Below are 63,073 nucleotides of genomic sequence, written 5' to 3'. Positions count from 1 at the left end.
CATCATTTCACATGTTCCCCTTAAACTTATTGAGTTTGCTGGAATTTTTATCATAGGACTGTGTAGCACCTCACAACAGAAAATGAAATAAAATATCTGAGATTATTATTTGGAAGAACATCCAGTACTCAAGAAAATCTCAAGTACTCAAGTAGATGAGCAGACCTAGCCTAGATAAGGAGTTCATGGTGTTCTTCTGAGATAGTTTCTTGGAACAGCGAGTTTAGGAACTAACAATTGAGCAGTCTGTACTAGGCTTGATATTGTGCAATGAGATAGGTTTAAATAATGATCCTGGGCAATGATCATAATATGATTGAATTTCACATTCATTTTGAAGTAATGAAGAATATATCCAACATTAGTATTTGAAATGTAGATAAGGGCAATCATGAGGGAATGAAAGAGAGCTAGATAAATAAGTTAAAAAATTATCTTGCAGAACTGGTCTGTTGAGATGTTATGGTAAGCGTTATGGAGCTCTTGTAGAATACACAGTAGAAATGCATACAACGCTAAAATAAAATTCCTAGCTGAGGGTCCCAACATCTGTAATTAACTAAAAAAAATCAAAGACAGTATCAAACAAAGACAATAAATATTATTTTGAAAGACAGAATATAAGAAGAAAAAATGGCTATATGGAATGAAAAATTACATTATAGGATAAAACCAGGCAGGAATATCAAATCAGATATAAATGTTTCTACAGATATTTTAAAAGGAGTAAGTAAAATGAGTACTGGGGTTATAGATAATGTTTGGCAAAATTACCAATGGAAAACCAGGAACTGCATAAGATGTCTGCGTGTGATGGTCTTTCTCTCCCTCTCAGTCGCTGCTCCCAAAGGGAAGTCTCCGTGTTCAAATATTCTGTCTGTCTGTCTGTCTCTCTCTCCCTTGAGGCTTTCGGAGGATGCTGTCGAAGTTCTGGGTCTGTGGTTTGTGGAATGAGCTGCAGATCACATTATAAGAACATAAGAGCATGAGAAATAGGAGCAGGAGTAGGCTATCTGGCCCGTCAAGCATGCTCTGCCATTCAATAATATCATGGCTGATTTGGCCATGGACTCATCTCCACCAACCTACCTTTTTCCAGAACCCTTAATTCCCTTACTATGCAAAAGTCTATCCAACCTTGTCTTAAATATATTTACTGCAGTACCCTCCCTGCTTCATTGGGCAGAGAATTCCACAGATTCACCACTCTGGTAAAGCAGTTCCTCCTCATCTCCATTCTAAATCTACTTCTTTGAATCTAGAGGCTATGTCCCCCAGTCCTAGTATCACCTACCAGTGGAAACAACTTCCCTGCCTCTCCCTTATCTATCTCTTTCATAATTTTATACATTTCTACAAGATCTCCTCTCATTCTTCTGAATTCCAGTGAGTACAGTCCCAGGTGACTCAATCTCTCCTCATAGTCTAACCCCTCATCTCTGGAATCAACCTGGTGAACCTCCTCTACCCCACCTCCAAAGCCAGTGTATCCTTCCTCAAGTAAGAAGACCAGAACTGCACAAAGTACTCCAGGTGCGGCCTCACCAGTACCCTGTACAGTTGCAGCATAACCTCCCTGCTCTTAAATTCAATCCCTCTGGCAATGAAGGCCAATATTCCATTTGCCTTCTTGATAGTCTGCTGCACATACAAACCAACCTTTTGTGATTCATGCAGAAGTACTGCCAAGTCCCTCTGCACTGCAGCGTGCTGCAATCATTTACTATTTAAATAATAATCTGCTCTTTCATTGTTCTTTCCAAAGTGGACGACCTCACATTTACCAACATTGTACTCCATCTGCCAGACACTTGCCCACTCACTTAACCTATCTATATCTCTCTGCAGGCTCTCTATATCTTCTGCACAATTTGTTGTTCCATTCACTTTAGTGTCATCAGCAAACTTAGATACTCTACACTTGGACCCCCCTTCCAGATTGTTAATGTATATTGTGAACAGTTGCGGGCCCAGCACCGACCCCTGCGGCACACTGCTCACCACTGATTGTCAACCAGAGTAACACCCATATATCCCAACTCTCTGATCTCTATTAGTTAATCAACCTTCTATCCATGCTAATACATCACCCCCAACTCTATGCATCCTTATCGTATGGTTAAGTCTTTTATGCAGCACCTTATTTGCATTTCCATTTGCCTTCTTGATAGCCGACTGCACCTGATAGGATGAGGTTGATTGGACTGAACCCCTGAGGAAAGCCACCAATGAGACTCGCACCTCATCTCCGAGGCTGAGGTATGTAGAACATTCCGCAAGGCAGTGGGGCCGGATGGCATCCCAGTGCGTGTCCTTAAAGTGTGTGCGGAACAGCTGGCTGGTGTGTTTATGGATATTTTTAATCTCTCCCTCTCCCAGTGTGTAGTGCCCTCCTGTTTTCAAATCATCCTTCATTGTCTCTGTACCTAAGAAAACCAAGGTAGCATGCCTGAACGATCGGCACCCTGTCGCACTCACCTCATTTATAAGCAAATGCTTTGGGGGGGTAGTTAAAGACTACATCTGCCACACACACTGGACCCCCTACAACTCACTTACCAAAAGAACCGGTCTACCGATGATGCCATAGCCTCAGCACTACACACTGTCCTCACTCACCTGGAGAAGAAGGATACATATGTTAGAATGCTGTTCCTGGACTACAGTTCAGCATTCAACACCACAATTTCCCATAGACTTGACAGGAAGCTCAGAGACTTCGGCCTGCACCCCCACCCCCCGTGCAGTTGGATCCTAGACTTCCTATTGGATTGCCAACAGGTGGTAAGGATGGGCTCTTTCACTTCTGCCTCTCTGACCCTTAACACAGGTGTCCCCCAGGGTTGTGTCCTGCGTCCCCTCCTCTACTCTCTTTACACCATGACTGTGCTGCCACACACAGCTCCAATCTGCTGATCAAATTTGCAGATGACATAACTTTGATTGGCCTTATTTCTAGCGGGAATGAGACAGCCTACAAAGGAGAAGTTGACACCCTGACACAGTGAAAAGTGCTGATTGTGGATTACAGGAGGAACGGAGACAGGCTCGGCCCGATCAACATCAATGGGTCTGCAACTGAGAGGGTGAGTAGTTTCAAGTTCCTCAGTATACATATCACCGATGATCTCACCTGGACTGTACACTCTGGCTTTGTGGCAAAAAAAAAGCATAACAGCGTCTCTTCCACTTCAGGCAACTGAAGAACTTCAGCATGGGCCCCCAAATCCATAAGACCTTTTACAGGGGCACCATTGAGAGCATCCTGACTGGCTGTATAACCGCCTGGTATGGGAACTGCACCAACCTTGATTTCCGGGCACTGCAGAGAGTGGTACGGAGAAGCCCAGCATATCTGTGGATGTGAACTTCCCTCCATTGAGGACATTTATAGCAGCAGGTGCAGTAAAAGGCCTGAAAGATCACTGGGGACACCAGTCACCCCAATCATAAACTGCTTTCCACGGCCTCCATCTGGCAAATGCCACCACAGCATTAAAGTCAGGACCAACAGGCTACAGGACAGCTTCTGTCTACAAGCCATTGCCTTTTAAATTCACATGTCTGTACATTGCAACAGAGTCATTACGCCAAGATTTTTACTCCCTCACATTGTGGGATCGATGCAAAATCTAAATAAATAAATTCCTGTAAACCAACCTTTTATGATTCATGCACGAACACCCCCAAGTCCCTCCGCATAGTAGATTGATGCCATTTTTTTACCATTTAAATAATAGTTTGCTCTTCTATTTTTCCTTCCAATAATCTGCTCTTTCCATTTTACTTTCCACCGTGTTTTCTGGTTTCTGGCTGCTCCCTCTTGTGTTGCTGTTTTGGGTGACTTTGAATCAGGGCGGACTGCAGATAACAAACACTGAGCTGAACTGAATTATGCCTGGACTCTTTTCATTTTGTGTTTTATATCCCATGTATTTTACTTATTTATTTTGTTGTACTTTACATGTTTTTTTGTACATGGGGGCTGGGGTTGATGCTTTCTTTTGAACGGGTTCCAAGGTTTTCTTCGTTTCGTGGCTGTCTGTGGGCAAGGCGAATCTCAGGTTGTGTACTGCATCCATACTGCATACAATAAATGTACTTTGAATCTTTGAATTAAACAAGAATTTTGCATCAGTATAAAAAATGTTGGTAACCTCCCAGTGCTGTAGATTGGAAATTGGATAAGATGAAGGAACTTGGGAAAAACTAGTCACAAAGGCCCTGCAAATGAGCAAATTGTTGATGTTACTGGCTGATAGATCTTTGTGTGCTGATATCTTTATTCCATGATCGCAAGAGTGTAAAATAAAAGCCAATTGGTGCATTGTCATACTTTCCAAAATTCCTTAGATTTTGAGGTGGGAGTGCTTCATTCAATTGGAAAGTAGCAAATGTAACTCATTTATATAAAAAAGGGAGCAAAACAGAAATGAAGAAACTATAAGTTAATTAGCTTAGTACCTGTCAGAGGAAAAATGTTATAAGTTTCTACAATAGATGTTATAGGCTAAATCAAATGACCTTGTGAAAAGGAAATGACATTTCACAAATTCATTGAATTTCTTAGGAGAGGTAACACATGATGTGGATGAAGTGGAATGGTTAGGTATTATATCCATAAATTTTCAGAAGGCATTTATAATGTGTTGCAGCAAAGGTTATTGCTGAAAATAAAAGCATGTGAGTAGGAGGTAACATCTTGGTGTGGATGGAAAATTGGCTGGAAAACAGGAAACAGGCAGTATGAATAAAAAGGAAATTTTGATTTGTTGGCATGGAACAAACAGCCACATGCCATGGGACTGGTACTGCAGCCTCAACTTGTAGAAAGGTCTTGGATGAAAGCATTAAAGATATTTCAGTGAAGATACATTTGCTCATGACACAGAGATGGGTAGGAAGTAAAGGTAATGGGGAGATATAGAGGGTTTAATTAAATAGATAAAAATCTTGCTAATGTAATCCAAGGGGGAGGGTGGAAAAATATGAGACTGTCCAGTTTAGAAGATAAATATAAAAGAATTGTGTCTAAATGCAGAGCTCCAAGGTACTAGTGCTACACAACTTTCACAAAAAAAGCTAGCTTTCAGGTGCAGCAGGCCACAAGTAAAGGCAATAGTACTGTTGTTTATTACTGAGGGAGTTGAAAACAAATGCAGTGTTGTTCGGTTTTAATTATATATAGAATTAGTGAGACTTTATCTAGAGTATGCATATTTAAAGATGAACTTTCTTTTTCAAAGGGCAATGAAGCAAAGTCTTTAAAAGTTTTTGGGACACTTGATAGAATATATTCAGGGGTACTCAATACAATAAAAGAGCAAGGAAGTGAAAGATTACCATGAGTGAGCAGGAATATCAAGCTGAGGTTGCATTCAGATCAGCCATGGTCTTACTCAATGGCAAAACAGATGCTGGCCATGTGACCTACTCCTACTCTCAAGTTGTATGTTCTTATCTTATTGATTCCCTGAGCAGAAAAGCATAGTCATAGTCATACTTTATTGATCCCAGGGGGAAATAGTTGATCCAGAGCACAATGCAAGTCGTAACCATTATCCAGAATGAAAATATAGTTCACGTTAAGAAATAAATGGAGCTATTTTCTTGACTGTGTCCTTAAGGAAAGCAAACTCATACAGGTAATTAAAAATAAAATCATGCCTATTTCTGTAGCATTCATGGAAGCCTATGGCTCTCTATTCTCATTCCCTGGAATTATTTGTTAGATCAATTTCCTCCTGTGGAGATCAAATTAGTTTCTGTCCGGAAATGACAAAGAAACAGGCAAAGGGCTGCATGTTGTCTATGTTGGGCTTGCTAAAAGAAGTGGGCAAGGATAAATATGAACCACTCATAATAAATGAGGAAAATGATTAACATGAAGTCAGCATAAATCCCACGGATGTTCGATGAGGGCAACAAAAGATAAAGTGCGTGATTATGATCAAGAAGCAAGGTGCTTATCACTCTGGGTAGTGTTTGTGAGAAGGCTGCTTTAGGGCAAGATGGGTGCAGATCTCCAAGTGACAGGGTATATTTAAAATGAAGACTTGGAATATTTAAAGACAGAGATGAAAGGCAAATGGAAGATAAAATGTTAACTGTTATGATTAGAAGAGTCAATGGCTCAAGTTTCTTAAAGGATTTGACAAATAAAGAGGTTGAATAGGAAAGGAAATGGGGATGTAACTCACTTTTTACAGAGAAAATTGGCTTTCAGAAATGAGTTCAGACCTCATTTGGTTGAAAGCAATTGAGCTCAATAAGTTTACAAATTTAACTAATCGTAACCTATGTGGAAATCATTTTCAAATAATAATTCAGAATCTGGTTTAATATCACTGCAGATGTTGTGATACTTGTTGGTTTGTGGCAACAGTATGTTGCAATACATAACAATAAAGATACTATAAATTACAATTAGAAATATATAAATAAAAATTAAATTAATTAAGTACAGGTCCACAATCCCTTATCTGATATCCTAGGGGCCAGTTGCATTTCAGAATTCAGAATTGTAGTGCAAAAAGAGAGAGAAAAAAAATAGTCAGGTGGTCTACATAGGTTCATCGTCCAATCAGAAATCTGATGGCAGTGGGGAGACGCTTTTCCTAAAGCTCCTGTAACTCCTTGTTACAACATGCAATCATCCATGCCAGCTTTTGAGGTTTAAACACTATAAATTGCTGGAGTATGGATAGCTAGCATGGCTCCTTTGAAGATTCAGGACATTCCTGCTAATTGGCAATCATGTTTTGGGTGACAAGGATTGAACATTTAAGAAGCACCTGAACTGAGGTTTGGAGCTGAACTGTAAGTCTGCTTGTGATTTTGTCGAGTGTTTGTTTTGAGTTCAGATTCTCGATCCAGTTTGAAACTGTGTCTCGATCCTAGCCTCGGATACTTCAGTATTGGTGTACAAGCCATCCTCATCAAAGTTTCTTGTTACACTTCTGCTTGGTGATAGCAATGAGAAGAGGTCATGTCCCGGGTTATTAACCAAATAATTTTTCAGTTTGCATATACGGGTTTCCCCCGCTATCTGAAGGTAGAGCGTTCCTATGAAACCATTTGTAAGCCAAAATGGCGTAAAGCGAAGAAGCAATTACCATTAATTTATATGGGAAAAATTTTAGAGTGTTCCCAGACCCAAAAAAAGCCTACCAAATCATACTAAATAGCGCATAAAACCTAAAATGACACTAATGTATAGTAAAAGCAGGAATGATATGATAAACACACAGCCTATATAAAGTAGAAATAATGTATGTACTGTGTAGTTTCACTTAACAGAATCGGGAAGATTGAGCCAAAAGCAATTTGTAGAAAAAAATCGGCATGTACACGCATGTGCACGCACATGCACGTGCACACACCTGCCCGCGCAAGGCTTTATGGTCATGATTGTCTTTCGCGGGGTAAACACAAGTTTAAAGCGGGCGTCTTTTTTCGTAAAAGTGAAAATCCTCTTTCGGTTAGCAAAGGCAGGTACTAATGTAGGTCTTTTGTAAAAGCGAAATGTCGTAAAGTGAACGTTTGGAAAGCGGGGGACACCTGTATTGTGAACGACCATGCTCCTGTCAAGTGTATGTTTGTCTAAATCCATGTTTTATTTAATATTTCATAGTTACATTGAAGCAGGCCATTCAGTCCATCAAAACTACACAATGGCTCTCAGAGCAATACAATCAATCCTGTTTCCTTCCTTTTTCATAGAAGTCCATTAACTCCCTCTTTACTTTTCTATCAGTAGGATTGGGTTCACCATAGGTCAGGTCGCAACTGACTCTGTGGACCAATTGGAACAGGGCGCTGCAGTTGATCGAGGCACGTCTGCACAGGTGTGTGGATGTCAGCGAGTTAGACTGGCGGGAAGAAGTTAAAAGGAGTGCATTTTTTCTTCAGCAGTTTGATCCAGGCACAGCAGCACAGGCGCATGGATGTCAGCGAGTTAGACCGGTGGGAAGAACTTAAAAAGAAGACAGCTTTATAGAGCCTGCATCAGAGCTGAGGGAGTCAGAGTAGAAGGGCTTTGGCTCAACGGGTCGAGATGAAGTAAGTTACTTGTGAAGACTAGGAATAGGAAGTGCATCTTTGACGCGGGTGTTCTGTACTGGGTTTCAGATGTGGGATGTCTGGGAGACACCCAGCTTCCCGAACAGCCACATCTACACTGGATGCATTGAGCTGCAGCTCCTTAGGGACCACGTTAGGGAAATGGAGATGCAGCTCCATGACCATCGTCAGGTCTGGGAAAGTGAGGAGGTGATAGAGAGGAGCTATAGGCAAGTAGTCACAGTGCGGCCTCCGGAGACAGATAAGTGGATAACAGTCAGGAGGGAGAAGGGCAAGAGTCAGATGATAGGGAGTGCCCCTGTGGCTGTCCCCCTTAACAATAAATACTTCTTGGGGGGACGGCCTACCTGGGGGAAACAACAGTGTTCGCACCTCTAGCATAGAGTCCGACGCTGTGGCTCAGAAGGGTAGGGAAAGGAAGAGGACGGCAGCAGTGATAGGGGACGTTGTAGTTAGGGGGTCAGGCAGGCGATTCTGTGGATACAGGAAAGAAACACGGATGTTAGTTTGCCTCCCATGTGCCAGGGTCCGAGATGTTTCTGATTGCGTCCACGATGTCCTGAAGTGGGAAGGTTAACAGCCAGAGGTTGTGTTACATATTAGTACCAACGACATAGGTAGGAAAAGGGAGGAGGTCCTGAAAACAAACTACAGGGAGTTAGGAAGGAAGTTAAGAAGCAGGACCTCAAAGGTAGTATTCCTGGGATTACTGCCTGTGCCACGTGACAGTGAGTATAGGAATAGAGTGAGGTGGAGGATAAATGAGTGGTTGAGGGATTGGAGCAGGAGGAAAGAGATTCAGATTTCTGGATCATTTGGACCTCTTTTGGTGCAGGCATGACCTGTATAAAAAAAATGGGTTGCACTTGAACCTGAGGGGGACCAATATCCTGGCAGGGAGCTTTGCTAAGGCTATTGGGGAGAGTGTAAACTAGAATTGCTGGGGTGTGGGAACCAAACTGAAGAGACTGGGGAAGAGGCGGTTGGCTCACAAATAGAGAAAGCTTGTAGGCAGTGTGAGAGGGAGGATAGGCAGGTGATAGAGAAGGGATGCGCTCAGACTGATGGATTGAGATGTGTCTATTTTAATGCAAGGAGTATCATGAACAAAGCGGATGAGCTTAGAGTGTGGATCAGTACTTGGAGCTATGATGTGGCTATTACAGAGACTTGGATGGCTCAGGGGCAGGAATGGCTACTTAGAGTGCCAGGTTTTAGATGTTTCAGAAAGGACAGGGAGGGAAGCAAAAGAGGTGACGGCGTGGCAATGCTGATCAGAGATAGTGTCATGGCTGCAGAAAAGGAGGAAGTCATGGAGGGATTGTCTACTGAGTCTCTGTGGGTGGAAGTTAGAAACAGGAAGGGGTCAATAACTTTACTGGGTGTTTTTTATAGACCACTCAATAGTAACAGGGACATCAAAGAGCAGACAAGGAGGCAGATTCTGGAATGGTACAATAATAACAGATTTGTTGTGATGGAAGATTTTAACATTCCCAATATTGATTGGCATCTCCCTGGAGCAAGGGGTTTAGATGGGATGGAGTTTGTTAAGTGTGCTCAGGAAGGTTCAATATGTAGATAAGCCTACAAGAGGAGAGGATGTACTTGATCTGGTATCGGGAAGTGAACCTGGTCAGGTGTCAGGTCTCTCAGTGGGAGAATATTTTGGAGATAGTGATCACAATTCTATCTCCTTTACAATAGCATTGTAGAGGGCTAGGAACAGACAAGTTAGGAAAGCCTTTAATTGGAGTAAAGGGAAATATGAAGCAATCAGACAGGAACTCAGAAGCATAAATTGGGAGCAGGTGTTTCCATGGAAATGTAAGGCAGAAATGTGGCAGATGTTCAGGAGATATTTGCGTGGTGTTCCGCATAGGTACATTCCAGTGATACAGGGAAAGGATAGTAGGGTACAGAAAACACAATACACAAAGGCTGCTGAAAAATCTAGTCAAGAAGAAAAGAAAAGCTTATGAAGGGTTCAAAAAACAAGGTAATGAAAGAGATCTAGATATTATAAGGCTAGCAGGAAGGAGCTTAAGAATGAAATTAGGAGAGCCAGAAGGGGCCATGAGAAGACCTTGGTGAGCAGGATTATGGAAGACCCCAAGGCATTCTACAAGTATGGGAAGAGCAAGAGGATAAGATGTGAGAGAATAGGACCAATCAAATGTGACAGTGGAAAAGTGTGTTTAGAACTGGAGGAGATAGCAGAGGTACTTAATGATATGTACTTTGCTTCAGTATTCACTACGGAAAAGGATCTTGGTGATTATAGGGATGACTTACAGTGGACTGAAAAGCTTGAGCATATAGGCATTAAGAGAGAGGATGGTCTGGAGCTTTTGGAAAGCATCAAGTTGGATAAGTCATCGGGACCGGACAAGATATACCCCAGGCTACTGTGGGAGTCGAGGGAGGAGATTGCTGAGCCTCTGGCAAAGATCTTTGCATCATCAATGGGGATGGGAGAGGTTCCAGAGGATTGGAGGGTTGCAAATGTTGTTCCCTTATTCAAGAAAGGGAGTAGAGATAGCTCAGGAATTTATAGACTAGTGAGTATTACTTCAGTGGTTGATAAGTTGATGGAGAAGATCCTGAGAGGCAGGATTTATAAACATCTGGAGAGGTATAATATGATTAGGAATAGTCAGCATGGCTTTGTGAAAGGCACATCATGCCTTATGAGCCTATTTAAATTTTTTGAGGATGTGACTAAACACATTGATGAAGGTAGATCAGTGGATGTAGTGTTTATGGATTTTAGCAAGGCATTTGACAAGGTACTCAATGCAAAGCTTATTGAGAAAGTAAGGAGGCATGGGATCCAAGAGGACATTGCTTTGTGGATCGAGAACTAACTTGCCCCCAGAAGGCAAGGAGTGGTTGTAGATGGGTTATATTCTGCATGGAAGTTGGTGACCAGTGGGGTGACTCAGGGATCTATTTTGGGACCCCTTCTCTTCGTGATTTTTATAAATGACCTGGATGAGGAAATGGTGGGATGGGGTAGTAAATTTGCTGATGACACAAAGGTTGGGGTGTTGTGGATAGTGTGGAGGACTGTCAGAGGTTACAATGGGACATTGATAGGATGCAAAACTGGGCTGAGAAGTGGCAGATGGAGTTCAACTCAGCTTAGTATGAAGTAGTTCATTTTGGTCGGTCAAATGTGCTGGCAGAATATAGTATTAATACTAAGATTCTTGGCAATGTGGAGGATCAGCGGGATCTTGAGTTCTCAGTCCATAGGAAACTCAAAGCTGCTGCGCAGATTGACAGTCTGGTTAAGAAGGCATATGGTGCATTGGCCTTCATCAACCGTGGGATTGAGTTCAAGAGCCGAGAGGTAATGTTACAGCTCTATAGGACAGTGGTCCCCAACCTCCAGGCCGCGGACCAATACATTGCCGTGAAGAATGCAGTGGTGCAGCAGTAGTCGGAATGCACCCAGCACATACTTAAGAAAAAAGCCGAAATAAACAAGCTAATTAATTAGGTGTCGCCCGGCACGTAAATGTCAGCCCAGATCAGAGGTGACGCATTGCCTCTGATCTGGCCGATATTTACGTGCCGGGCGGCACCTAATTAATTAGCTTGTTTATTTTGGCTTTTTTTTTCTTAAAGATGTGCTGGGTGCGTTCCGACTACTGCTGCACCACTGCATACCTCGCGGCAATGTATCGGTCCGCGGCCCGGAGGTTGTGGACCACAGATATTGGACCCTCATCAGACCCCTCTTGGAGTACTGTGCTCAGTTCTGGTAACCTCACTACAGGAAGGATGTGGAAACTATAGAAAGGGTGCAGGGGAGATTTACAAGGATGTTGCCTGGATAGGAGAGCATGCCTTATGAGAATAGGTTGTGTGAACTTGGCCTTTTCTCCTTGGAGCGACGGAGGATGAGAGGTGACCTGACAGAGCTGTATAAGATGATGAGAAGCAGGGATCAGAGGTTTTTTCACAGGGCTGACATGGCTAACACGAGGTGGCAGAGTTTTAAGGTGTTTAGAAGTTGGTTCAGAGGAGAGGTCAGGGGTAAGATTTTTACGCAGAGAGTGGTGAGTGTGTGGAATGGGCTGCTGGCGATGGTGGTGGAGGTGGATACGATAGGGTCTTTTAAGAGACTCCTGGATAGCTACATGGAGCTTAGAAAAATAGAGGTCTATGTTTAACCCGAGGTAATTTCTAAAGTAAGTACATGTTTGGCACAGCTTTATAGGCCGAAGGTCCTGTAATGTGCTATAGGTTTTCTAATAGTGACGATGGTACAGCAGATAATCAGCTGAACAGCCAGCAGTTTCCTGGGACTGGGAGAAAACTGGACCACCCAGGGAAAAACCATTGCAGTCACCTCTGCAGACCTCACTTAACAGCACCAGTGGTCAGGATCACATCTGAGTTGCTGGGACTACTTTGTGGTTGCTCTATCTGCTGCACCAGTGTGCCACCCAAGTTTGTCTTTCACTTATCTCCTACACCATTTGTTATTCCATCTCTTGTTTTCCATCTTAAAGATGACCCGCTCTTTTGAATCCTTTCCTCCAGTATTCCCTCTCTCTCTGCTCCCTTAGCACTTGTTTATTATTAACTTTTTTCTAGTTGTGCTGAGCAGTCATTAACCTAAATTTTAATTTTTGTTCCTTTCCTCAGAAATGCTGCCTGAGCTTTTTTTAAAATGTTGTTTGTTATGTCTCCCCTCGCGCTGTGAAACAGGGACATCTCTTTTTCACTTATTTGGGAGAGAGAGAGGGAGCCTGTGGTACGTCAAATTACCGGGTGTGTGAGTTGTCTTTGGGGTACTGTAAGTCTGTATCTTTACTGATGCTTTGCTGCACGCTTGAGTACCTGGTGGACGGCACTGATGATTTTTTGGTGGTGGAGAGGAGAGGGGTGCTCGTTGCTTTGCTGCTGCTTGTGCATGGGAGGGAGGGGCTGGGGCGGGGCTTTGGGGTTCTAACATTTACCTGTCATTCACTCCTCTGTTCTTGTGGATGCTTGTGAAGATAAAGAATTTCGGGATGTATATTGTATACATTTCTCTGGCATTAAATATACCTATTGAAACTTGCTGCATATCTGCTCCATTTTCTGTTTCTATTACAGACGTGCAGCATCAACAGTAATTTATCTTTGTTTTGGTGATGACACTAAAGCGGAGATTTTCTTTCAGATAATGCTGTCGATAGATGCCCATTTACAGACCAGTCATGTTCCAACTGAGTGGAGAAACAAAGTTGCAGGAATCAATTATCTAATTGTATGAAGAAATCAACATGCTTTTCTAATTTTGGTAAAATAATAAGCCTGATGGAACATTAATGTTGGGAAAATAATGAACATTAACACTTGTAGCTCATTTGCAATGAATATGTATGAGGCCACCGGTCTTTGGGTGTTACAAATGGGATAATCTTGCCCGGCCTCATAATTGAGCACTTCCAAAAGAGAAGAGAGTATCATGTAGAATAAGAAATGGCGATAGAATTCTGCAATTGCTTCTGTCCTCCCTATCTCAAGAATAGAATCAATTGTGTAACAGGAATTAACTTAAAGCCGGGATTGATTTTTAAACCAAAATCTTATTAGTGATGAGATCACCAGGCATTCAAGCGTGCAGCAAAGCATCGATAAAGACACAGACTTACAGTACCCTAAAGACTACTCACACATCTGGTAATTTGACATACCACGGGCGCTCTCTCTCCCAAATAAGTGAAAAATTAGACCACATGGTATTGGGGGTGGGGTACTGATATAGATAGAAAATTGGCTGGCAGACAGGAAACAAAGAGTAGGGATTAACAGGTCCTTTTCAGAATGGAAGGCAGTGACTAGTGGGGTACCGCAAGGCTCGGTGCTGGGACCGCAGCTATGTACAAAATACATTAATGATTTAGATGAAGGGATTAAAAGTAACATTAGCAAATTTGCAGATAGCTCAAAGCTGGGTGACAGCGTGAAATGTGAGGAGGATGTTATGAGAATGCAGGGTGACTTGGACAGGTTGGGTGAGTGGGCAGATGCATGGTAGATGCTGTTTAATGTGGATAAATGTGAGGTTATCCACTTTGGTGGCAAGAACAGGAAGGCAGATTACTATCTGAATGGTGTCAAGTTAGGAAAATGGGAAGTACAATGAGATCTGGGTGTTCTGTTCATCAGTCACTGAAAGTAAGCATAGAGGTACAGCAGGCAGTGAAGAAAGCTAATGGCATGTTGGCCTTCATAACAAGGGGAGTTGAGTATAGGAGCAAAGAAGTCCTTCTGCAGTTGTACAAGGCCCTGCTGAGACCCCACCTGGAGTATTGTGTGCAGTTTTGGTCTCCAAATTTGAGGACGGACATTCTTGCTATGGAGGCAGTGCAGCGTAGGTTCACTGGGTTAATTCCAGGGATGGCGGAAAGGTCATATATTGAAAGATTGGAGCGACTGGGCTTGTATACACTGGAATTTAGAAGGATCAGAGGGGATCTGATTGAAACATATAAGATTATTAAAGGATTGGACACGCTAGAGGCAAGAAACATGTTCCCAATGTTGGGGGAGTCCAGAACCAGAGGCCACAGTTTAAGCATAAGGGGTAGAACATTTAGAACGGAGAAAAAACTTTTTCACACAGAGGGTTGTGGATCCGTGGAATGCTCTGCCTCAGAAGGCAGTGGAGGCCAATTCTCTGGATTCTTTCAAGAAAGAGTTAGATAGAGCTCTTAAAGATAGCAGAGTCAAGGGATATGGGGAGAAGGCAGGAACGGGGTACTGATTGTGGATGATCAGCTGTGATCACAGTGAATGGCGGTGCTGGCTCGAAGGGCAGAATGGCCTACTCCTGCACCTATTGTCTATTACAGAATGTCAAACTGTAAGCATTAATTTCAATTTAACTAACTATACATGGAGAGGGAATTGAATAGTTAAGTCTGAAATTATAATCATATTTGGATGCTGTGGGTTGTTTTACCACTTGCTTGTGGGTTTATTTCTCATAATATTGGATTTAAATACCTCATACATTCTGAACTTTGCACGTAATTTCATAATTCCATGAATTAAATCCATAATCACTTCAATGTTCCGGAAGAAGATGGCGCCAGAGAACAATGTTACCACAGGTGACATCCTCTAGATGGCTTCCAAAACTCAAAGCTCTTTTCACTTCTTGTACGCCTTCTTTTTATTTCAGATGAGGTTCTGCTACTGTTGGAGTCTGTTATGTACATTCTGGCGCTGTGTTTTTGGGTCCATTGGGCAAACTGGTGCTTTGCTGGCTCCAAGAAGGCACCAAGAGGCATGGACACCAGGAAGCCTGGAGACGGGGTGCGAGCCCATGATCGACTCCATCCCTCAAGGTAGTAGGTTTAATTACCGTGGTTTGTAGATTAGATTCACAGTGTATTGTGTTCTGGTTTCTGGTGGTTCCTTTATTGCTGCTAGTTTAGGTGATTTTGAATCAGGGTGGCCATCAGATAATGAGCACTGAGCTGAAGTGAAATATGCCTTTTGATTTTGTGCTTTTATATGATGTGTTTTCACTCCTTTTTTTGTTGTCCATTGCACGATTTTTTTTGCTTGTGTGGGGGAGGGAGATTGATGTTTTTCTTTGAACGGGCTCCATGTTTCTTTGTTTTGTGGCTGTGCGTGGGGAAAATGATTCTCAGAGTTGTATACTGCATACAAACTTTGCGTAATAGCAACATATTTGTAGCATGTAGATTAATTACTATTATGCCATGCATCACATTGCCAATTTTTTTTTATTTTCAAGCCTTGGAAGCTTGGTCTTCTGTCAGTGGATTTCAGTCTATTTCATAAGAAATCAGATCACATTGAAATGACTTTGATACATACAAAGATCTATGGGACCTATGTAGCATATGCTGCAAAACTGACTTGTAGCTCAAAACTGAGTTTTAATTTAACCAGTGGCTCGAGAACAAGCACAGCGCATGTTGAAATTTTACGTTGCATAGCTCAATGTGTGTAAGGAGCATCTGACTAAACAATGCTTGATGCCATTGCTGCCATATTGCTTTTTCTTACCATATATGTACATGAGAAAGGGTACAGGCAAAAATGCAGATTCCTACAGGAGAGATTTGGAACAACATATCCCTTGTAGCTTTATTGAGCAAGTCCATTAGAGCAGACAACAGGAATTCTGCAGATGCTGGAAATTCAAGCAACACATATAAAAGTTGCTGGTGAACGCAGCAGGCCAGGCAGCATCTCTAGGAAAAGGTGCAGTCGATGTTTCAGGCCGAGACACTTCGTCAGGACGAACTGAAGGAAGAGTGAGTAAGGGATTTGAAAGTGGGAGGGGGAGGGGGAGATCCAAAATGATAGGAGAAGACAGGAGGGGGAGGGATGGAGCCAAGAGCTGGACAGGTGATTGGCAAAAGGGATACGAGAGGATCGTGGAACAGGAGGTCCGGGAAGAAAGACAAGTTGGGGGGGGGAACCCAGAGGATGGGCAAGGGGTATATTCAGAGGGACAGAGGGAGAAAAAGGAGCGTGAGAGAAAGAATGTGTGAATAAAAATAAGTAACAGATGGAGTACGAGGGGGAGGTGGGGCATTAGCGTAAGTTCGAGAAGTCGATGTTCATGCCATCAGGTTGGAGGCTACCCAGACGGAATATAAGGTGTTGTTCCTCCAACCTGAGTGTGGCTTCATCTTTACAGTAGAGGAGGCCGTGGATAGACATGTCAGAATGGGAATGGGATGTGGAATTAAAATGTGTGGCCACTGGGAGATCCTGCTTTCTCTGGCAGACAGAGCGTAGGTGTTCAGCAAAGCGGTCTCCCAGTCTGCGTCGGGTCTCGCCAATATATAGAAGGCCACATCGGGAGCACCGGACGCAGTATATCACCCCAGCCAACTCACAGGTGAAGTGTTGCCTCACCTGGAAGGACTGTTTGGGGCCCTGAATGGTGGTAAAGGAGGAAGTGTAAGGGCATGTGTAGCACTTGTTCCGCTTACCCTGAATGGTGGTAAGGGAGGAAGTGTAAGCACATCTTTCCCTCCCCCCCCCTGCATTCCGCAGGGATCGCTCCGTACGCGACTCCCTTGTCCATTCATCCCCCCCATCCCTCCGCACTGATCTCCCTCCTGGCACTTATCCCCCCCCCCCCAGCCTTGTCTTTCTTCCCGGACCTCCTGTCCCATGATCCTCTCGTATCCCTTTTGCCTATCACCTGTCCAGCTCTTGGCTCCATCCCTCCCCCTCCTGTCTTCTCCTATCATTTTGGATCTCCCACTCCAACTTTCAAATCCCTTACTCACTCTTCCTTCAGTTAGTCCTGACGAAGGGTCTCGGCTTGAAACGTCGACTGCACCTTTTCCTAGAGATGCTGCCTGGCCTGCTGCGTTCACCAGCAACTTTTATATGTGTTGCTTCCATTAGAGCAGAAATCAATGAAATCAGCTGAAATAGAACTTTTTCCATTTTCCTGGCAGTGCCTTCTATGTTTTCATTTGATAGAGATAGTTGATCTTTTTCATACTCTTTCCAGGTGTGTAACTAAGCTTGCATGATTTTTTTTAGTGCGCATGCGCCAGTCGTGCATGCAGCCTGGTACAGCCGTTCCAATCGTTCTTTCTTTATTCTTCTTACTTTTTAACTTACGTTATTTTTTGTATTTTTTTTTTCTCACAGTAACACATCGAAGCTGCACCCTCTCTAACATGCTGGTAGACAGAGTTTTATTTGGGTTTTCTTTAGCGCTGGAAATGGTTACATCCCGACACGTGGGACAGAAGCAAGCTCGCATTGTGTATTCCAGGGACCAGCAAATACCAGCCGGTTTAGCGAGCAGAGCGGCGGACACCCCTGCTGAAATCCGGAGGAAAACACACAGAGGATGCAGAGGGGGATCACAAAGCTGAGGAAAGAGAACCGGGTCGAGACAACAGAGACTTTTGGAGAAGAGGAGTTCGGTGGGTAATACTGTTCCGGCTGACCGGAAGTACTCTGAGAGCGGTAAGCGTAAAGGAATTGGGTGCTTACTGTTCTGGCTAACAACAGATGGTGCAATCCGGGGTATATTACTATCGAGGAACATGTTTGTAGACTGGATATTGAACTTTTTACTGTTGGACTTCGGCCACATTCCACCGTGATACAACACTTGGCGGCACGAGAGGTCGTTCCTGTCTGTGGCCATCAAACGTGCAGCTCCTCCCGTGGAGAGTTAGACACCCTGAGCCAATAGACTGGTCCTGGACTTATTTTCCATCTGGCATAGTTTATATTTTGTTGTTTCATTGTTGGGGGTTTTTGTATTGCTATATTTACGCTCTATTCTTGGTTGGGTGCGACTGTAACAAAAACAAATTTCCCTCGGGATTAATAAAGTATATATATCTATCTATCTATATCATCATTCGAGAAACAGGTTCCCCACTGGTATGCCATTTAAAAAAAAGTACCTAGTGGCTTCATCATAATTTCCACAGCAACAGTCTTCAGCATTGCAGCCTTAATATATCCAGGCAATATGTCAAAAATAAAATACTGGAATGGATGCTTTACAAATACCATTTAAAAATGTTTTCATATGCAAACTATTGTTTCTTTATATTTTTCTCTAAAATAAATGTATTCCAAAAGTACAATGATAATATATGCAATTTATATAGCATTATTTAATTACGCCCACGTAAGAGAAACTTGTAACCTCAATTTCATCATAATGATATGCTCGAAAATTAGATAGTCAGGAAGCGATTACAATGCAAGTCTGGGAGGAAGCTATGATCGATTTCAACAAAACTGGATGTGAATTTTGATATCCATTCACCGATACAAGTAAGCATGCACAGGCATGAAGGAGACTACAGATGTGAGGACATATTTGCATTTTGGTTGTCCACTGGAGATACCTGATCTTTCCAAGTTTTGCCTCTTCAGCATCTCCATTTTTAATCACACCCCTGTTTGGTGGCAGTTACTTCAGTTGTCAAAGCTCTTTAAAGGCTTCCTCAAATCTTTCTACTTCTCTTCTTTATGATGTACTTATGGCCTTGAACTCTGGCCAAGTCTTCAGTGAACATAATCTTATGAAGTTTGGAATCAAATTTTATTTGTTAATCTTAAAATCCTCCAAGAAGACCGCAATCGTGCAGTGGATTGGAGGTTTGCATGCCTCAATGACCTAGAGAGATATGTTGGCGGAAGTCAGTGGTATATATTTTGGCTCTTGGTAGGTGACCTATACCAAACAGGTCAAAGGGTAGAAGCCAGACCTAGAGAGGTCCACCAGTCCTTAAGGTTTGGGGGTTCAGTTCAAGGCTAACAACCACGACTGGTAAAACAATTTTTTTATGGAAATAACAATGAAGAATCCTTCTACATCTAAATGTGAGGGTATTCCCGAGTCTCCACCCGGAACTTGCAAGACAGACAGTAGTGAAATTCAAGAGGAAGCTACTGACATGATGAAGGAAGCCCTGAACGCAGCCAGAGATGGAGGACCTTCATTGCTGCCCTAAACACCAGCGGCATAATAGGTAGTAAGTAAGTTAAGTGAGTTCAAGGGTCAGGAAGTTATGTTGCAATTTTATAAAACTCTAGCAAGGATGCATTTGGAATATTGCTTTCAGTTCTGGTGGCTCCATTATAGGAAGGATATGGAGTCTTTGGAAGGGGTACAGAAGTGGCTTACTGGGTTCCTGCCTGGATTAAAGGACATGTGCTACAAGGAGAGGATGGATAAACTCGGATTGTTTCCTCTGGAGCAGTGGAAGCTGGGGGGGGGGGGAGGATCAGATGGAAGTATATCAGTTTATGAGATGCATTGATAGAGTAGAGAAAAACACACAAAATGTCAGAGGAACTCTGCAACACAGGCAGCATCCATGGAAATGAGATGAATTTCTGGGCTGAGATCCTTCTTCACCTATCACCTTCGAGCTATCCTCCTTCCCCTTCTCCCACCAGAGGAAGGAAAAAGACACCAGCGTAAAAACGTAGGAGGAGGGGAAGAGGATGGCTAGAAGGTGATAGGTGAAGCCAGGTGGGTAGAAAAGGTAAAGGGCTGGAGAAGAAGGGATCTTACAGGAGAGGACAGTGAACCATGGGAGAAAGTGGGGGAGGAGGTGATAGGCAGGTGGAAAGAGATGAGAGGCCAGATTTGGGAATAGAAGAAGAGGGGAGGGAGAGGGAATTTTTTTACGGGAAGGAGAAATCGATTTTCACGCCATCGGGTTGGAGGGTACCCAGACGGAAGATAAGGTGATGCTCCTCTGCCCTCAGGGTGCCCCATGCCTCATCATGATAAAGGAGGAGGCCACGGACTGATACGTCAGAATAAAATGGGAATTAAAATTAAAATGTTTGGCCACTGTGATGTTCTGCTTTTGGCAGATGGAGCTCAGGGGTCCTGCAATTTAACGGGCCTCACCTGTGAAGAGGAAGTCACATCAGGAACACAGGACACAATAGACAACCCCAGCAGATTCACAGGTGAATTGTTGCTTCACCTGGAAGGACTGTTTGGGGCCCAGAATGGAGGTGAATGGGTAGGTGCAGCACTTGCTCTGTTTGCCTGATAGAGTAGAGAGCCAGTATTTCTCCCCCCAGAGAGCAGCATTGAAGGTGAGGAGGGTTGAGTTCAAAAGACATGCATGGAACAAGATTTTCACAGAGAGAGTTTCGGTGCTTGGGATTTGCTCGATGGGGTGATGGTAGAGGCAAAAATGACAGAAGCGTTCAAGAGATAATTAGAGAGACACATACCGTAAATGTGCAGGGAATGAAGGGTATGGGCAATGTGTAGGCAGGAGGACAAATTGTTGTGCATTTGCTTACTAATGTAATTAGTTTAGCACAATGTTATGCACTAAAGGATCTGTTCCTATACTGTTCTATGTATTTTGATTAAAAATAATGCACATTATTTAATTATTGGCAAAGCAAATCTTTTCAGTTGAAATGTCTTGGGTAGTATTACACAAGATAAAGTATTCATGTCAAGTAGTTCCCAATGGAGAACGTGAGCATAAGTGTGTAATGATATAATAATGCAGGATCTTTTTATATTAGATTTCTACCTGGTAACGTAAATATTTAATTTTAAAAGGATATGAACTGCCTAGTGTATTTTTCAGGCTTTCGGATAGAATGTTTTTGTAATCTTAATGAGAAATTAAAATTAAATGCTCATTGCTGTTTTATTACTATCATTTGTCACACTAGTGATATTAAATTTCTCTTCATATGCATATCCATTTTGAATCTGGGAACATTTCACATTTTACGTTTTTATTGCTCCCAGTGTTAATATATTTCTTATTTTCCTATTGATAACTTTTTGTTTATTTTGTCTGCCTTCTAAAGACATTACACGGGAATCCTGTATTTATGGTGAATCAGTACAATTAGACTTGCATTTGTTAACTTGCTGTAGTTCCAGTTAGCAGAGTTTCTAGGTGATTACATGACATGGTTGAAATATGAATATACATAAAATATATTTCGTCTGTAATATTTCTAGGTATTGTTGCCTGCTTTTTACATGCTTCCTGTGTTATAGTGATGGCTGTATAATGCTTGGGGCATCTTGAATATGTGAAAAATGCAAAGCTATTTCAATTCTTTCTTGCTTTTCTATATAGAAAAGAATTTTCTGAATGAGGGGCATGTCCCTCTTTCCTGCCAAACTAAAAGAACATTTTTGGCCAAGTGGGTAAAAGGTATCAATTGACCTTTGTAAAGAAGGAATGTAATGGTCAGAAGTTCTCTGGTCAGATGGTGATGGGGTGATACAGTTGATCAAAAAGTTCTAATCAACAAACTCCAAAACCTGGGTCTTTGTACTTCCCTCTGCAACTGGATACTTGACTTCCTCACCGGGAGACCACAGTCAGTGCGGATCAGAAATAACATCTCCTTGCTGACAATTGACACCAGTGCTCCTCAAGGATGTGTGCTTAGCCTACTGCTCTACTCTCTCTACCCCCACAACTATGTGGCTAGGCACAACTCAGACACCATCTATAAATTTGCTGATGACACAACTATCGTTGGTGACAAGGAGGAATACACGATTGAGATCAATCTTGCACTCAACATCAGTGAGACCAAGGAATTGATGGTGGACTTCAAAGGGGAAGTCAAGGGAATATTCACCAGTCCTGAAAAAGGGAACCAGTACTGTAAAGTGCAAGCGGTTTTAAGTTCCTGGGTATCAAATTCTCTGAAGATCTATCCAAGATGTTGATGTAATTACCAAGAAGACACCACAGCAGCTATATTTCATTTGGAGTTTGAGGAGAATTCGTATGTCACTAAACAGTCTTGCGCATGTTTACAGATGTGACGTGTGGGGTATTCTAACTGGTTACATCACCATCTGGTAAGGAGAAAAACTGCAGGAAGCTGTAAACTCAGGCAGCTTAATCATGGGCACTAGGTTCTCCTTCATTAAGAGCTCCAACACCTAGGACATGCCTTTTTCTTACTGTTACCATCAAAGGGGAGGTATATGAGTCTGAAGACACACATTCAATGTTTCAAGAACAGCTAATTGTAACTTATGGTTTATTATTATCACATATTGCAATGTACTGCTGCTGTAAAACAAAATTAATAACATATGCCAGTGATATTAAATCTGATTCTGAACTAAGTACCTATAATTTGGGGGTCAGGATAGAAGATAGCCAAACCCAGTGTCATTAATTAAACTTCTATTTCCATGTATGATTAGGGATATCAGTTCAGGATGAATTAGGATCAGCACCATGTTTGAAATGCTTCCTGTTGATCTTTATGTATGATCATTTATGCAACCAATTGCCAATGTGAGTCACTTTATTGTTGTTAGTGATCATTAGAGCAGTTCATAAGAATTAATTAGCACAGTTAATAAAGGAAATACAAAATAAATTGGAAGTGAGTAACATTTTATGACAGAAGATACGTAATTTACAGAACTGCATAGCACTTTACAGGATTCTAAACATCCTGCTGTTTCTCTTTTCTGAACCAAACTTACCATTGAATGGCTTCAGATAAAGTTTCCTTTTGACTGTTTCAAAGATTAAAGTTAAAATTGGACAGAGAACCTTCCTTCCGGAAGTGGGATGAGAATGAGAAAGTGATATCAGTGGTGGAAAAACAGGATTGAACACAGCTGTAATAGGAACTTCCTTTTGAAAAACTGAAAAAAATTATTATTTATGTAAGACTCGCTACGCCTAGTGACATCTTGGGGGTGGTGCCCCCTACCCGGCCAAACTTTAGCTCTCTTGTTTGGATGGATGCTGCGTGTTGTGTCCCCTGTGTAATATCAGTACCCTGAAGTAACATTCAGTCCACAATGTGTGGTTAAACGATTAAGATTTTATATTTAAGTATGGGGTTAGTAGAGAAATAAAAGAAAAAGAAAACAAATAAAAGGCACCAATATTCTCATAAGCATGTCCAGTGCACCAACGTTGGAACTCATGGATTCCCTTTCGCCGATCCTCCTTTGCTAGTTGGCCCCTGGGCTCCCGCCCCGAGTCCAGGCCCAGCGGGTCCGGCAACCATCTCAAGCCACATCTTCTCTCTTCATCCTCCTCGTGCCTTCTCTCTCAAGTCCTGCGCAAACAACAGTTTTCAGATACACAAGAAAGAATAACATCTATCCGGATTGGTTAGCAAACAAATACAACTCCCGTTATCACTAATTATAACCCAAACATGCTGCTATAGAGAACATTACCTCATCAGTTAAAATTACAGAGAAGCCATTTTATTATTAACACTACAGAGAAGCCAGTTTATTAGCCTTAGCAAGTAACATGAAAGAAGAAACTCTTTACACTCTCCCCCCACTAAATTTAATCATGTCCTCATGACTTCTAAATAACTCGGCAACCCTTCTTGCAGACACAAAAACCCAATCCAGTTACAAACAGTGACATTGCTCCCCAAACAGTAGACCTTACGCCCTATTTCCCAGGTGCTAATCCTCCGAGACCTCCGTACCCCCTCACCTAAACCCTTCAGGCTTGGACACTACTGGGGATACCTCGGGTCTCCTTGCCAAATCCTCTATCAATCTCTCACTCATGCCCCCACTGCAACTCAGAGCCTCCTGTCCTGTGTTCAGGCACCCTTGGCTCTCCTTCAGGGTCCTGCAGTAACCCAGGCTGCCCACACCCCCCCCCACCTGACTCAGTGGGAGAAGGGCCAGGAGTCTTTTCATCCAACAAGGGGAAGTTAGCGAAAGGCAGCATGTACCACATCTCCATCTCATCATCCGTCGAATCTGTATTCTTCCCCTTTTTCTCGATTTGTAGATGCTGGTTGGTTCTCTCCACACCGGAGCACTTGGCCTGGACTGTTTCTGCAGCCTCTTCAGCCTCCTGTAATCGAGACGACAGCTTCTTGGACTCCTCCAACTCTCGCCACAGTCCTAGCAGTTCTGACTCACGCTTCTGGGCTATCTCAATCTGGGGCACAGTTACTCCACCAGCTTCTTCCACCCCGACCTGAAAAGCAGCAGTTAAAGAGTGTTCAGCCTCCAGTTTAGTGTTCACTGAACTTATCTCCAGCTTTTTCTTCCTAATGACTTCTTCTAGGTCAGCTTTCAGTTTTTCCACTTTATTTAAACTATCAATGGTCATCTTCAGGTTCCCTTCAAGCTTCCGCTTCCCTCTTCTGAGATATGTCCGCAATTGCTTCACTTCCTCGGAAGCATAGTCAAACTCCCCTCTCTGGACTCATGGTTTTCTGTTGGCCTTAGTCAGACAGCTTTCTTTGTCTTCCCCAACTTGCAAGTCTTCCAACTGTTTCTGGATCACTTTCTCCAGTCTCTGCTGGGAATTCTATCTCTCCGTCTTCACTTCAAACCTGATCCCGTAGAGACAGTCAACCACAAGCTGCGACCTTCGCCAGACCTGGCACGTGTCCAGAGAAAGCTTTAATTCTTTAGTTCTCAGCTGCTCCTGCAACAGCCTCGCTTCATATTCTTCCGAGACAGATCCAAATAGAATATAGAACATAGAATAGGACAGCACAGTACAGGCCCTTTGGCCCACAATGTTGTGCTGACCCTTAAACCCTGCCTCCCATATAACCGAGATCTGTCCTGCACCCATGCTGAGCTCGTCAATTTCATCAATTTTACTTCAAACTTCCACCCAGCCCTCAAATTCACTTCCTCTATCTCGGACACTGCTCTCCCCTTTCTCGATGTCTCCGTCTCCATCTCTGGAGACAGACTGTCCACTGACATCTTCTACAAGCCCACTGACTCTCATAACTACCTCAACTATACCTCTTCCCACTCCGCCACATGCAAACATGCCATTCCCTATTCCCAGTTCCTCCATCTCCGCCGCATCTGCTCCGAGGATGAGGCTTTCCGTTCCAGGACATCTCAAATGTCCTCTTTCTTTAAGGATCGTGGTTTCCCTTCTACCGTCATCAATGATGCCCTCACCCGCATCTCCTCTATTTTCTGCACTCTGGCCCTCACCCCATCCTCCCTCCACCACAAGTTCTCCTTGTCCTCGCCTACCACCCCACCAGCCTCCGAATCCAGCACATCATCCTCCGCAACTTCCGTCACCTTCAACAGGACCCCACCACTAAGCACATCTTTCCCTCTCCACCCCTCTCCACTTTCCCCAGGGATCGGTTCCTCCGCAACTCCCTTATCCGCACGTCCCTCCCCACTGATCTCCAACCTGGCACTTATCCCTGTAAGCGTAAGTGCTACACCTGTCCCTATACCTCATCTCTTGCAACCATTCAGGGCCCCAAACAATCCTTCCAGGTGAGACAACACTTCACTTGAGAGTCTGCTGGGGTCATCTATTGCATCCGGTGCTCTCGGTGCAGCCTCCTCTACATCGGTGAAACCCGACGCAGATTGGGGGACCGCTTCGTCGAGCACCTCCACTCCGTCCGCCACAACAGACAGGATCTCCCAGTAGCCACCCACTTCAACTCTGCTTCCCATTCCCATTCAGATATGTCCATACATGGCCTCCTCTACTGCCATGATGAGGCTAAACTCAGGTTGGAGGAGCAACACCTCATATACCGTCTAGGTAGCCTCCAGCCCCTTGGTATGAACATAGAATTCTCCAACTTCCAGTAATTCCCTCCCCCTCCCTTCCTCTATCCCTATTTCACTCTACCCCCTCCCCCAGTTCCCTCATGGTTCCGCCTCCTTCTTCTACTACCCATTGTTTTCAGGGCTATGACATCAATGCTTCCCCTTCCCCACCCCTTTGTCTTTCAAATTACTGGTCTTTCAACTGAAGCTACAAGCATTCTTCAAATCCTTCCCCATCTTTCATTCTTCAGTCCTGACGAAGGTTTCCAGCCCAAAACGTCGACTCATCATTTCTAACTGATGCTGCCCAACCTGCTGAGTTCATCCAGTGTACTGAAAGTGATGCTCCCATATAACCCCCCGCCTTAAATTCCTCCATATACCTGTCTAGTAGTCTCTTAAACTTCACTAGCGTATCTGCCTCCACCACTGACTCAGGCAGTGCATTCCACGCACCAACCACTCTCTGAGTAAAAAACCTTCCTCTAATATCCCCCTTGAACTTCCCACCCCTTACCTTAAAGCCATGTCCTCTTGTATTGAGCAGTGGTGCCCTTGGGAAGAGGCGCTGGCTATCCACTCTATCTAATCCTCTTATTATTTTGTACACCTCTATCATGTCTCCTCTCATCCTCCTTCTCTCCAAAGAGTAAAGCCCTAGCTCTCTTAATCTCTGATCATAATGCATACTCTCTAAACCAGGCAGCATCCTGGTAAATCTCCTCTGTACCCTTTCTGATGCTTTCACATCCTTCCTATAGTGAAAAATACTAGGAGATCATCCAAATACACCAAAACTCTAAAAAAGTTTCACATCCCCCACTGTCTTCCTCATGCCCCGCTGGAAAGTTGCAAGGGATCTGGATATGCCCTGGGGCATCTTTTTGGACTGGAAGAATCCCAGGGGACTTATAACGGCTGTCTTCTCCTTGTCGGCCTCAGTCATCAGGATCTGGCAACATCCACTCCTCAGGTCCCGCTCATTAAACCACTTTGCACCACTCAGACAGACCAGCGCGTCTTCAACCCTCGGGACCGCATACTGGTCAGGTACAGTGCGCCTGTTCAGGGTCCTATAACCCACACACATGCTGCCTATGTCCTCCACGGCTACAGGGCCCAGTCGCCGCAACATCTCTCTCACCGAGGTGCCTTCAGTGGTCAACTCCACCCCCCCCATGGTATGTCAGAGCATCCACTAAGAGGGTCTCACCCTCAAATACCTCCCCCAGGCCGTACCACCATCTGCTCTCGCTTAAAATCGGTACCGGCCCAATGTTGCTACACACGTCCTCACAAGCAGCTCGAAACACTACGTGCACGGACAATGCCCCCAAATAGCTCTCACCAGCCTCCTCCTGGCAGGGCCCTATGCACCTCCTCACCAGTGGGGTGTTGGTCCCCTTCGGATTCGAAATGCTGCCCATCTCAACAGTGTCTGGACTTATCAGCACTAGCGATTCACAAACCTCAGACACCCCCACCTTGGCCTCCGAGAACTCCAGTTTCACTGACTAATAAATGTCTTCTGGATAATCCCCAGCACTGATATTCCGAATTTCCAGTGCCCGAAATTGTGTCAAGAGTAAATGCTTCAAATACCGGTTGTAAAATGAACTGTACAACAACTTGACCTGTGCCCCGGTGTTGAGGATGGCTTTAGCATAGCTCCCCTCCATCCATAACGACACACTGAAGCATGGTCCCACTAAGCCCTCAGAAATAGGGTCTTTTTCTTCCTGGAGTTCCTTGGTACATTGCTGGGAACATGTTCCCCCAGAGACCTCAAGCCATTCCCCCACTGGGCCTCCATTATGTTTCCCGACACCTCTCTGATCAGTTGAACAACTGAGGGAGGTGCTGATCCCCCTGGCACCACAAGCAATTTATCTGCCCCCTGGCCAGAGAAGATACCCTGAAAACTTTCCCCCAATCTCCTGACACAGGTTTGGAAAGCCCCCCAGGCGCTACATTTTACTTCCAGTCGAACCAAACACATATTCCCCTGCTTTCAGATAACTGGCAGCTGTCACTACGGGGTAATTGACCCTGACAGTTCTAACACCGTCACCAGCCCACATACTCAAACTTTCAAACAATTCCTGTTGCTCTCCCTCAACCAAGCACTGCCACTCATCTAACAACTGAGAGATCCGTTCCACCCAAGCCTCACACGCCTCCACTCCTTCAGGGGTGGGCGTTATTCCAAAGGCAAAACCGAGCCTGCTATAGTGGGAACATCTATTTGCCAGAGAAACAAAGGCGGACACTACCCCAGGATTCTCACTCTCCAGTGGGGGATGAGGACTGATTAAACTTTCTAACTCCGACCACTCTTCCACCCCCCGCCCGACAGTAGGGACAGCCCCTGGCCCCACCTCACCCAGGGCAGCAAAAGACACTGGCAATCCCACCTCCGTGATGTCAGCACTAGCCCACGCTAAAGCAAGGTCTGAGCCCGCCGTTTCATCAACTTTTTGCGCTACAATTTCAAACTCGTCATCAGCTTTAACCGTACTCAAAAATCAAATTAACAATTCATCCAAGGTATGAATATCCACCCCACTCAGCCTGTTACTAACTCCAATCCCACAGCGGCACACATGTCTAACCGCAATCACACAGAGACACGCCAGCACTGATTTAAACAGGACGAACACGCAGCACCCTACAAAAATCCATATCCCGGACGAGCAACCCCACATTGTAAGACTCGCTTTGCCTAGTGACATGACCTTGGGGGTGGCACCCCCTACCAGGCCAAACTTTAGCACTCTTGTTTGGGTGGATGCTGTGTGTTGGGTCCCGTGTAACATCAGTACCCCGAAATAACATTCAGTCCACAATATGTGGTCAAACGATTCAGATTTTATATTTAAGTATGGGGTTAGTAGAGAAATAAAAAAAAGGAAAACAAATAAAAGGCACCAATAATCTCATAAACATGTCCAGTGCACAAACGTTGGAACTCACGGATTCCCTTTCACTGAACCTCCTCCGCTCATCGTCAACCCCTGGGCTCCCGCCCCGAGTACAGGCCAAGCGGTTCCGGCAACCGTCTCCTCAAGCCACCTCTTCTCTCTTCATCCTCCTCACGCCTTCTCTCTCAAATCCCGTGCAAACAACAGCATTCAAATACACAAGAATAACATCTATCCCAATTGGTTAGCAAACTAATATAAGTCTCATTATCATTACCTATAACCCAAACATGCTGCTACAGAGAACATTACATCATCAGTTAAAAATACAGAGAAGCCATTTTATTATTAACACTACAGAGAAGCCATTTTATTAGCCTTAGCAAGTAACATGAAAGAAGAAACCCCTTACATTCATTTTTCAGAATCTAGTGCCACTGGTTGAAGGGCCTTTACGGCCCTTCCATAATTGTCCTTGAGAAGATGGTAGCATGACAGCTTCTTTAACTGTGCAGCCTTCCAGTGAAGGTATTCCAATGGTGCCATGGGGAAGGGGGTTGCAGAAATTACAGCCAGTAATGACGATGCATTTCTAAGTCAAGAAGTTGCGATTTGGAGGGAAAACTGGAGGTGCTATTAGTCTGAACTACCTAATGCCCTTGCCCAGTAGCTAGTGGAGGACATAGTTTGGGAAGTACTGTTGGAGTAGCTAATGAGGGTAACTGCATTGCATTTTGTAAAAGCTGCAATTCGCGATCTTGTAGTGATGTAGGGAGTGAATATTTTTGGGTAGAGGGAGGGAGAGGTGGATGGACTCCAAGATTTCGATTTGATCTGTTAGTTGTGAGTTGCTTAGTTTTTCCTATTGCATGCTCTTTTTGTTGAGGGGAATGTAAAGGCGAGCAACGGGGAAATAAAGATCTGTCACAGCTCTTGTGCCTTGTGTAAATAGGATGTCTAGATGTCTTCTAAGCACATAATCCATCAGTTTCAGCATAGTTATGAGGGAATATGACCTCATCTGGATAAGAAAATACACAAGCCATGCATATAATCAAGTGCCAGGGATCCCATGGTACTATCTTAGAAGTCACAAGGGAAATTACTCAATTTTTTGATCAACATAAATCCCATAATTTATCTTAATAATTTTACTATCTTATTGTGTGCAACTCAGCTGATCAATTTTCCTTTATTACTGAAATGACATAGGAAATGGACTTCATAAAAGAGATACATTGGCTAAAACACATTCTGCCTCTATGAAAGGCACTTTATAAACTCTTCTATGCATCTTCAACTAACTTCAGCTGAAACTTTCATCAAATGAAAATGGCCTGAGACATAATGAAAAACACTGAAATTATTTAGCGCTGTAATGTGCGTGTGGTGGGGTGGTGGGGGGGGGGCAGGAGCGTAAGTAATTATAAGTAATAATGAGTCAAAAGCAAATTACATAAATGTGAGAAAAACACTAATCTGAAAATGACATTGACATTACCAAATTAGTCAGTGTGCTGAAGGTAGTTAGACATTTAATGTGCTATTATGTCACTGAAATAGAATAGAAAATAGTATGGTTGATTACCAAAATATAAAACAGCAGGTCAATCAAAAGAAACTCTGACATCATGCAGAAGATCAGCTCGTGCTAACCAGAAGCAGTGCTGTAAGAGAAGAACAGTTAAGCAATCAAATTCAGGAGGGAGATGCTAATCCAATATGTATTTGGCAATTATCTTCTCGATTTTGCTCAGACTGCATATTATTACATAGAAGTTGCTATCCAAAGGCTCAGGACAATGACAGGAGCAATTCTAGGTTAAGTAGGGAATGGCTAAGATGCCTGATCTCATTACCCCCATCAATAATTATGGACTGACAATCTAAATGGTCTTGGGCAATCTTTTGATCTTTATTCACAATTTTTGCAATAGATTGCCAATTATTTGCTGCACATGGTACAAAATCTGCAAGAGCACTGATCATGACAAAGGATCCGAACTCAATTAATTTCACCCATGACTATCAATCCAAGGAGAACGCTCCCTCTACTTCGGAGGGAGTTCTGGGACATAAACTCAACAATGATGAAGGAACAAGGATATATTTTCAAATTACAATATTTGCATTGGAGGGAATTTGTTAGTGATGAACTACTAATGTGCCACTCTTCTTGGTTGGAGAGGGTTCTGATATGAGTCTTGCAGCAACAGAACTTATTTGGCTAGCTAAATTAAACTTCTGGTCAATGGTAACCTCAAGGGTATTAGTGATGGACTTTCTGTAATACCAATGTCCTTGGACTGGTTTTGGATTATTTTTAGAGATATTTGTCGGCTGGCACTTTAGTGATGTGTATGTTACTTACTAATTATCAGGTGATACCTAAATGTTTTCTAGGTTTTTCTGTGTGCAAGTAAGGACTGTATCAACTTCTGTGGAGTTCTGAAAGGAACTGAGCATTGTACAACCATCACTTTTCATTGAAGTCTTTCACTAAAGGGTTATGGCTGAGGACATTATCCTGACATGGAGCTGGCATGCTATCACCACCAACTATCACAATCGTCTTCTTTATGTGACAACTTCAAGAAGATAAACTTGAATGGAGGGTTATGGGGAAGGGATAGAGAAGAGTAGGTGAGGCCTGGGATAGATCTGCTGTAATATTGAATGGTGGAGTAATTTTGAAGGGATGAAAGGGGTTTTCCTTCTGTTTTTTAAGTTTTATTCCACACTTGATCTAATGTTGCCTCGATTGCCTTGTGGAGGGTATGTTTCATATAGTGGTTGAGACTAGGACAAGAGGGCACAGTCTCAGAATAGAGGGATGTCCATTTAGAACAGAAATGAGGAGCAATCTTTTTAGCCAGAGGACAGTGGATCAGTGGAATTCATTGCCACAGATGGCTGTGGAGGCCAAGTCATTGGGTATATTTAAAACAAAGGTTGATAGGTTCTTGATTAATCAGAGTGTCAAGGTTACAGGTTCTTGATTAGTCAGGGTGTCAAGGTTACAGGAAGAAGGCAGGAAAAAAAGGGGTTGAGAGAGATAATAAATCAGCCATGATGGAATGGTGGAGCAGACTTGATAGGCTGAATGGCCCAACTCTGCTCCTACATCTCATGGTCTTATAGACTTCAGTTTCACTTCACCTCTCAGTTGTCCACGTGGTGAGCTTTAGAACCAGGTTCTCCTGATTAAAACCAAACTCTGAATGAGTGAACAGGTGGCTGCCAAATGTTTCTCAACAGCACTGCTGACGTCACCTTCTATCACTTCACTGATGACCAAGAGTGGCCTGCACGTTAACTAACTGCCATGGATTTGTCCTCCATTTTGTGGAGAGAACACACCTGGGCAGTCTTCCATTTTGTTATGTAGGTTCTTGAATTAGAGCTGTATTAAAATAACTTGGCTAGACCCGCAGTTTGTTCTGGAATGGAAGTTTTTCAGCACAGCTTGGATGTAATCTGTTCACATCTAATCATTTACAAACTTATTTAGACAATAAAACATGGGGATAGAATCAGGCCATTCAGTCTATTGAGTCTGCTCTGCTATTCTAACATGGCTGATTTATTATCCCTCTCAACCCCATTCTTCCGCCTTTCCTCTGTAACCTCTGACACCCTTGCTAATCAAGAAACTAGCAACCTTAGCTTTAAATCTACCAAATGACCTGGGCTCCACAGCTGTCTGTGGCAATTGATTTCATAGATTCACCACTCTCTGACTACAGAAATTCCTCTTCATCTCTGTTCTAAAGGGATGTCCTTGTATTCTGAGGCTGTGACCTCTGGTTCCAGCCTCCTTAACTAGAGAAGGTATCTTCTCCACATCCACTCAATCTAGGACTTCCAATATTTGATAGGTTTTAAAGAGATTTCACTCCCCCGCCCCATTCTTCTAAGCTCCAGCAAGTACATATCCAAAGGCACCAAATGCTCCTCAAACGTTAACCCTTTCATTCTCTGATTAATTCTCGTGAAATTCCTCTGAACCCTCTCCAATGCCAACATATTTTCTTAGATAAGGGGCCAAAAACCAATAGTAATCTAATAATAATGATAATAATTATAATAATAATAACAATTTATTTAGAGAGAACTTTTCATACAAACCATGTGGTTCAAATACTTTACTATGGGATAAAGTTCAAATATGAAAATAAAAGACATAAAGATATTATTTAAAAACAAGGTTAAATAAATGGGTTTTGAGTTGGAGTTTAAACGTGTTGACTGAGTCTGCATCCCTTATAGTTTTAGATACCAGTTTCATGGTTTAGGAGCATAGGTAAAAAAAAAATGACCTGCCAGTTACCTTTTGAGCAAGATTGTTTAGGAGACTGACAGATGAAGACCTAAGAGCTTGGGCAGGATTATAAAATGAAAACAATTCTATGATGTACTCTGGTCCCAGACTATTGAGAGCTTTAAAAACAAGAAAGAGTTTTTTTAAAATCAATTCTAAAAGATACAGGAAGCTAGTGCAGAGCAGCTAGATCAGAGTGATATGCTCCCACAAGACTCCAAGTGGTGTCTAACCAATGCCTTATAACACATCAGCATTACACCCTTGCTTCGATAATCTAATTTTCTCAAAATGAATGCTAATATTGCACTGGCCTTCCTTAACACTTACTTACCCTTCAAGTTAACCTTCAGGGAACCCTGCATGAGGACTCCATGTTCCTTTGTACCTCTGATTTCTGAATTTGTTCCCTGTTTTGAAAATAGCTTATGCCTTTACTCTTTCTAACAAAGTGCATGGGCATACATTTTCCTCCAGAGTATATCATCTGCCATTTCTTTGTCTATTCTCCTAATCTGTTCAAGTCTTTTTGCAGACTCCCTGCTTTCTCAACACAACCTGTCCCTCCACCATTCCTCAGATAATCCACAAAAGTGGCTACAAAGCCAGTAACTCAGTCAACCTGGTCACTGGCATTCAGTATAATGTGAAAAGAAGTGCTTCTGTTGTGACTGTGACTAAGTCACTGGAGAAACTGGGGAAGTTGTGGATATGAAAGTCTTTATTCATCATGACAAACAGACATTTCCTTGGAAACGCTCTTGGTAGAGTCTCACAAAATGCAAGATTTCTAACAATCTGTGTTAAGGATTTGGAGCTGAAACTGGGTGAACTCAGGATCAGGTTTATTATCACCGGCATGTGAGGTGAAATTTGTTAACTTGAACTCCAGGTCATTTGGGAGTCTGATGGGTGTTCGGTAGGACATGTAGAGAGGTTGTTACACCCAGGGTGTAGGACACAGGAAAGTGGGTGACAGTCAGGAAGGGGAAAGGAGTTGAGGAGCCAGCACAGAGTACCCCTGTGGCCATCCCCCCACAATAACGTCCCCCATGCTACTTTGGAAACTGTTGGGGGGGGGCGGGTGAGGTGACTGATCAGAGGAAGGTCACAGTGGTTGGGTCTCTGGCACTGAGTCTGCCTTTGTGACTCAGAAGGGAAAGGGAAAGAAAAGGAACACTATGATGATAGAGAATTCATTAGATAGGGGAACGGACAGGAGGTTCTGTGGACAAGAACGAGATTCCCAGATGGGATGTTACCTCCCGGTGCCAGTGTCTGGGATATCTCGGCTCAAGTCCTCAGCATTCTTAAGTGGGAGGGTGAACAGCCAGAAGTTGTGGTCCATGTAGGAATCAATAACATGGTTGAGGTGAGTGACGAGATTCTAAAGAAGGAATTCATGGAGTTAGGTGCTAAGTTAAAGGGCAGGACCTCCAGGGTTGTGATCTCAGACTTGCTACATGTGCCACGTGCTAGTGAGGCTAGAGCTAGGAAGATTATACAGTTTACTATGTGACTAAAGATTTTGTATAGGAAGGAAGGCATAAGATTTTCAGATCCTTGGGCTTTCTTCTATGGAAGGTTAATCTCTGGAGACAGCTTATCTACTGATGTCTATTATAAACTCACTGACTCTCACAGCTACCTTGACTATACCTCTCTCACCCTGTTACTTAGAAAAATGCCATCCCCTTCTCTTAATTCCTCTGTCTCCGCCACATCTGCTCTCAGGATGAAGCTTTTCATTTCAGAATAGAGGAGATGTCCTCCTTCTTCAAAGAAAGGGGCTTTCCTTCCTCCACCATCAACGCTGCCCTCAACCACCTCTCTTCCATTTCACACACGTCTGCCCTCAACCCATCCTCCCATCACCCTACCAGGGATAGGGTTCCTCTTGTCCTCACCAACCAGCCCACCAGCCTTTGCATCCAGCACATAATTCACCGTAACTGTTGCCATCTCCAACAGAATCCCACCACCAAGCACATCATCCCCCTTCCCACCACTTCCTACTTTCCACGGGTTTGCCCTCTATGCAACTCCCTTGTCCATTCATTCCTCCCCATGGATCTCCCTCCTGGCATTTATCCTTGCAAGTGGAACAAGTGCTACTCTTTCCCCCTCACTACCATTCAGGGCCCCAAACAGTCCCCCCAGGTGAGGCAACACTTCACCTGTGAGTCTTTTGTGGTCAACTACTGAATCCGATGCTCCTGGTGTGGCCCCCTGCATATTGGTGAGACCTGACCTGGATTGGGAGACTGCTTCGCCGAGCACCTATGCTCTATCTGCCAGAAAAAGTACTTGTGGTCATCTATTTTAATTCCACTTTCCATTCCGACATGTCAATCCATGGCATCCTGTACTGTTGTGATGAGGCCACACTCAGGTTGGAGGAGCAACACCTTATATTCTGTCTGGATAGTCTCCAAGTTGATGGCATGAACACTGACTTCTCAAACTTCCGATAATGACCAACACCTCCCCTTCACCATTCCTCATCCCCTTTTCCCTCCCTCACCTTGTCTCCTTGCCTGTCCATTGCTTCTCTCTGGTGCTCATCCCCATTTTCTTTCTTCCAAGGCCTTCTGTCCTCTCCTATTAGACTCCCCCTTTTCCAGCGCTGTAACCTCTTTCACCAATCAACCTCCCAGCTCTTTACTTCACCCCTCCCCATCCCAGTTTCACCCATCACCTTGTGTTTCTCCTTCCCCTCCCCCCACCTTTTAACTCTGACTCATCTTTTTTTCTCTAGTCCTGCTGAAGGGTCTCGGCACGAAATGACAACTGTACTCTTTTCCAAAGATATTGCCTGGCCTACTGAGTTCCTCCAGCATTTTGAGTGTGTTGTTTGCATTTCCAGCATCTGCAGATTTTTTTCTTGTTTGTGAAGGATAAAAAGACCTTGATGGGAGTTACAAAGGGAGGTAGATAAAGGGCAATGTTACAATAGTCATGGGGGGTTTCAATATGCAGGCAGATTGTGAAAAACAGATTGGTGCTGGATTCCAGCATGAGGACATTTTTAGAGTGCTTATGAGATGGATATTTAGAGCAGCTCATGGTTGATCACTACGTTATCAGCTATTCTTTATTGGGTGTTTTACAATGAACCAGAATTGATTAAAGAGATTAAAGTTAAAGAACCCTTAAGGGGCAAGTGATCATAATATGATATGACCAAATTCACCCTGAAATTTGAGAAGGAGAAGCTAAGGTCAGATGTATCAGTATTACAGTGGAGTGAAGGAGATTACAGAGTAATGAGAGAGGAGCTGACCAGAGTTGGTTGGAAAAGAACACTGGCATGGATGATGGCAGAGCAGCAATGGCTGGAATTTCTGAAAGTAATTCTGAAGATAGAGGATCTAAACATCCCAAAGAGAAAGAAGTATTCTAAAAGAAAGATGACACAACCGTGGTTAACAAGAGAAGTCAAAGCTAACATAAAATCCAAAGAGAGGGTATATAATAGAGCAAAAATCAGTGGGAAGTTGGAGGATTGGGAAGCTTTTCAAAACCAACAGAAGGCAACTAAAAGGTCATTAAGAAGGTTAAGGCTGAATACAAAAGTAAGCTTGCCAATAATATTAAATAGGATACCAAAAGTTTATTCAGACACATAAAGTGTAAAAGAGAGACGAGGTTGATATCGGACCACTGGAAAATGATGCTGGAGAGGTAGTAATGGAGAACAACGAAATGGTGGCCAAACTGAATAAGTATTTTGCATCAGTCTTCACAGTGGAAGACACTAGCAGTATAATGGAAGTTCCACGTGTTGGGGTCATGAAGTGTGTGAAGTTATCATTACTAGAGAGAAGGTCCTTGGGAAGCTGAAGCGTCACCCGGACCAGATGGTGTACTAAAAAAGGTGGCTGAAGAGACCATGAAAACATTAGAAATGATCTCTCAAGAATCACAAGATTCTGGAATGGTTCTGGAAGGCTGAAAAATGGCAAATGTAATTCCACTCTTCAAAAAGGGAGAGAGGCAGCAGAAAGGAAGCTATAGGCTAGTTAGTCTGACCTCAGTAGTTGGGAAGATGTTGGAGTCTGTTATTAAGGATGGAAGCACATAATAAAATAGGCCATAGTCAGCATGGATTCCTCAGGGGAAAATCTTGCCTGACAAATCTGTTGGAATTCTTTGAAGAATTAATAGGTGGGATGGACAAAGAGGGATCGGTTGATGTTGTGTACTTGGATTTTCAAAACACCTTTGACAAGGTGCCTCACATGAGGCTGCTTAACAAGCTACGAGCCCATGGCATTACAGGAAAGATTCTAGCATGGATAAAGCAGTGGCTGATTGGCAGGAAGCAAGGAGTGGGTGATTAAATGGAGCTTTTTCTGGCTGGCTTATGGTGACTAATTGTATTCCACAGGGGTATGTGTTGGGACAAATTTTTTTATGTTATATGTCAATGAAGAAATAATGGAATTGATGGCTTTGTTGCTGAAGATAGCTGGAGGGGCAGGTATTTTTGAAGAAGTAGAGAGACTACAGTAAAGACTTAGACAGATTAGGAGAACGGGCAAAGAAGTGGCAGATGGAATACAGTGTTGGGAAGTGTATGGTTGTGCACTTTGATAGAAGAAATGAAAGGGTTGACTATTTTCTAAATGGAGAGAAGATACAAAAAACTGAGATGCAAAGAGAATTGGGAGTCCTTGTGTAGGATTCCTTGAAGGTTAATTTGCAAGTAGAGTCGGTGGTGAGGAAGGCAAATGTGATGTTAACATTCATTTTGAGAGTACTAGGATATAAAAGCACGGACGTGATGTTGAGGCTTTATAAAGCACTGGTGAGGGCTTACTTGGAGTATTGTGGGCAGTTTTGGGTCCCCTATCTTAGAAAGAACGTACTGAAACTGCAGAGCATTCAAAGAAGGTTCACGAAAATTATTCCAGGATTGAACGGCTTGTCAGTGAAGATCATTTGACGGCTCTGGGCCTATATTCACTTGAATTAGGAAGAATGAGGGGTGACCTCTGATCGGTTGGGAGCAGACCACAATACCATCGTTTCAGCCTCCAAGCTCTGAGATGGTTGACCAACCCTGAACCATTTCTGCCTTCACTCTCCTCCATGGATTTAATTCTTTGTACATTCTCTGGAGAGGAGGTGAAAGAAGGTGAAGGTGGAGATCTGGAAGGGGTGGAGGAGCACATACCTCTGCACAAGAAAAGAGAGTTCATGCAAGCCATATTTCTGCTCCAGCAAGAGAGTGATCTGGTCACTTGTATCATCCTTCTGCTCTTAGTGGAGAACAATACAAGATCACAGAAGTGTGCATACATTTATTCAGTACGAAAGGGCAGTACTTGTAGTTTAACATTTATTCTGTGGTCACGAAGTTCCTTGAGAATTTATCCATTGCCTGGAGATCCTCATATTTTTGCATGACACGTACCATCTTCTGCCAGGTTTTTCTGATGGGTGTCCTGATCCCTCTGCCGCACAGGACCATTCTCCTAGCATGTACCTGGTTATCAGCCCTTCAATAGCTAGATAACTCTGGGCACTCTCTTCTTTTGTCTTGCAACATCCATGGTGGCCTCTATTTATTTTGCTGGTGTCATGAAGAGAAACTCTTTGTGGAGCAATAACTTTCTCTGGTTGTTGCAGACAAAAATCTGCCTGCTCCCATCATTCACGTTCTTCTCTTTGAGTCCTAAACATGCTAAATTTGTTGCAGTTTCACAATCCTGTCAGGGAGTGACAATAAGGGGTACGCTCCACATGCAATGATATTGTTTGAAAATGTGAACCATCATGTGGAGCTTTCAGTTAATTGGGACATATTAGGACTAGTATATTTTCGCCTAATTAAGCAGCTGCCCCCAATTAGCCGAAATTTCATGGAAACAGTTAAAAAGGTATAAAAAAGACAGACTACCATTTAACTTAGTAACAAATTATGTATTTAAATGAAATACAGAACAAATTAGAATAATAACAATACTACTACATTTATTACTCGCCAACTATCAGTGACAAAAATGACTGCTTTTTGAACACAAACATGCAAGGGATGTTACTTAAAAATTCTTCGATTTAAGGATGGTGTAGTAATGGCCACATGATGTGCACACGACTGACACAAGTTAGAAAATGTTCGACAACAGTCTGCTGTCCCAATTAAGTGGCATAGTGTCTCAAATGAACAAAGGGAATCCTGGATATTTTCTTGATTTGCTTTTGTTCTTTTAGAGGTGCTCCAAATGAACAGATGCCCCAATTAACTGATGGTCCAGTTAACCAGAATCTACTATATAATTTATTGATCCCAGTGTAATTCATGTGCAACAAGCACATGTTGAGAACAAACTTTCTTTTGGTACTTAGTCAGTACTTAAGAAAAGCTGCTAACTGTGTCTATTTATGGTATGGAGTGATCAAGTTATAATTTAATGTACTCCATAATATCCATATTAACTACTCTAAGTTAATTCAGCATTATTTCTGAGACTATAACTTCAGAAGTACAGGAAAATTGTTATCTTAGTTCATACTCCAGAGAATTATTCATTATAAAACTCAAAACTGCAACAAGATTCAAAGTTGTTTCCTGGCACTAGAAAATTGAAGAGATTGTTCATCTAATAGCTATTCTTACAATTGCTAAATAGTTAATGCAATTTATTGAAAAAAATGAAAGCTAATTAATAATCTCTTAAAATTAAAATGATTTTATCTCCCATTCTATGACTTCCTTTTCTGAAATTCTACCACATCCTCAATATCAATTCAGGAATAAACTAGAATAGCACCAGTTCACAGCAAGGCTTTTCTCTGCCCCATTCATCATCAAATCTGACTTTGCTGCACTAATTCTCTTTGCAGCATTCTGTATCAATCATTGCTGACTTGTCTGCACTTTTTCAGTTTCTGCATTTTTATTTGATTCCTGTTTAATCAACGTTACTTTACGTGTGAAGCATCCTCTCTTGGGACTGGGATTTTTGAATGCAGTTCTCTGATTCTTGCCCAGTTTGGCAGTTGCATAAACCGAATATATCAGCATTCTATGAAGTGAGGGCATTGCTCTGCATGTGGTGGAATGTAAATTGTTGAGGCAATAATATTATACATTGCTCTGAGATTATCTTTGGGTCTCTAATTTCAGAGGCTGAAGCATTCAGTACATGTGGTCAGTACAACTTTACCATGGACATTGAAGGAGCTTACTGGCTGAGTAAAGCTGTGGCAGTGATGGATGCAGTGACATTGTGTTGCCACGTCACATAATGAACTATGGAGAATACGACCGAGCCCAGCACCCTAACTCAAAAACATTTGGAGAGAGGAGACCAATGCTGGTCACACTAGTGAAACCAGCCCAAGAAAATAAATTAAAAAAATTAAACCATTAATCTCCTAGCTTGTATAGCTGTTGCCTTTCTGTCAACTTGATTAGAGTGGTATTTTTTGAGCAGATCTACACCTAATACTTGTTCATTTGCAATGCAAATTAAATATGAAACAATTTGTTTGCTGTCTTATCAATTACTCAGTCAATGAAATCTCAAGTATGAATTCATTGAAGCAGATTTCTTCAGATAGATACTAATCTTTTTTGCTCCTTTATACTATTATATAACTTCCAAAGTTGCTATTACACTGATCTACAGATTTTTCTTCACTAATCTCCAATGACAATATTGGATATACTACTAAGCCCTCTGTGATATCGGTAGTTTCTTCAGTAATGTTATACTGCAAGACAATTACTAAAAGTGCAATTTCTTAGGCTACAAACAACTATCAATGCAAGCATTGGCTAGTATTTACCCAAAGCACAGTTATGTCCATTGAACAGATTACTAGCAACACCAGAGGAAACAACACACTGGACCACTGTTACACCACCATCGAGAATGCCTACCGTGCTATTCCACGCCCTCACTTCGGGAAGTCTGATCACCTGGCTGTTCTTCTACTCCCTGAGTATAGGCAGAGACTGAAGTCTGCAGCACCAGTAGTGAGGACCAATAAGGAATGGACAAGGGAAGCACAGGAGCGCTTACAGGACTGCCTTTCAATCGGTGGACTGGACTGTATTCAGGGACTCATCTTTGAATCTAGATGAGTATGCCATAGTTGTTACCGACTTCATTAAAACCTGTGTGGATGAGTGTGTGCCTATAAAGACTTACTGTACATTCCCAAACCAAAAGCCGTGGATGAACCAGGAAGTACGTCATCTGCTGAAGGCTAGATCTACGGCATTCAAGTCTGGCAACCCAGGCCTGTACCAGAAAACCAGGTATGATGTGTGGAGGGCTATTTCAAGAGTGAACAGACAATTTTGAATGAGGTTGGAGGCGACATCAGATGCACAGCAACTCTGGTCTGCAAGACATTACTTCCTACAAAGCAAAACCCAATAGTATGAATTGCAATGATGCTTCACTACCAGATGAACTCAACACCTTCTATGCCCACTTTGAAAGGGAGAACACAACTACAGCTGTGAAGATCCCTGCTGCAGCTGATGACCTTGTGATCTCCGTCTCAGGGGCCAATGTTAGACTGTCTTTAAAGTGAGTGAACCCTCGCAAGGCGGAAGGTCCCGACGGAGTATCTAGTAAAGCTCTGAAAACCTCTGCCAACCAACTAGTGGGACTATTCAAGAACATTTTCAACCTCTCACTGCTACGGGCAGAAGTTCTCACTTGCTTCAAAAAGGCAACGATTATACCAGAGCCTAAGAAGAATAATGTGGGCTGCCTTAATGACTCACCTAGCAGCACTCACATCGACAGTGGTGAAACGCTTTGAGAGGTTGGTTATGACTAGACTGAACTCCTGCCTCAGCAAGAACCTGGACCCATTGCAATTTGCCTATCACCACAATAGGTCAATGGCAGACGCAATCTCCATGGCTCTCCACGTGGCTTTAGACCACCTAGAGAACACAAACACCTCCGTCAGGATGCTGTTCATTGACTATAGCTCAGCATTTAATACCATCATTCCCACAATCCTGATTGAGAAGATGCAGAACCTGGGCTTCTGTACCGTCCTGTGCAATTGGATCCTTGACTTACTAACCGGAAGACCACAGTCTGTGGGGATTGGTGATAACATATCCTCCTCGCTGATGATAAACACTGGTGCACCTCAGGGGTGTGTGCTTAGCCCACTGTTCTACTCTCTGTATACACATGACTGTATGGCTAGGCATAGCTCAAATACTATCTATAAATTTTCTGACAATACAACCATTGTTGGTAGAATCTCAGGTGGTGATGAGAGTTCGTACAGGAGTGAGATATGCCAACTAGTGGAGTGGTGCCACAGTAACAACCTGGCACTCAATGTCAGTAAGACGAAAGAGTTGATTGTGGACTTCAGGAAGGGTAAGACGAAGGAACACATACCAATCCTCAGAGGGATCAGAAGTGGAGAGAATGAGCAGCTTCAAGTTCCTGGGTGTCAAGATCTCTGAGGATCTGACCTGGTCCCAACATATTGATGTAGTTATAAAGAAGGCAAGACAGCGACTATACTTTATTAGGAGTTTGAAGTGATTTGATCAACAAACACACTCAAAATCTTCTATAGATGTACTGTGGAGAACATTCTGACAGTCTGCATCACTGTCTGGTATGGAGGGGCTACTGCACAGGACTGAAAGAAGCTGCAGAAGGTTGTAAATCTAGTCAGCTCCATCTTGGGCACGAGCCTACAAAGTACCGGGACATCTTTAGGGAGCAATGTCTCAGAAAGGCAGCGTCCATTATTAAGGACCTCCAGCACCCGGGGCATGCCCTTTTCTCACTGTTACCATCAGGTAGGAGGTACAGAAGCCTGAAGGCACACACTCAGCGATTCAGGAACAGCTTCTTCCCTTCTGCCATCCGATTCCTAAATGGACATTGAAGCTTCAGGTGCTACCTCACTTTTTTTTAAATATACAGTATTTCTGTTTTTGCACATTTTAAAAAATCTATTCAATATATGTAATTGATTTACTTGTTTATTCTTGTTTTATTTTATTTATTTCTATTATTTTTTTCTCTCTGCTAGATTATGTATTGTATTGAACTGCTGCTGCTAAGTTAACAAATTTCACGTCACATGCCAGTGATAATAAACCTGGTTTGATTCTGATTCACTGGATCCAAATGTCAGAAGGTTGGTACAAATAGTACACATTTTGATCTACCAACCAAAGCTAGACTCCTGTGCCCTTGGCAGCAAGCAGAGGCAAATTTGTCTTCCCAGGTCTGTATCAATACATCAACCACTTACAATATAGTGTGCAGCCTGACACCCTAAGTCTCAATAGTCGTATTTATAACACTACTAAATATCAGCTTTTTTTTACCTTACTGCAACTCTTGTATTTGAAGTTTAGATCTTTTGTTCCTTTTTGTGTGATAATGAGGAAAAGCACACATTTTCCTTATCACACTGCTGCCTAGCGAAGAGGTAATATTTGTTTTATGTGTTTGCATACACTCAGGACTCTACTGCAGAAGTATTATATTAATTTATTGCTGCTCCCATGACAACAAAACAGCTGTTGCTGTTGCCAAGCTTATTCAAGATAAGTTCCCGTAATACCGAAACTGTACTCTGTACTGTGCTTTCTCCCAACTGCAAGCATATTGTACAATCTACATCATGAATTTCAAGGCAAATTTTCCTCTTCCTTTCCCAACTAAGCCTGAGATTGTTAATGACTAGTGTTACGTACCCCGTAACTGGGTTGCCAAACCAGCAGAAATGGATCACTCAGTTGGAGTCTGGAGTACTAGAACTAAGAAAGTTTTATTAAAGAAACAAGCAACACATTAATCGAAAGGATAATAAATGCAACAGTTCAGCGATGATAAACGCACATGTGCACAGAATTAAGATAACAGCATCAATCAAGCTCTATCGTTGTCTAGGGGTAAATGACCAATTTCAAAATGACTCAAAGTTCAGTCCAGTTAGTAGTTCAGTTCGCAGTAATCGTTGCCATGGCGGTGGACAACGTGGGGGAAGAGAGAGATAGAATAGGAACAACTGATCATTCAGAACGGCTTCACTCACAGACCAGCAAGATGGCTCACAGACCAGCGAGATGGCTCTCAAGCAGCATTTGGGCGGGTCCTTGGTGATGTCACCTGAGGTCACCGACTGTGACCCCTCCTCCAGATGCGGTCGATCCTCTGCAGTGAACCCGGCACCCAGGCAAGGGCGGACACACACCGGGTTCCCGCTGATCGTACCTTTCCACCCTTGTCGTTGTCTGGCACTTCTCACCCACTCGTGAGAGGCGTACCGCTTCCAGGGTCTTGTTACCTCGGGTGGCGTGTGTGTCTGTCTTAGCGAACCTGTCCCTTTTTATCCCCCTGCTGGGGTATCGCCTGTCCATCACTTCAAACAGTTCAGGGTTCAAAGGGGGGGAGCCGCTCCAGACAGCTCTCTCTCCCACATTCCTTCATTACACATCTCCAGACGCTGCTCCATTGTTCCTTATCTCTCCTTCCCCTGAGGGCAGGTGGCAGACCAACTGCTGATGCCACTGATGCTAGCCCAGGCCAGCAAACATCTTAATTTTATGTGTATTCTCGTAACACTAGGAAAACAAAATAATAAAATGAAGGAAAAGTCACCAAACTACAGCTAATTAAATAAAGCGGGGATGATGCAGGATCAGGTGATGTGCTGTAGCTACATGATGTAGGAGCTGGTGGACTCCATTGTGGTTCCTGGTGACCACATTTGCAGGAAGTGTTAGCTGCTCGAGGAACTCAGGCTCAAAAGTGATGACCTGGAATCAGAGCTTCAAACACTGCGGCACATCAGGGAGGGGGAGAGTTACTTGGATTCTCTGTTTCAGGAGATAGGCACACCCACTAGATCAGCTGCCTCACATTTGGTCTGTGGTCAGGGACAAGAGGGCATGACTGCGAGTGAGGCGGGTAGAGGGATCTAAGAGACAGTGCTGGAGGAGCCTCAGCCCTTGAGCTTGTCCAACAGGTCTGAGATTCTTGCTCCCTGTGTGGATGAGAGAGGAGGCTGTAGGAACGATGAGCAAAGCAACTGTGGCACCATGGTTGAGGGAGCCATTCAAGAGGAGGGAGAGAAGAGAAATATAGTGGTAATTGAGGATAGTATAGTCAAGGGAATAGACAAAGTTCTTGGTTGCAGGGATAGAGTGTCCCTAAGGCTGTGTTGCCTGCCTGGTGCCTGTGTTCGGGACATTTTATCTGACCTGCAGTGGAATTTGCAGTGGGAGAGAAAAGATCCAGTTGTCATGGTCCATGTGGGTACCAAAGACATAGGTAGAATGAGGAAAGAGGTTCTGCTGAGGGAGTTTGAGCAGCTAGGGACTAAATTAAAAAGCAGAACCAAAAAAGTGGTAATCTCTGGTTTACTTCCTGAGCCACATACAAATTGGCACAGGGTTAAGAAGATTAGAGAGTTAATTGTGTGGCTCAAGGATTGGTGTGGGAAAAGTGGGTTTGAATTCATGGGAGATTGGCACTGATACTGGGGAAGGAGGGAACTGTTCCAATGGGATGGGCTCCACCAGAACTGTGATGGGACCTGAATCCTGGTGAATCACATAACTAGGGCTTTGAACTAAATAACAGGGGGGGTGGGTTCAACAGATTGGAGAAGTATGGATAAAGTAAAAGAGAAAAGTGTGGATAAAGATAAAGTAAAAGCAAAAGATAAAAAAGAGAAAAGTAAAGGTGGAGTTCAGAAAAATCAAGTGCGTAGGAAACAAAAATTATTAGATTTTAAAGGCACAATGAGTGTAAGGGCACTTTATCTGAATGCCCATTGTATTCGTAACAAAGTCAGTGAACTTGTGGCACAAATCAGTATGAAGAGATATGATTTAGAGGCTGTTACAGAGACGTGGTTGCAGGGTGGAAAGGATTGGGAATTAAATATCCAAAGATTGAAGGTATTATGGAAGGATAGGCAGGAAGGTAAGGGAGGTGGGGTAGCACTCTTAATTAAGGATGAGATCAGGACATTAGTGAGAGAAGATGTAAGATCCAAGGAGCAGAATGTTGAATCCATCTGGGTAGAGGTTAGGAATAGTAAAGGGAAAATACCACTGGTGGGAGTTGTCTAAAGGCCACCGAATAATAACATTACGGTGACACAGGCAATAAACCGAGAGATATCTGAGCCATGTAAGAATGGAACAGCAGTTATGGTGGGGGTCTTTAACTTGCACATAGATTGTGTGAATCAAGTTTGTTGAGGCAGTACTGAGGAGGACTTCATAGAGTGTGATAGCCTTCTTAAACAGTATGCTACTGAACCTACAAAAAGGATTGAAGATCACCATCCTTGATAGTTGTTAAAACATCACTGGATACAAGATTAGAAAAATAAAGATTGTCATTTTCATCAGACCAATGAAATAGAAGATTTAATCAACAATAACAATTCTGTGCCTGGCAGAAGGATGTCAACTACAAGGCCAAAAGAGAAGCCTACTCCAAAGCTAAGGCCGTAGTCCAGCGTAGAGTAAAGGAAGTAAAGAATCAGCGGTGAACTGAGAGGGCCCTAGAAATACAGCAGATTGCTCACTCTAGTGATATTAGGGGTTTCTTTATTGCCACCAAAACAGTGTATGGCCCAAATCATTGTGGCCTAAACTGTCATACGGGGGCGCTGAAGGGTGGACCCAAATGCAAGGCACAGACACTGAACTTCTAGAAACAGGACTTGGTTTGTCAAGAAAACAAGGGAAGAAATGACGCTGGACATTGACACAGGCCCTGGATGAGACTAGGATTCAGGGCCTGGGCTAGGACTTGGGCGAGATGTATGGGACCCAGACATGGAACTAGGAACAAGGAGCCTGAACTAGGAAATTGGAACTCCAGAACCAGAGTCTGGACAAGGACCCGGAACCTGGGTCTTGGTTGGGACTTGGAACCGGAACCCGGATCTAGGCTAGGACTCGGGACTAGGATCTTGGCAAGGACACGACGTGGCTACAGGACTGGACATGGAACTCCTGCACAGGACGAGGCACATGGACAGGATGGGAACACAAAGCCTTGACTTGGACAGGACAAGGTTCTTGAATGTGGCTTGGACAGGAGGAGGTTCTTGGACGTGGCTTGGACAGGACGAGAGACTCCTGGACAGGATGAGGGAACTTCAGCACAGGACAAGGGAACTCCAACACCGGGCTGGGTGAGGTACTCCTCGGCTGGGCGAGGAATCTCCAGGGCAGGACGAGGAACCTCCAGGGCAGGACGAGGCTCTTGAACTAGATTTGTCTCAGTTCTTGGACTCGGCTTGGTTAGGCTCTTGGGTAGCCGGGACTCCTCCTCAGAGTGCAGGTCCGGGACCCTTTCTTGGACACAGGTCCAGGATGCTTGCTGAGGATACTTGCTGAGGGAACTGCTGAGGATTCAGATGGGGATGATACAGCACAGGACGAGGAATCTCCAGCACTGGGCTGGGCAAGGCACATGGACAGGACGAGAACACAGCACCTGGAACTTGGAACACAGAACACTGAGCCAGGACCCCTCTTTGGGAACAGGACCTTGGGCCGGGACTCTTCTTTGACACAGATACTAAACACAGGGACACAAAGAGACAGTTCCAAACTCAACGATAGATAGTTCCTTATCTCGGCGTGGCAAGGCTCCGGTTTCACTCCGGCATTTGAACTAGACGGCGATACTGGCGAGGACGCAGGTGAGGTTGCAGGTGAAATTAGCAGGTGAAAGTAACAGACAAAGATTACAGACAAAGATTAATGCCAAAGTAACTGTTGAGATAAACTGCCAAAGTAACTGTCAGGGAATCAGATGGGGAGGGGAAGGGAACAGTCCAGCAAACAGTCCCTGGTTTGCAGAGGTATTTATGTGCCAGACCGAAATGAGAATCAGGTGCCTCAATTAAGGCACCCAACAGAACAAGGGAGAAAACAGAAAAACCCGGAACATGGATCGATGCACCGGACCGTGAACTGAAATGCGGACTTCTCGGACCGGACCTTGACATAAACCCCCTTCTCTCCAAAGATGGACAAAGGCTGCTAAAGGCTCATCAATTCTGAATGGAATACTTTCAGGAGCTACTTAATCTTAACACACTATTGACATTGAAGTCATCGACCAGCTCCATAACAACCCATGAAGGAGGACATGAGTAAGCCTCCCAGTATCAAAGAGATACAGATGGCTTGCAAGAATTGAGGAACAACAAGTCCACTGGTTCTGATGGAATTCCAGCAGACATCCTCGAGGAAGGCGGCACAGAACTTTTAAATCATATTCATCACCTGCTTGTCAAGACCTGGGACTAGGGGGAGATTCCAGCTGAACTCAGGGATGTCCTAATAATTACACTCTCCAATTAGGGTGACAAAGCTGACTGCAGAAATTATAGAGTCATCTCCCTTCTCGCTATGAATTTTATGTGAGCGGCTTTCACCTCTGGCAGATCTCCTGCCTGAGTCTCAGTGTGGCTTCTGTCCAGCCAGAGGAACATCTGATATGATTTTTACAGCATGTCAATTGCAGGAGAAAGCCCAGGAATGAAATGTCCCACTTTATATGAACGTCATAGACCTTACAAAAGCATTTGACTTGGTAAATTGTCCTGCCCTTTGGTAGATACTGTCCAAAATCAGGTGCCTGGAGAAATACTTCAAGATCCTGCAGCTCTTACACAATGATATAAGTGCAATAGTCATCAGCAGCAGCGGCTCTGAAACAGCACCTTTTAAGATTGCGACCGGGTTCAAACAGGGGTGCGTCATTACTCCAACTCTGTTACCATTTTTATTGCAACCATTTTTCACCTAACAGGCCGAGATCTCCCACAAGGAGTCCAGATTTTCTATAGGACAGATGAAGGGCTCTTTAACCTTTACAGGTTCAAGACAAAGAGCAAGGTGTCAACTACTTCCATCATTGAGCTCCGAAATGCAGACGACAACACCATTGAAGCTCACTCTGAGGAGGATCTACAGTGCATAATGGATACTTTTGCCAGAGCATACAAGCTCCTGGGACTTGATCGAAACATCACGAAAATCCAAGTCCTGCACCAATAGGCAGTGTGAGTGGAACTTTTGAAATGCTGAGACATAGGGCTTTTGAAGATCAGGATATCAAGCCCAACACTAAGTTTCTGGTCTTTAAAACTATAGTCCTCCCCTCCTTGCTATATGGTGTGGAGTCATGGACAACATACAGCAGGCACATAAAATCCCTAGAAACTTACCATCAAAGATGCCTCCGAAAGATTCTGAGATTTGGCTGGAAGAACAGGAATACTTACTCCAGCATCCTGGAGGAAGCTAACATTAATTCCATAGCCATGATCATAATTCAATACCAATTGTGATGGGTCCTACCTGACTCCTACCTCCCTTAACAACTTCTGTTCGGCCAATACAAGGATGCAAGATGCACTCCTGGATGGCAAAAATCAGTTCAAGGATGATATCAAGATCCACCTGCAGAAGTGCCACATCAACCTGAATGGATGGAAAAAGCTGGAGAAAGACTATCTATGAGGGGACTGCACAGCTCGAAGACTACCTCCATTGTGCTGCTGAGACTAAGTGGCTTCAATGTAAGGAGAGACTGGGAAAGCCCCAACCAGCTACATCCCCCACCACTTCAATGACCTACTCCTGCCAATACTGCAAAAGGACTTGTGGATCACGGATTGACCACTTCAGATCAACCACCAGAAGAATCATATTCGACTACGAGTGATCGCTGATGATGATGATACATATTTTCTACAAAATATTTATACCTCAGCAGGAGGTAAGATTCGACCACAACTGTACAGAGAAGCAAAATCAATGAGCAGAACGGTGGTCCTGTAAATACTGTACCGCTTCAATATCAGGATCATAGTAAAAAATGTAAGATTGACATAGTGATGTAAATTATGCTCAAAAATCAATCGTACTTTGAGTTGTGGGTTTCACCTTCAATATAATGAATGCAATGCATGACACTTATGGCAATTGAAGAATGATTGAATGGATGTTTCTGTCTTGTTTATTCATCAGTACCATTATAAAACACCGAACAATCCTGTAATAAATCACCAGTGCTTTCTTCTTGTTTTTTCTTCCGTCTCTTGAAGCTGATAAGTATTTGTGTGGCAATGAATTATCCTTTCGAGTGATCTTCCACACTTCACCAGTTTTTATTCAGGTATTATGCCAATGATTATTAGCTAGTTATTCACCAGAGAGGACACTTTATTTAATTCCTCTACACTTATATTTTGCTAGACATCAATAAAAAGCAAGCAAAAATAGACAACCTTGTCAAACATCCTCACATAGCTTGGCATCAAGACTGACATTATACATTCACTAAAATCATTTAATCTGAGTATTTGAGCTTGAATATGCACTTCATTGTGTGCACAGTATTATCTGCAGGACCAGCATTATACCTACGCTAAAGTTGGTGAATCTGAGATTAGATTTTGAATGTGCACATTATTGTGGGATCTAATAGCACAGGAGGCTTCAGCATTACTTCATTGACCTTTTGAGGTATTAACTCCTGGAATTAAGATTTCTTTCCTTGTGCTAAGACAAATCTCTAGGCTAGTTCTCTCCTGAAGGTTCAATGACTTAATGATACTGGGGACATGAAGACTGCAGATGCTTAAATCTGGAGCAACAAACATCTGTTCAAGGAATTTAGCAAGTTGAGCAGCAACTTTGGGAGGAAAGGATTGTCAACATTTTATGTCAAAATCCAGGATGACGAATTAATGATATTCCAGTCGCAGGCGGCTAGATACTTCCAGTCTTCACTGGAAATAATGTACGGAAATAAACACTTCAATCACTCCCAGCATGTTTGCTGAACTAATAGGGATCATCTAAAATTTGGTTTTGCTGGACATTATATCAATGAATACAATTTTCTTTTAGGAATTAGTTCTCTAAAACAATCACTCATATACTTAACTAGTGAGAAATCAAGATTAGGAAAACACATTTGGATAGCCAGCACTGACCTCTTTCAAACAAATTTAAGATGAAATCTAATCCAAATATGAAACATCAACTTTGACAAACATTGCATATTATGCCTTATTATTTGTCGTAGCATTGGGGAAGAATACAGTTTGCATTAGTTTTACTAACTTAATTTGTACACGGCAATAAATAGTAAAATTGGGCTAGATGATTGTCAGCAGAAGAAAACTTTGACAGCTTGAGCAGGGATTCCTGGTCCTGAAGTTAATTTGCTTTTATCAACTTTCCCGTAATTTCCCTAACAGTTTCATCTTAATTTTGTACCTTTGATCTGACTCACCAATGATAACTTTACTTACATTGACTTAGAAACAAAACAAAAAGAAAATAGGAAGCAGAATCGCCGGGTTATAGAAATATACAGCATGGAAAGGGGCCCTTCAGCCCATCACATACATGCTGACCTTGTTCCCCATCTACATTAATCCTCATTTGTCCACATAAAGACAATATCCTTCTATACTTGGGCTGTTTAAGTGACTGGTTATACGTATAGCTCTTAAATGTAATGAATGTCTCTGACTCCAACTTCTCCCCTGCAGCACATTCAAGATATCAATCAGTATGTTTTTTTTTCCCTAAACAGGAAGAAAATAATCTCACTTTAACCCTGTGATCTCTTGTTTTTGATACCCCTTCTACAGGAAAAAAGGCTCTGACTATCTACCCTTTCTACTTCTCTTATAACTTTATATATTTTTGCCGGGTCATCTGTCAGCATTCTTCGGTCCAGGGAAGACAAACCCAGCCTACACAATTTCTCCCCATAAAGTCTTCTAATATAGGTAGCATGCTGGCAAATTTCCTCTGCACCTACCCAGCATCATCATATCCTTCCTATAGTACGTGATTGGAATTGCACACAATGTTTCAAGTGCTATTTAAACAGCTTTTTGTAAAGTTGCACCATAATGTAGCAGCTTTTATTTTTTTGATGCACCAACCCATGGTGGTAAGAATGACATATGTCTTTCTAGCTACTCTTTCTACCCATGTTGTTGTTTTCAGGGAAGTATGAACTTGAACCTAAGATCTTCTGGTCATCAACTTTCCTTAATATCCTTCCATTTTCTGAATATATCCTACACCTGTTTGTCTTCCCAAAATGTATTTGCCTGGCACTTGTCAGGACTAAATTCCATCTGACAAGACAAATACAGAAAATGCATGGTTAATTATACAATCAGAACCCAAAGTCATGCAAAAATCCAGCAGCCCAAGTAAATCTATCTGATAGAGCGGGTGGTGGATGCCGTAGGAGAATTATATTGGTTCTACCTCCTAGGGCACCTGTCTTCCAGGCCATTGCTGAAGATAGCAAAGCACTAGGCCACACAGCCAGTCTGAAAACCCACTGCTTGAGCTGTAGATCACGGACTCTGACAGAACCCCAACCACCTTGAAAAGGAAATAAAGACACAAGAAAAATAAGCTGTTTCATGAATGAATTGGAAGGAGTCACCTTGGTCTACAAAATCTGCCTGCGCCATCTTCCTCACTCCTCCGCAAGGTTTGGTATTAAACCTATTTTACAGCTCCAACACCAAATTCCAGAATTTGGGATTAAATCTATTGTACAGCTCCAATATCAAATTCCAAACTCTCATTCACAGATCAGAACATTAGATCCCAAGAGTGCTGTACTCAAAGCTATGGACGGACATCTCCCAGCCAGTGGCCAAAAGCCAACATGTCTGACTACACAGTAATGCTCATTAGTGCAATGAAGCTTCAATTTAAATTTCTATGATCAAGTTACCATTAGGAATTGAACATAGAACCATTGAGTCAAAGATGAATTACCATTAACAGAATTAAAGCCCACACTGACTCCAGAGTAAAATGGATTATGTTTCTTCCTTCAGGAAGATCCTATCTTTACTTTACACTATTATAGATAGAGTGGAGTGAATACAGACCCATCGAATACATAATTCAACCAAAAGCAGGAGCTTAGAATGAAGAGAAAATACACTGAACAATACTGTTAGTAAATCTGCAAAATAATTCTGAACTTGGAAGGAATTATTCTTGTAAACTCACTCCATTTACAATATTGCAATGATATTAATGATAATCCAGGCTTTGTCAGTGACGTGGTTGACTAAACAGCACAGTCTGAAGGGTATTGGATATACTGTACATGCCGACTTAAAAGAGTCGTGACAGGAAATGAATTCCTAGTGGCAATGATACTGCCTCAAATTTGATAAAACATTCTCCCAGAAGGTAGTGAGAGTAACACTCATATTACTTAAAAGTAAGGAGACTGAAATGACGATGTCTGTGAGAAGCAAAATGTATACCATGCTACAAAAACAGTAACATTAAAATAAGAACATAAAATGTCACAATATAAAAAGCAGTATCTGTGAAATTAGAAACAGTTAATTTTTTTTTGTTGGAACTGGAAAACGTTTCTGATGCAAAAGGTTTCAAACTAATACAAAGAAGGATTTGAAGAAAGAAGGGAAGGACAAATGGGAAGGTCTGATACAGCAGTTAGTGAGAAAGCAGAAGTGATTTAATGTATATGACCAAAGGGACAGTGGGGTCAGGTAAAAGTTGACGCTAATGAGACAATAATGAAATACAAGGTGTAAGCACTGGCAATAGTCTGAGAAAACTCTGCAGAGAGGAACAAATTAACATACAATCTAGGAGCTTTTTCTATTGCTATTAATGATAGGAGAATTTAGACGACAACAACATTTATCTAATTGAGGTCCCAATAACTCATAGCATGTAGAGAAGACAACCAGATGGTCACACTATGGATCAGTAACCAACAGTTTATTATACTCAACTGTTAATGATCAGTTAACTGTTAATCTATCAAACGAGAATCTTAACTGAATAGTCTTATTGAAATACAGTAAGAGGCAATGAATGACTCAAGCCAGAGAATTATGCTATCTTGAGAGTTTCCACACAACACCAAAGGCAATAAAGATTCAGTTCATGTGCAACTTGTAATGATTCCAAGAGAATCTATTCACAGAGTCATAAAAATGTGCTCTTCACCGCATCGCATCCTTGCCAACTATTTTTTTGCCATCTACACTTATCTCATCTGCCTGCACTCAGTCCATATCCTTCTATGCCTTGCCTATTTAAGTGCTTGTCCAAATGACTCTTAAACATAGTGATTATCTCTGACTCCATCAGCTTCTCTTTCAGATCCGGTATCAACTAAACTGTATAAAAAAATCTCCTCAAATCTCTTCTAAAATTCATTCCTCTACCCTTAAACTTATGCCATCTTGTTTCTGAATACCACTTTCATGGGGAAAATGTTACTATCCCCTCAGTTATTTTGATCCAGGGAAAACAAGCCTAGCCTAGCTGATCTCTCCCAATAATTTTAACTCCAATCCAGCCAGATCCTAGTGCATCTCCTCTGCCCTGTCTCCAGCACAACTACATTTGTCCTCTAGTATTCTGCGGGAAGCAGAATACCACACCAAGAAATCTTTAATCAGTATTTTGTAAAGTTATAACAAAAAGGGGAAGTATATGTAAGGTTTAAGAAGCTGAAATGAAACAGGGCCTTAAGGAAGCTGAATAGAGACTTAATACAAGATTCTAAATTTATGAAATTATAGAGTATGTGGTCTTTTCCCCCCAGATAGAAATGTTAAATCACAGAAGGCATAGAATTATGATGAGAGGGAAAAGCATAAAGGAGATAGAATAGTCACTTCAGCTCTGATGCTGTGTTGACCTTTTAACCTACTCTAAGATCAATCTAACCCATCAATCCCTATAGCCTTCCACTTTTTTGTCATTCATGTTCCTATCTAAAAAGCCGGCTGGTGGCATAGTGGCATCAGCACTGGACTTTGGGGCGAGAGACCCTGAGTTTGAATCTGGCCGGCTCCCATGCACGCTCTCCATCCGTGCTGGGTTGAGCATCGAGCTAGCAACTCGTGGTGTTGAGGTCTTCATCAATGACGATGGATGAACCTTATTAATAAGAATTCCTTAAATACCCCTAATGTATCTGCTTCTACCACCAGCCCTGGCTGGGGGGGGGGGGTTCCATGTTAAAACACATATATCTGACATCCCCTATAGTTTCTCCAACTGCCTTAAAATCATGCCACCTTGTATTAGCCATTCCATCCTGGGGGGAAAAAATCTCTAGATTTTTAATTTTTATCCACCCGAACTCACTCAACCTATGCTCATAAGATATGGTCTCTAGCCCAGGCAGAATCCTGGTACATCTCCTCTGCAGCCTCTCTAAAACTTCCACATCCTTCCTATAATGAGGAGACCATAATTGAATGCAATGTTCCAAGTATGGTCTGATCAGGGTTTTATAGAAGCAACATTATCTCATGGCTTTTGAACTCAGTCCCCCAACAGTCCCCAAGACCAGCATACCAAACACATTCTTAACTACCCTATCAACTTGCATGGCAACTTTGAGGGAACTGTGGCGTCAAGCTCCCTTTGCTCCTCCACACTACTGAATCCTGCCAATAACCCTGTATTCTGCATTCATTTTCAATCTTGCAAAGTGAATCTCCTCACACTTTTCCAGGTTAAATTGCATCTGCCACTTTTCAGCCCAGCTCTGCATCCTGTCAGTGTCCTCTTGCAACCTATGACAACCTTCCACACAATCCGCAGCTCCACCGATCTTTGTGTCATCTGTAACCTTACCAATGCACCCTTCCACTTCTTCATCCAAATCACTTATAAAAGATCATGAAGAGCAGGGGTCCCAGAACAGAACCCTGCAAAACACCATAGGTTACCGACCTCCAGGCAGCTGCTCCATTTATAGCCATCCATTGCCTTCTATGGGCAAGCCAAATTCATATCGTCACAGACAAGTTTCCCAGGATCCCGTGCCTTCTGACTTTATAAATAAGCCTACGATAGGGAACCTTATCAAATGCCTTACTAAAATCCATATACACCACATCCACTGTTCTCCCTTCACCAATATGTTTTGTCACATCTAAAAATACTCAGTCAGGCTCGTGAGGCAGGACCAGCCCCTCAGAAATCCATGCTGACTATCCCTTATCATGCAGTTTATCCAAATGCTGGTACAGTATATTTGTGGAATGAGCTGCCAAAGGAAGTGGTTAAAGCAGGTATAATGACACCTTTCAAAAGACAGTTGGACATAGATCAGAAAGGTTTAGGAATTTAGCATTTCACTGGCCCTTCCTCCTTGTTTAACAAGAATTTATCTATCCTTGCTCAAAAACTCTGTGTTTAACACCATTTGAGGAAGTAAGTTACAAAGATTTATGACCCCCTAAAGAAAAGAATTTGCTTCACCTTAAGGGAGCAATCCCTTATTTTAAATAGTGACCCATAGTTCTATATACTCCCACAGAGCATAATACCCAGAATGCTTTGCTCCATCAGATATAAAATCATTTCTTTCCAGAATCGTTTCATCATTTGGTATTTAAGTACTCTTATGATTCTCCAACCAATATTCCCTCATAGGTGTGGGCAAGCACAGATCATTTGCTTCTAGTGCACAAAGGAATTTAAACTGTGCTCAAAAGGTTGTCACCCTCTACCTCGTTGACATGTTAAGTGTATTTCACAATTGCACACGATCACATTTCTTTTTCCGGTTTCTGATGCAGACTGTGTTGACAACATGGAGTTGGCAGTAATTTGTCAGCAGATTTTAGAACTGGCTTATTTATTCTGTTGTTATTGATGAAATTATTGATTCACTGTGTCAAATTCCAAAGAAGCAAAGAGTGTGAAGCGCCAAGGAACTACTAGTTCATTTGAAGCAGAATGGCTTAATGAAATGTTAAAAACTGCTACACCAAAAGCTCATGAGGTCAGGAACATTTATATACAATATGGAAACTGTATAGACAATACTTGTGTATATTGTCGTGATGCAAGAGTTGCTGGAAAATTTACAAGTGGGAAAAGGTGGAGTGATATTTGGAAATCTGACTTTTTAAAGCATCACATATGGACATTGTGCAAAAGCTCCAGTGAGAAAATCCTTCATTACCTGCTACAGGCCTGCCATGTATGTTTTGTGAGAGTGCAGGTGAACGAGAGCAGAAGTGATTGAACCCAGAGATCAAAATTCTTATGACAGTTATTTTATTTCATTTAAACAATGAACAACAAACTGGACTTGGTAGTTAATTATCCTTGAAATACCTTCAGGTTTACTTCCACTAAAAAATTCAGGGTGCACATGTTGTTGTGACTGGGCAAAAAAATTGCACAGCACAAGATTTTTGTGCACTCTGATCATTGCAAATTAGTGGGAACATTGTGTCCAACACTCAGATTTGAAAATGCCATGTTCTCCTTCAATGACTTTCCCTATGGAAAAGAGCAGGTAAACACCTCTGTTGTCATCATATTTGGGTTTAAATCATTTTTTGAAGGTGGTCATGAGTGGATCCTCAAGCACATCCACCCTCTTCTTCCCAGATATGCTAATGACAATGTAGATTTCTTACTGAAGTTCTTCACGTTAAGTTTTTGGAGCTACTGTGGGAACACTGCTTATTTCTGAGATCCTTTGATTTATTTTAGTTCGGATATGGACTATTTAAATTGTTGTAGACCAGGAGTGGTAGAAGGCTAGCCTGAATAGGATACTGTGGGATGAAGTCTCCTAGTGTTCCATGCAGTGGATACTGAGTGCCTCTCTCACCTCTGCTTCTTAAGCTCATAAGCTTGACATCACTGAAGAGTGTGTGCATATCATGGCTATCGATATATTGTTGGATCTCCTGTGTCCTTTCCATGCACCATCTTTTCTTTGGCCAGTAGTTTTTCTGCTAGACCTCAACCTTTGGATCCCTGTAGAGCTGCTTTGTTTTCACTACAGCAGAGTGGAACTACTAATCTAAAAATGTCTTGTGCTTGTGATTAAGGTGCTCTTGGATTTCTCGATTACTGACCATTGAAGAAATATTTATCTTACATTTAATCTGCCTTCTTTCTTAGAAAGTAATGTTACATTTTCTGTTCCCTAATTTTCTGGGACAGTTATTGATTGCATTGGGTTTTGGGAGGTTGTCATTAATGCACAAATTATTTTGCTCTTCCCTTCATGATCAAAAATTCACCACTTTTGGTGGAGAGCAACATCTCCAATGCCTCTCTCTTGGGCAGCTGTAATCAGGCAGTACTGCAGTTGGACGCAACACAGTTTCGCTGCCATCCATCCCTGCTGTCTACCAATAAATTAGTGAATCGGACTTGCAGCATTCCACATCAACAATGTCTTGCAATCACAGGAAAAGTGACAAAGATGGGCAATAAAATGCTAGTCTTCTCAGTTAACAACCTTGACTGAGTTGAAAAATAAGTAAGGATTTACTTTAGTAAGAGAAATCTACTATTATGTAAATATTTATATAATGTGTTTCGGAGTCGAATGTAAAGCTTATTCAACAGTCAACAGAAACATTCAAATCATATTTCATGACTGTTTATCCCAGTTTGCCAACATTCTTATACATCAAGACTCTTCCATTCACAGCTTGCAATTATTTGCAATTGGTTCTCACAAACTTGAGATGATTGATTAGATAACAATAAATTGTTAGACTGCACACCACCTTCGCATACCAACTCCACCCAATGCCTCTCTGATGCAGGCAGCAGCACGATCTGCACTAAGTCCAGCGCCTTCACTTTCTCCACCAATGAGCAACTTATCGATGGGGTAGACGTGCAGTATTTTAAGTTCTTAATGCAGGGTCTAGTGATCATAAGTAAAGGCATCTGTTAGTCTTGCAAGACCATGGATCTGCGCCTGGAAAGTCTTCACTCTCCAGGGCGCAGGCCTAGGCAAGGTTGTATGGAAGACCAGCAGTTGCCCATGCTGCAAGTCTCCCATCTCCACGACACCAATGTTGTCCAAGAGAAGGGCATTAGGACCCATACAGCTTGGCACAAGTGTTGTCACAGAGCAATGTGTGATTAAGTGCCTTGCTCAAGGACACAACACGTTGCCTCGGCTGGGGCTCAAACTCACGACCTTCAGGTCTCTAGTCCAATGCTTTAACCACTTGGCCATGTGATCATAAAAATATGATTAAAAAGGACAATTCCATCTTAGGTTGACCCCATAGAAACTGTGCAATCGAACATGCTGCTATATTACCAGAAGGCATACAGTTTGCTATGTTACTCCCATTACCTATTTTCTTTTTTCGTCACTCATTACCGGTTCCAAAACTCTTCCAATCCTTGGGCATTCTGATCTACCTGACAGCATTATAATCTTCTTTGTATAATGTAATGTTAACATTAAAATCCTCATTTAGCGATGGATAATCCTTTCTTGGAGTCTATACTCTCCTCTTTCCCATTATCTGGATAGCAGCGTGATACTATACAGCAAAGGCTTTTTAGCCCACTTTGTCTATGCCAACTGTCATATCTAATAGGCTTACAATTAGGAAGTCCCCAATGTTCCATTAAAGTAAACAGTGCCTTTTTCACTGAGAATTTTTGAAGAATTCCAAGCCCCTTTGGGAAGTTTATTGGTATCTAGTAAATTGTCTCAACTTTGTCAGAACCAATTGCAAATAATTGCAAGCTGAAAATGGAAGAGTTTTGCTGTGTAAGAATATTTTATAGGCATCCGTTAGTCTCATGAGACCATGCATTTGCACCTAGGAAGGTTTCAGGGCGCAGGCCTGGGCAAGGTTGTATGGAAGACCGGCAGTTGCTCATGCTGCAAGTCTCCCCTCTCCACGCCACCGATGTCGTCCAAGGGAAGGGCACTAGGGCCGATACAGCTTGGCACCGGTTTTGTTGCAGAGCCCTGTGTGGTTAAGCACCTTGCTCAAGGACACAACACACTGCCTCAGCTGAGGCTCGAACTAGCGACTTCCAGGTCACTAGACCGACGCCTTAACCACTTGGCCACGCGCCAACACGTGAGAACATTGGCAAACTGGGATAAACAGTCATGAATTATGATCAGATTGTTTCTGTTGACTGTTGATTAAGCTTTACAATCAGCTCTGAAACACATTATATAAATATTTACATAATAGTAGGTTTCTCTTATTAATGTACAATAAATCCTTACTTACTTTTCAACTCAGTCAAGATTGTTAACTGACAAGATTAGCATTTTTTGTCCACTCATATAGGCTTTGCTGTTGGCTATTTCAGAGAGCAGTCAAGACTTGGTCACACAACACAGCATAATGGGCAGCAGTGGCACAGCTAGTAGAACTGCTTCCTCACAGTGCCAGAGACCCAGATTCAATCCTGACCTTGTGCATAGCTTCATTTCAGGTGTTCCACTTTCATCCCACACCTCTCATCCCATCTGTGTTTGTCACAGCAACCATCGTCTGAGTGGACAGAGATAGAGTGGTACTCTTGAGGCTTCAGCTCTTTGAGGCTTCAATGAAGGGACTTCAGTCAGAGAAAGCAAAGAAAAGAAAAGCTCAAGGTTAAGTTTTTTTCCCATTCCTTCTTTATTCTGCTTAGCTAGGATAGTAGAGCTTCCAGTCAGGACAGTGGAATGCTCCTCTTGCATTGTGGGAGGGCAGGGAGACCTCCACTGTCCCTGATGACTATAACTGAGAGAGGTGCATCCAGCTGGAACTTCTAGTAATCTGCATTGTGGAGTTGGAGCTGGAACTGGATGAACTCCAGGTCATTCAGAAGGATGAGGAAGTGATAGATAGGACATATGGGGAGGTAATTACACCTAAGGTGCAGGACACAGGTTCTGTAGGTGAGAACGAGACTCCTAGTGCCAGAGTCTGGGATATCTCATATTGAGTACTAAGTATTCTTAAGTCATGGTCCACATAGGTACCAATGACATGGTAGGATGAGTGACGAGGTTCTGCACAGAATGTTCAGGGAGTAAGGTGCTAAGTTGAAGGATAGGGTTTTGATCTCAGGATTGCTACCCATGCTACGTGCTAGTGAGGCCAGAACTAGAAAGATTATCTAGTCTAATACGTGGCTAACAAGTTGGGGTAGGAGGGAGAGTTTTTGATCATTGGGCTTTCTTCCAGGGAAGGTGGGACCTGTACAGATGGAATGGTTGCACCTGAACTGGAGGGGGACTAATATCCTAGAGGGAAGATTTGTTAATGCTGCATGGTGGGGTTTAAACTAGAGCTGCAGGGGATGGGAACCAAAGTGCCAGAACAGTTAGTGGAGAGATTGTGGAGGCAGATGTGGGTAAGACCACAGAAAAAGTTGGGAATCAAAAGACTGAGCATAATGCGACTAGTGTCCTGAGCTGCCTATATTTCAATGCAAGAAGTATGGGAGGAAAGGTGGAAAACACTGCTGAAGATGAGGTAGCTGGTTTACAAAAGAGGCAACGTGCAGTGAGAAGAGGCTGTTGATAGGGCAAAATTGCAGGCAACAGGATGAGTTGCAATGTAGAAAGTGGACAAAATTGAAAAGGGTGAACGCAGGACTGAAGGTGTTATGCGTACACTATATGGAATAAGGTAGATGAATTTGTAGCACCATTGTAGATTGGCATGTGTGAAGTTGTAGGCATCACTGAATCATGGCTGAAAGAAGATTATAGCTGGAAGCTTAATGTCCGAGGATACACGTTGTATTGAAAGGACGGGCAGGAAGGCAGAGTGGGAAGTGTTGCTCCGTTGATAAAAAATGAAATCAAATTATTAGAAAGCGGTGACAGAGGGTCAGAAGGTGTTGAATCATTGTGAATGGAGCTATGGACCTGCAAGGGTAAGAAGACCCTAACTGGACTTGTGTACTGACCGCCAAATAGTAGTAAGGATGTGGTCTACAAATTACAACGGGTGATATAAAATGCATACCATAAGGGCATTGTTACAATTGTCATGGAGGATTTCAATGTGCAGGTAGATTGGGAAAATTAGGTTGGTGCTGCATTTGTAGAGTACCTATGAGATGGCTTTTTTAGAGCAGTTCATAGTTGAGTCCAATAGTGGATCAACTATTCTAGATTGGGTGTTGGACAATGGACCAGAACAGATTAGAGAGCTTAAGGTAAAAGGAACCTTAGGGAAACTAATCATAATATATGATCAATTTCACCCTGAAATCTGAGAACGAGAAGCTAAAGTCGGATGTATCAGTATTTCAGCGGAATAAAGGGAATTATACAGGCAAGAGGGAGGTGTAGACCAGAACTGATTGGAAAAGAACACTGGCAGGGATGACAGTAGAACCGCCATCACTGGAATTTCTGGAAGCAATTTGGAAGGCACAGGATATGTACATCCCAGAAGAGAAAGGAGTATTGTAAAGGCAAGATTGCACAACCGTGCCTAACAATCGAAGTCAAAACCAGCATAAAGCCAAGGAGAGGGCATATAATAGAACAAAGATTAGTGGGACATTAGAGGATTGGGAAGCTTTTAAAAACCAACAAAGGCAACCAAAAAGTCATTAGGAAGGTAAAGGTGGAACACAAAAGTAAGCTTGCCAATAACATTAAAGAGGATATCAAAAGTTTATTCAGACACAAAGTGTAAAAGAGAGGCAAGAGTGGATATCAGACTGTAGGAAAACAATGCTGGAGAGGTAGTAATTGGGGACAAGGAAATGGTGGACCAACTGATCAAATATTTTGCTTCAGTCTTCACTGTGGAAGACACTAGCAGTGTAGTGGAACTTGCAGGTGTCAGGGGTCATGAAGTGTGTGAAGTTACCAT

General features: G+C 42.7%; 1 long non-coding RNA gene across 1 annotated transcript; it reads left to right on the top strand.

Annotated features, from left to right (window-relative positions):
* Nucleotides 1-3,037: 3,037 nt before the first annotated feature.
* On the top strand, nucleotides 3,038-18,627 carry LOC134348945 (uncharacterized). Its single transcript, XR_010018534.1, has 3 exons — nucleotides 3,038-3,086; nucleotides 15,272-15,437; nucleotides 17,743-18,627. It is a non-coding gene; the product is annotated as an uncharacterized LOC134348945 (long non-coding RNA).
* Nucleotides 18,628-63,073: the final 44,446 nt, after the last annotated feature.

The sequence above is a fragment of the Mobula hypostoma genome, chromosome 7, assembly GCF_963921235.1.
Source record: "Mobula hypostoma chromosome 7, sMobHyp1.1, whole genome shotgun sequence".
NCBI lineage: Eukaryota > Metazoa > Chordata > Chondrichthyes > Myliobatiformes > Myliobatidae > Mobula > Mobula hypostoma.
This window is presented reverse-complemented; position numbering and strand designations above follow the sequence as displayed.